The 72,089-nt window shown below is 35.5% G+C and overlaps 5 protein-coding genes, 1 non-coding gene and 1 pseudogene across 7 annotated transcripts in view; 2 read left to right on the forward strand and 5 right to left on the reverse strand.

Annotated features, from left to right (window-relative positions):
- Positions 1–18,001: 18,001 nt before the first annotated feature.
- On the forward strand, positions 18,002–19,023 carry LOC112748072 (uncharacterized). Its single transcript, XM_025796273.1, has 2 exons — positions 18,002–18,346; positions 18,394–19,023. Exons 1-2 carry the CDS (start codon positions 18,002–18,004, stop codon positions 19,021–19,023), a joined length of 975 nt encoding a protein of 324 aa, XP_025652058.1.
- Positions 19,024–19,353: 330 nt separating this feature from the next.
- On the reverse strand, positions 19,354–32,598 carry LOC112748073 (pectinesterase 2.1-like; annotated as a pseudogene).
- A 24,876-nt stretch (positions 32,599–57,474) lies between these two features.
- On the reverse strand, positions 57,475–59,052 carry LOC112749911 (thiamine thiazole synthase 2, chloroplastic). Its single transcript, XM_025798343.3, has 2 exons — positions 57,817–59,052; positions 57,475–57,737 (listed from the first exon to the last, which is right to left on the reverse strand). The coding sequence occupies exons 1-2, from the start codon at positions 58,705–58,707 to the stop codon at positions 57,573–57,575; spliced, it is 1,056 nt and encodes a 351-aa protein (XP_025654128.1). The 5' UTR covers positions 58,708–59,052; the 3' UTR covers positions 57,475–57,572.
- A 674-nt stretch (positions 59,053–59,726) lies between these two features.
- TRNAL-UAG (transfer RNA leucine (anticodon UAG)) lies at positions 59,727–59,806 on the reverse strand. The gene has a single exon. It is a non-coding gene; the product is annotated as a tRNA-Leu (tRNA).
- A 1,311-nt stretch (positions 59,807–61,117) lies between these two features.
- On the forward strand, positions 61,118–62,720 carry LOC112749913 (probable xyloglucan endotransglucosylase/hydrolase protein 8). Its single transcript, XM_025798345.3, has 4 exons — positions 61,118–61,633; positions 61,713–61,813; positions 61,898–62,100; positions 62,181–62,720. Exons 1-4 carry the CDS (start codon positions 61,450–61,452, stop codon positions 62,581–62,583), a joined length of 891 nt encoding a protein of 296 aa, XP_025654130.1. The 5' UTR covers positions 61,118–61,449; the 3' UTR covers positions 62,584–62,720.
- A 565-nt stretch (positions 62,721–63,285) lies between these two features.
- On the reverse strand, positions 63,286–65,477 carry LOC112749912 (polyubiquitin). Of its 2 annotated transcripts, XM_025798344.3 has the most exons (2): positions 65,012–65,477; positions 63,286–64,575 (listed from the first exon to the last, which is right to left on the reverse strand). In XM_025798344.3, exon 2 carries the CDS (start codon positions 64,573–64,575, stop codon positions 63,430–63,432), a length of 1,146 nt encoding a protein of 381 aa, XP_025654129.1. In that variant the 5' UTR covers positions 65,012–65,477; the 3' UTR covers positions 63,286–63,429. The 2 variants fall into 2 exon arrangements, with proteins under 2 accessions (XP_025654129.1, XP_072073749.1); XM_072217648.1 differs by lacking the exon at positions 65,012–65,477 and having other exon boundaries at positions 63,286–64,581.
- Positions 65,478–66,127: 650 nt separating this feature from the next.
- Positions 66,128–72,089, reverse strand: part of LOC112749914 (tyrosyl-DNA phosphodiesterase 1) — a 7,398-nt gene continuing 1,436 nt past the window's right edge. Inside the window, exons 5-15 of the mRNA XM_025798346.3 lie at positions 71,753–71,829; positions 71,402–71,659; positions 70,819–70,908; positions 70,553–70,687; positions 70,258–70,407; positions 68,092–68,195; positions 67,285–67,338; positions 67,064–67,154; positions 66,908–66,988; positions 66,702–66,837; positions 66,128–66,628 (exon numbers count right to left, since the gene is read on the reverse strand). Coding sequence (XP_025654131.1) covers positions 66,558–66,628; positions 66,702–66,837; positions 66,908–66,988; positions 67,064–67,154; positions 67,285–67,338; positions 68,092–68,195; positions 70,258–70,407; positions 70,553–70,687; positions 70,819–70,908; positions 71,402–71,659; positions 71,753–71,829 — 1,247 coding nt within the window. The 3' untranslated portion in view covers positions 66,128–66,557. The remainder of the gene's footprint in view (positions 66,629–66,701; positions 66,838–66,907; positions 66,989–67,063; positions 67,155–67,284; positions 67,339–68,091; positions 68,196–70,257; positions 70,408–70,552; positions 70,688–70,818; positions 70,909–71,401; positions 71,660–71,752; positions 71,830–72,089) is intronic.

Here is a 72,089-nt window from a genome sequence, read left to right on the forward strand (position 1 = left end):
GCCCTTGCATACATCCAGCCATGGGAAGGAGTAAGACCGATTGGATGAAGATAGCAGGAAAGCAGAGGTTCAGAGGAACGAAAAGCATCTCCATTCACTTATCTGAAATCCCTGCCAATGAATCTACATAAGTATCTCTATCCCTTTTTATTGTTTATTTTAATCTAATAAAGTATCATGTTTAAATCCGCCTGACTGAGATTTACAAGGTGACCATAGCTTGCTTCAAGCCAACAATCTCTGTGGGATCGACCCTTACTCACGTAAGGTTTATTACTTGGACGACCCAGTACACTTGCTGGTTAGTTGAACGGAGTTGTGTCCACACATAGTAAAGAGCCATAATAATGATTCCATACAATAACAAAGAGTACTACATTAATGTGATCACAATTTCGTGCACCAAGTTTTTGGCGCCGTTGCCGGGGATTGTTTGAGTCTTCGGCAAGCTTTTGGTCCGGTAACATCAGTGCCAGATTCCCTTTTGATCCGGCAACAGCACCAAGTTTTTGGCGCCGTTGCCGGGGATTGTTTGAGTTTGGACAACTGACGGTTCATCTTGTTGCTCAGATTAGGTAATTTTCTTTTTATTTTATTTTCAAAAATTTTTCAAAAAAAAAAAAATTTCTAAAATTTTCTCATCTGTCTTCGAAAAAAAAAATAAAAATGTTTTCAAAAATAAATTATTCTATGGCTTCAAAATTTTTAAGAATGAATTCTAGTGTTTCATGAAATATGTTGAATCATATCTGGCTGTAAAGCCATACCCAAACTACTTTGGGATTGGTATTTAACTAATCACTCCAGCCCATGTAATTATATGTTGCAGCCTGGCTGGCTGTAAAGCCATGTCTAAATTCATTTGGACTGAGGCATCAATTTGTTATCAAGAGCAAGTTAGTTGGAGTTAATCCACCTGCTACTGTTTCTGATCACCTGCTGAAGCTTGGCTGGCCATTGGCCATGTCTAGTGTTTTGGACTGGAGCTTTCTTTGAAAGCTTGGCTGGCTAGTGAGCCATGTCTAATTCCTGGACTGAAGCTTTAGACTAACATGGCAAGATTCCTGGAATTCATATTAAAAATTTTGGAATCCTTATTTTTCCTTCTAATTTTCGAAAAATATAAAATAAAAATCCAAAAAAATTAGAAAATCATAAAAATAAAAAATATTTTCTGTTTCTTGTTTGAGTCTTGAGTCACATTATAAGTTTGGTGTCACTTGCATATGCATCTTGCATTTTTCGAAAATTTCATGCATTCATAGTGTTCTTCATGATCTTCAAGTTGTTCTTGGTAAGTCTTCTTGTTTGATCTTGATGATTTTTTGTTTTGTGTCTTTTCATGTTTATCATATGCATTCTTGAATTCTTAGTGCGTAAGCATTAAAGAATTCTAAGTTTGGTGTCTTGCATGTTTTCTTTGCATTAAAGATTTTTCAAAATTATGTTCTTGATGTTCATCATGACATTCAAAGTGTTCTTGGTGTTCATCTTGACATTCATAGCATTCTTGCATGCATCACATGTTTTGATCTAAAAATTTCATGCATTGCATTTTTTTTAGTGTTTTTCTCTTGCATCATAAAAATTTAAAAATAAAAAAAAATATCTTTCCCTTTTTCTCTCATCAAATTCGAAAATTTGAGTTGACTTTTTCAAAAATTTTTAAAAATCAAGTTGTTGCCAATGAGTCAAATCAAATTTTCAATTTGAAAATCTTATCTTTTTCAAAATCTTTTTCAAAAATCAAATCTTTTTCAAAATTCTTAGTTATTTTCGAAAATTCCAAAAATATTTTTCAAAAATCTTTTTCTTATTTTTATACTAAATTTTCGAAAATAACATAATCAATTAATGTTTTGATTCAAAAATTTGAAGTTTGTTACTTGCTTGTTAAGAAAGATTCAAACTTTGAGTTCTAGAATCATATCTTTTGATTTCTTATGAATCAAGTCATTAATTGTGATTTTAAAAATCAAATCTTTTTCAAAAACTAATTTCTATCATATCTTTTCAAAAATATCTTCTTATCTTATCCTTTTCAAAAATATCTTTTTCAAAATATCTTTTCTAACTTCCTAACTTCTTATCTTTTCAAAAATTTGTTTCAACTAACTAACTAACTTTTTGTTTGTTTCTTAACTTTTTCAAAACCACCTAACTAACTCTCTCTCTCTCATTTTCGAAAATATCTCTCCCCTTTTTCAAAATTTCTTTTTAATTTATTAATTATTTTAATTTTTAAAACTTAATTTTCGAAAATTACTAACAATTTTTCAAAAACCATTTTCAAAAATCACTAACTCCTTTTCAAAAATAATTTTCGAAAATTCCCTCCTTCTCTCTCATTCTATTCTATTTATTCATTCATATCCTAACATCTCATCTCACATCTCTTCCATTCGTACAGTTGCATTTCTTCCTTTACATCACATTCTTTGTCTCCCCCTTCTCTTCCACTCACAAAGGGATCCCTATACTGTGGTACAGAGGATCTCTATTATTATTATCATTTTTCTGGCCATTCTTCCTTGTCATATGAGCAGGAGCAAGGATAAGAACACTCTTGTGGAAGTAGATCCAGAACCTGAAAGGACTCTGAAGAGAAAATTAAGAGAAGCTAAAATACAACAATCCAGAGATAACCTTTCAGAAATTTTCGAATAGGCAGAGGAGATGGCAGCCGAAAATAATAATAATGCAAGGAGGATGCTTGGTGACTTTACTGCACCTAATTCCAATTTACATGGAAGAAGCATCTCTATTCCTGCCATTGGAGCAAACAACTTTGAGCTGAAACCTCAATTAGTTTCTCTGATGCAGCAGAACTGCAAGTTTCATGGACTTCCATCTGAAGATCCTTTTCAGTTCTTAACTGAATTCTTGCAGATATGTGATACTGTTAAGACTAATGGAGTAGATCCTGAAGTCTACAGGCTCATGCTTTTCCCTTTTGCTGTAAGAGACAGAGCTAGATTATGGTTGGATTCTCAACCCAAAGACAGCCTGAACTCTTGGGATAAGCTGGTCACGGCTTTCTTAGCCAAGTACTTTCCTCCTCAAAAGCTGAGCAAGCTTAGAGCTGATGTTCAAACCTTCAGACAGAAAGAAGGTGAATCTCTCTATGAAGCTTGGGAAAGATACAAACAGTTGACCAAAAAGTGTCCCTCTGACATGCTTTCAGAATGGACCATCCTGGATATATTCTATGATGGTTTATCTGAGCTATCAAAGATGTCACTGGACACTTCTGCAGGTGGATCCATTCACCTAAAGAAAACGCCTGCAGAAGCTCAAGAACTCATTGACATGGTTGCTAATAACCAGTTCATGTACACTTCTGAAAGGAATCTTGTGAATAATGGGACGCCTATGAAGAAGGGAGTTCTTGAAGTTGATACTCTGAATGCCATATTGGCTCAGAATAAAATATTGACTCAGCAAGTCAATATGATCTCTCAGAGTCTGAATGGAATGCAAGCTGCATCCAACAGTACTCAAGAGGCATCTTCTGAAGAAGAAGCCTATGATCCTGAGAACCCTGCAATAGCAGAGGTAAATTACTTAGGTGAACCTTATGGAAACACCTATAACTCAACATGGAGAAATCATCCAAATTTCTCATGGAAGGATCAAAAGCCTCAACAAGGCTTTAATAATGGTGGAAGAAACAGGTTTAGCAATGGCAAACCTTTTCCATCATCAACTCAGCAACAGACAGAGAACTCTGAACAAAATACTTCTAATTTAGCAAATCTAGTCTCTGATCTATCTAAGGCCACTGTAAGTTTCATGAATGAAACAAGGTCTTCCATTAGAAATTTGGAAGCACAAGTGGGCCAGCTGAGTAAAAGGATCACTGAAATCCCTCCTAGTACTCTCCCAAGCAATACAGAAGAGAACCCAAAAGGAGAGTGCAAGGCCATTGACATAAGCGCCATGGCCGAACCTGTGAGGAGAGGAGAGGACGTGAATCCCAAGGAGGAAGACCTCCTGGGACGTCCAGTGATCAATAAGGAGCTTCCCTCTGGGGAACCAAAGGACTCTGAGGCTCATCTAGAGACCATAGAGCTTCCATTGAACCTCCTTATGCCCTTCATGAGCTCTGATGAGTATTCCTCTTCTGAAGAGAAGGAGGATGTCACTGAAGAGCAAACTGCCAAGTTTCTTGGTGCAATCATGAAGCTGAATGCCAAATTGTTTGGCATTGATGCTTGGGAAGTTGAACCTCCCTTGTTCATCAATGAACTAAGTGATCTGGATCAACTGACATTGCCTCAGAAGAGACAGGATCCTGGAAAGTTCATAATACCCTGTACCATAGGCACCATGATCTTTAAGGCTCTGTGTGACCTTGGTTCAGGAATAAACCTCATGCCCCTCTCTGTAATAGAGAAACTGGGAATCTATGGGGTGCAAGCTGCTAAAATCTCACTAGAGATGGCAGACAGCTCAAGAAGACAGGCTTATGGACAAGTAGAAGATGTATTAGTAAAGGTTGAGGGCCTTTACATACCTACTGATTTCATAGTCCTGGATACTGGAAAGGAAGAGGATGAATCTATCATCCTAGGAAGACCTTTCCTGGCCACAGCAAGAGCTGTGATTGATGTTGACAGAGGTGAAATATTCCTTCAATGGAATGAGAACTCCCTTGTAATCAAAACTCAAGGATCTCCCTCTGCAACCATGGGGAGGAAGCAGGAAAAGCTTCTCTCCAAGCAGAGTCAACCAGAGCCCCCACAGTCAAACTCTAAGTTTGGTGTTGGGAGGCCACAACCAAACTCTAAGTTTGGTATTGAACTCCCATATCCAAACTCTAAGTTTGGTGTTGGAGAGTCTCAACAAAGCTCTGCACATCTGTGAGGCTCCATGAGAGCCTACTGTCAAGCTATTGACATTAAAGAAGCGCTTGTTGGGAGGCAACCCAATGTTTATCTAATTCTTATTTTTATTGTTTTTCATGTTTTCTTAGGATCATGGTCATGTGGAGTCACAAAATAAACAAAAAAATCAAAAACGGAATCAAAAACAGCAGAAGAAAAATCACACCCTGGAGGAGCATCTGTCTGGCGTTCAAACGCCAGAACAGAGCATAGTTCTGGCGCTGAACGCCCAGAATGGGAGCATCCTGGCGCTGAACGCCCAGAACAGGCATGGTTCTGGCGTTCAACGCCAGAAATGGCACACAGATGGGCGTTGAACGCCCAAAATGGCCACCAACCTGGCGTTGAACGCCCAGAGTTGGATACAAGGGCATTTTGCATGCCTAAATTGGTGCAGGGATGTAAATGCCTTGACACCTCAAGATCTGTGGACCTCACAGGATCACCTCAGGATCTGTGGACCCCACAAGATCCCCACCTACCTCCACTCACTCTCTTCTCAATCATCCTCTATTCCCAATAAACACTCTTCCTTATTAACCCTTTACCACTCACATCCAAACACCACTACCTTCAAAATTCAACATCTCTCTCCCACCCAATCCCACCCATATGGCCGAATACACACCTCCATCCATCTCCTCCATATCCTCTTCTTCTTCTTCTATTCTTTCTTCTTTTGCTCGAGGGCGAGCAACATTCTAAGTTTGGTGTGGTAAAAGCATAGTTTTTTTGTTTTTTCCATAACCATTGATGGCACCTAAGGCCAGAGAAACCTCTAGAAAAAGGAAAGGGAAGACAAAAGCTTCCATCAAGGGTCTATAGCTCAGTGGTAGAACATTTGACTGCAAATCAAGAGATCCCTGAGATACCTCAGGGGATACATTTTCTTCCACACAATTATTGGAAGCAACTAAGGGTGGAACATCAAGAGCACTCCATCATCCTTCATGAAATCAGAGAAGATCTAAAAGCAATGAAGGAGGAGCAGCAAAGACAAGGAAGAGACATAGAAGAGCTCAAGGACATCACTAAGGTGGACTCATTCCTTGTTCTTATTTTCTCTGTTTTTCGTTTTCTATATTATGTGCTTATCTATGTTTGTGCCTTCATTACATGATCATTAGTAGTGAGTAACTTTGTCTTAAAGATATGAATGTCCTATGAATCCATCACCTCTCTTAAATGAAAAAAACTGTTTTAATTCAAAAGAACAAGAAGTACATGAGTTTCGAATTTATCCTTGAACTTAGTTTAATTATATTGATGTGGTGACAATGCTTCTTATTTTCTGAATGTATGCTTGAACAGTGCATATGTCTTTTGAAGTTGTTGTTTAAGAATGTTAAATATGTTGGCTCTTGAAAGAATGATGACTAGGAGACATGTTATTTGATAATCTGAAAAATCATAAAAATGATTCTTGAAGCAAGAAAAAGCAGCAAAAAAAAAAAAACAAAGCTTGCAGAAAAAAAAAAGAAAAAATTAGGCGAAAAAAAAATAGAAAGAAAAAGAAAAAGCAAGCAGAAAAAGCCAATAACCCTTAAAACCAAAAGGCAAGGGCAAATAAAAAGGATCCCAAGGCTTTGAGCATCAGTGGATAGGAGGGCCTAAAGGAATAAAATCCTGGTCTAAGCGGCTAAACCAAGCTGTCCCTAATCATGTGCTTGTGGCGTGTAGGTGTCAAGTGAAAACTTGAGACTGAGCGGTTAAAGTCAAGGTCCAAAGCAAAAGAAGAGTGTGCTTAAGAACTCTGGACACCTCTAATTGGGGACTTTAGCAAAGCTGAGTCACAATTTGAAAAGGTTCACCCAATTATGTGTCTGTGGCATTTATGTATCCGGTAGTAATACTGGAAAACAAAGTGCTTAGGGCCACGGCCAAGACTCATAAAGAAGTTGTGTTCAAGAATCATCATACTAAACTAGGAGAGTCAATAACACTATTCGAAATCTGAAGTTCCTATAAGATGCCAATCATTCTAAACCTCAATGGATAAAGTGAGATGCCAAAACTATTCAAGAGGCAAAAAGCTATAAGTCCCGCTCATTTGATTGAAGCTATGTTTCATTGATAGTTTGGAATTTATAGTATATTCTCTTCTTTTTATCCTATTTGATTTTCAGTTGCTTGGGGACAAGCAACAATTTAAGTTTGGTGATGTGATGAGCGGATAATTTATACGCTTTTTGGCATTGTTTTTAGTATGTTTTTAGTAGGATCTAGCTACTTTTAGGGATGTTTTCATTAGTTTTTATGATAAATTCACATTTCTGGACTTTACTATGAGTTTGTGTGTTTTTCTGTGATTTCAGGTATTTTCTGGCTGAAATTGAGGGACTTGAGCAAAAATCTGATTCAGAGGTTGAAAAAGGACTGCTGATGCTGTTGGATTCTGACCTCCCTGCACTCAAAGTGGATTTTCTGGAGCTACAGAACTCGAAATGGTGCGCTTCCAATTGCGTTGGAAAGTAGACATCCAGGGCTTTCCAGAAATATATAATAGTCCATACTTTGGCCAAGAATTGACGACGTAAACTGGCGTTCAACGCCAGCCTTCTGCCCAAATCTGGCGTCCAGCGCCAGAAAAGGATCCAAAACCAGAGTTGAACGCCCAAACTGGCACAGAAACTGGCGTTCAACTCCACAAATGGCCTCTGCACGTGTAACACTCAAGCCCAAGCCCAAGCACGCACCAAGTGGGCCCCGGAAGTGGATTTGTACATCAATTACTTACTCATGTAAACCCTAGTAGCTAGTTTATTATAAATAGGACCTCTTACTATTGTATTAGGCATCTTTGGATTACCTTATGATCCTTTGATCACGTTTTGGGGGCTGGCCATCTCGGCCATGCCTGGACCTTCACTTATGTATTTTCAACGGTAGAGTTTCTACACTCCATAGATTAAGGTGTGGAGCTCTGCTGTTCCTCAAGGATTAATGCAAAATACTACTGTTTTCTATTCAATTCTTCTTATTTCTCTTCTAAGATATCCATTCGCACCCAAGAACGTGATGAAGGTGATGATTATGTGTGACGCTCATCATCCTTCTCCCTTATGAACGCGTGCCTGACAAACACTTCTGTTCTACATGAATTAAGCTAGAATGAGTATCTCTTAGATCTCCTAACAGGAATCTTCGTGGCATAAGCTAGAATGATGGCGGCATTCAAGAGAATCCGGAAGGTCTAAACCTTGTCTGTGGTATTCTGAGTAGGATTCAATGATTGAATGACTGTGATGAGCTTCAAACTCGCGAGTGCTGGGCGTTAGTGACAGACGCAAAAGGAGGGTGAATCCTATTCCAGCATGATCGGGAACCGACAGATGAATAGCCGTGCCGTGACAGGGTGCGTGAGCATATGATTCACTGAGAGGAGGGGATGTAACCACTGACAACGGTGATGCCCTTGCATACAGCCAGCCATGGGAAGGAGTAAGACCGATTGGATGAAGATAGCAGGAAAGCAGAGGTTCAGAGGAACGAAAAGCATCTCCATTCGCTTATCTGAAATCCCTGCCAATGAATCTACATAAGTATCTCTATCCCTTTTTATTGTTTATTTTAATCTAATAAAGTATCATGTTTAAATCCGCCTGACTGAGATTTACAAGGTGACCATAGCTTGCTTCAAGCCAACAATCTCTGTGGGATCGACCCTTACTCACGTAAGGTTTATTACTTGGACGACCCAGTACACTTGCTGGTTAGTTGAACGGAGTTGTGTCCACACATAGTAAAGAGCCATAATAATGATTCCATACAATAACAAAGAGTACTACATTAATGTGATCACAATTTCGTGCACCAATTTGCCAGAGGTAGTTGGTGAAGGAGTAAGAGAGAAGGTTGTGATGGATATGAAAGCGAAGAGGACGAGGCTTATAAGTCTCCTCCTACTGGATATGAGACTGATGACAGTAGCAGTCACTACAAGAAAATCACCGGATACTGTTGGATTTACCAAAAAATTTGCCGGTAATCTATTTACAGTCAAATTCACCTTTGGAATAAATCAGACGGTATAGACCTCGACAGTAATTTTTTACCGACAAATTTTTTTATATGCAGCTAATTACTGTAAAAAATTTTCTGCCAAAAACTTTTACCATCGGATTTATCCCTTGGTAAATCCGACAGTAATATGCTATTTACTAATAACTAAATTAATAATTACCGGCAGATTTATCCGACGGTAAATCTGCCGATAAACTTAAATTTTACTTTTTCTTATAAATTCAATTATCATCATCCTCCTCCTACAGGAGAAGAGAACAAAAGCATATATAACTAATACCAATCAATCAAACAAGTAAAAAAAATAAAATTAAAGTACAAAAAGAAAAAAAGTATAATAACCAACTGCACTACAGGGCAGTAACTCCCATATTCTGCAAACAGAAAGAAAAATTAAGTATATATGCACATTATGACTAGAAACTTGTCTTAAAGTATTATTTTCACATTTATGAAAAAAATTAAAACCAATTAAGAACCTTTTATGTTCAATAAAAGATAATCCATATATCATATCTTATTACTCTTAATGGCTTATGCAGTTGATTTTGTAAGCTTAATCCAAATTAAAATTCTACCCAATACCATCCAAATCAACATATAAATTTGTTCACTCTTTTTCAAACATTAAGATTTTGAAAGAACTAAAAATAGACTATAAAACTTATAGAGAATGTTCACCCTATCAATGTTTGGTATCATTGTACTCTATGAATTTTTGTTTTGTATGTGACTTCAATTTTTCTGAAAATAAGATATGAACAATTGAACATTAACTTTAGAGAGAAAGTAAAAGTGGAGATAACTAATGTGTGATTGAATTTGAAGTTTCGATAGACCAATAAGAGAACAATTATAAAAATAACATTAAAAATAATCATCAATCATAAAACAAGTTAGAAATAAGTAATTGATTTTTACCTACCACCACCAATCTTGCTAACCTAATTGTTTTGAAACTACAACGATAAAAGAAGTTAAAATTCAAACATGTTAAAAATAATTTGAAAACTAATTCAAAATTTTTTAAAGCAAGTACTGAACAGTATTTCACATAAATAAACACTCACAACTTCAACATATTTGTTATTTGGGTGCTATTTCTTGTACTGTTCTCTGAACTCAAACTTGGAAAACAAAAACATAACAAAAAATCTCAACCAAGAATCAAGAACAAACTAAAAATCATAACAATAGAGTTATATGTAACTCAATAATAGCTAATTACGTCAAATTAAACAAATTATCTAAACTTACATCAAAATTTAAATTTGAAAAACTAAAAAAAAAAAAACTCAGTCAAAAGTGAAATCAGTGTATTCACCCACACTGCAAAAGCAGAACCAAGAACATAGCGATGGAGGAATCACGAGAAGAGGAAGCAGAGGATGACGATATGACAGGAACTAAGTACGACTAGCAGCGAGAATCCGAGTTGGCAAGAACATTTGAACCATGGACCACGGTCACTGAAGAAGGAGTGAGATAGGGTTAGGGTTTTTTTATTTAGAATGAAGTAAAAATAGGGATGAAATAGGAAGAGGGATGAGGGCAACTTACCTGGAGGAAGGAGGAGAGACGTAGGTCGACGATTAAGGGAGCAAAGATAGCGGCAGCAATGGCAGAAGCGACAAAAATGGCGGCGACAAAGTGACCAATGCGTTGCAAGGAGCACCTAGCTGACTTCACGCAGTCTTTGGATGCAGTTGGCGGTGGCCGACGCTGGCAGAGGGGCTGTCAGAGATGGTTTGGGGGAGAGAGAGAGAAAGGAGATGGTTAGAGAGAGAGAGAGAGAGTAGTTCAAAAATTAGGGGGGAGAGGGTTTGTGGTTCGATTTTAGGGCAAAATTACCGATGGAAAAATCCAACGGTAACACTTTGAAAGTGACCAAAACGCAACATTGTACTAATCAGAAATTACCGGTTGATAAATCCAAAGGTAAATCTAACAGTAATCTCGGCGTCAATTTTTCTTATTTTCCCTCTAATTATGGCCGGCTAATTTACTGTCGAAATATCAAATCCAACGGTAACCTTTTTATCTGACGAATTTATTGCTAATTTACTGTCGCTAATGTCCGACGCTAAATTCGATGATAAATTTGATGGTATTTAACATTTTTTTTGTAGTGAGTGATGAGATCTTGAGGAATAAAATAAAAAGAAGAGTCCTATAAAAAAGGTTGGGTCACCTAAAGAAAAAAAATAAGGTAAATGCTACTAAGAAAAAAGTGACGGAGTCATCTATCAATGACCCAAAGTTTTCACCTAGAACTACTAAAAAGAGGGCCTGTAGGAAGTATTCTGGAATTAGAAGGAAATATATTCTACGGGATAAGAATGATAAACAATAGATGCAGGATGAGAATAGTAAGCCTGGACTAGATTTGGGTGGCTCAAGAATGAGTAATAGAAGTGGGCCTGATGAGGGGAAAAATGGCAAGGGAGATGCTAATGTGGGAGATACTACTAAAGAGCCCACACCAACCCAACTGCAGTATAATTAGATAGTGACTTTGAGAAGCCATATGAGTATGAAAGTGAGGTGTTTAATAGCCTAGTACCATCTGGAGATAAAGAAAGGACAACTTATAACTCTTTCAATGAATACTCTGAGTTGGGTGAGGTGGAGTTTAAAATTGGTCAAATATTTTCCACTATAGAGTTATTCAAGAAGGCTCTCAAGGACTACTTTGTGTATGAGGGTAAGGATGTGTTGTATATTAAAAATGAGAAGCATAGACTTAAGACAGCTTGTACTAATGAGAATTGTCCTTGTTTGATTTTTACATCATGAAATACTGCAAAGGTTACTTTCAAGTGAAGACTCTGTTTAATAAGCATTATTGTGAAAGAGATTTTGGAAGTAACTTGTTTGACAAATCTCCGGTTGCAAAAAAATTAGTTAAGAGGCTTCTTGTTGAACCTGATCTAAAACTAAGGCAAGCAATGGATTATATGATAAAGGAGTACAAGGTTCAGCTGAATCCAAGGATGATCCAGGATATTGAAGGTTGCAAGAAAGGTTGTCATTGGAAATAAAAGAGCATAGTTTGGAAAGACTTGAGATTATCTGATGGAGTTGAATAAAAGCAACCTCAAAAGTATGACTTTGATGAAAACAATCCCCCAATCTGAATCTCTCCCACTGTTTGATAGGTAATATATTAGTTTGGATACTTGCAAAAAGGGGTTTAAGAAGGGATGCAGGCCACTAATTGAATTGGATGTCTGCTTCTTAAAAGGTTATTATGGTGGACAGTTTCTGAGTGTAGTCGGACAAGATGTCAATAATCACTTATATGTTATTGCTTATGCAATTGTCCCTAATAAATGCAAGGACACTTGAAAGTGGTTCTTGACATTGTTGCAGAAAGATCTAGGAGAGGTTACACAGTTTGGATAAAATTTATATTAGATCAATAAAAAAGTAAGTCATGGACCCTAACTAGCTAATTTACATGTATGATAATTTTGTGTGTGTGTGTGTGTGTAATATATATATATATATATATATATATTATTTTTTGGGATTTAAGTAACTGCTATGTGTTGGTAATTTTGTGATTATGACAGGGCTTGGCATTTGCAATTAAGGAAGTGATGCCTAATGCGTATCACATGAATTGTGTCCTTTACATCTGAAAAAAATTTAACAAATAGTTCAAAGATCAACAAACAAAGTAGATGATTTGGGAGTGTTCTAGGTACACCATCTTCCAAGAGTTCAACACAACAGTAGAGAAGTTAAAGCAAATCAATGAAGGTGCATAAGAGTTTTGCAGAAGTTTGATCCTATAATGTGGTGTAAGGCTTATTTCAGTCATGGGACCAAGGTTGACAATATTGCAAATAACATGTGTGAGTCTGGAATGCCAAGATTGTATTGCAGGAGAAAGCCAATTCTTTCCATGTGTGAGGACTTGGGGTACTACATTATGACAAAAAAGGTGATGCTAAAAAGAAGTTGGAGAATCACATTGGTCACTTGGTCCCTGTGCAGCAAAAGAAGCACCAAATGGAGGCAATCTGGGTTGGTGACAATTATAGAGTACTCTTTGAAGTTCACATACAAGGACACAAAGTGGGAGTCAACTTGCAAAATAGGACTTGCACTTGCGATGTTCGGTAATTGACTGGTATTACTTTACTCATTACATAGTTGATCTCCTTCTACTTTTATTTAATAAGTATTCATATCTGTTGGTTATTGTACAGGGATGCCATACAGGCATGCAATTGCAACCATGGCTAAATTGGGGCTGAAGTCAGAGGACTTTGTCCATAGATGGCTCACCCTGGATGCTATATATTAATCTACATACTCGCACAGCCTCAAACCAGTCAACAATGAGGAGTACTAGATGCCAACAGAGTGTCCTAAGCCACCATCTCCTTCGGTTAAAAAGGTTGCACATCGTTCAAAAATAAAGAGGAGAATTGATCTTGTTGAGAGAGAGAGATGCATTCTAACAAGGCAAGAAAGACTTTTAAAGTTACTTGTAATAAGTGTGGCCAGAGCCACCTGCTCCAATCCTCCTAAAGATCCTAACTGGAAACCCATGACCAAGAAGAAAAAAAGAGCTAGCAAGGGGAAACTTGTGTCATAAGCTATCATACAAGTATATCCAAAATATGGTTTCATTTGTCCTAAATAAAATATGGTTAGGGATTTAAGTGTCATATCATTAAATGGTTAGGGTTCGATTTGTCTATAAATAAAAAAGCTATGGATTTTTTTTGAATTTTTTCTCAATGTATAATTTTACGGGTTCAAGGAAAAGATGGAAATAACTAGAATGAGAATGATGCAGGAACTATTATGGATCCACTGGTTATCACTTTAACATAATAGTTGTATATATAACTTATTGTGATTGTATTCTCATTGTTTATATTTTCTTTGCCAATAGACAAAGACAAAGAAACACAAGAAAAAACTACCTAAATCAACTTCAAATGGAGAGAGACTACAATGGCACAAAAGGATGAAATTCCACTTTCATAGTCTTCCCCCAAGCTGAAGAGGTAATGTAAATAATGAATATCTTTTTGTAAGGTCTAAATAATTATCTGTGGTCTAACTCTAAATAATTATAATTAGTCTAATTAAATGTCTTCTTATAGCATGCATCAAAGACCATCAGCTTGAACTACCCACTTCCATAGATCACAACAGTAGCACAAAAGATGAAGCGCCCTATTGTTAGGCCTCTAACTCAACCTATATTTGTTCAAACTACTGTGATGCATCAAGTTCCTCATACCACGGGGTCAACTTTCAAGTGCCCTGCTTCGCCCAACATACAAATTCCTACCAACCCAGCTTTTAACGCTTCTACTGCATCTGCAGTGCCTAAATCCAATGGACAAAGTGGAGTTACAGCTGAGACAATCGCAGCAACAAGTTATGGGACTGCAACAAGGCTTTTCAAGTTCAACCCCGCTCCAGCCTTTAGGTCTCCAAGAAAGATTTAGATGCTCCATTCCAGTTGTACTAACAACTACTGTAAACTGTCTTTTTTAAACTGTAGGTTGACTTTTAAGAGAAACTTGACTTTAATTGACCATATTATGATACGTGTTTAGGAGGTTGTTTTATTTCCTTATCACATTATGATACATTGCTTGGTATTGGTAGTTATATAATCTTGCCCTTTTCTGTTAGTAAATAGCTATATGTTGCCCACTTTTGTTGAAATATATGCACATAATGTGCTTACTTTGTGTCTAAACTCATGTGATATATTACGATGGCTTATATGCTCATATATGTTTTGATTTGTTTTATTATGCATTATATTATTCCAACAGCATTCACCATGGATACTTTTTTAATTAACAATTATATTTCATGAAGCCAAGTGTTTCCAACATAAACAAAACCAAGACAATCCAAACAAAGCTATTACATTTCATACCCTAACCAAAAACCATTCTAAAATAAACTAAATTGAACAACATTCTATAATTTTATCAACAACCCATCCTAACAACCACATCATAACCAGAGCTAACCAGATTGTTTGAAAAAATTTGCAAATACAACTCCAGTAGCAATAGCTACAACCATAAATGCAAAACTAAAACTCCTTAAATAATTAACATTTCTAAATTTCTTCATTTGAAACTTTAAGCCAATAACTTTGTTCTCTAGCTCATTGAGTTTCTCATCAACCATATCAGGTGGACTAAGGAATTGATTTTGCTTTTCACTGAAACCACAAAAATTGATAGCCTTTGAGGGATCCTCTTCAAACAATGCAATATAATCATCCAACCATACAAAATATTTGCAATGAGGAGCTGTATTTTGCAGAGTATATACAACACATGTGAAGATATGTTAAGGGAGATGAGGCATGAAATAACGAAATTTGCAATACCTTGAAGTATGGGCATCTATAGAAAAGCCTATTATGGTTCAACTTTGTTGACGACATAAATAGAATTGCGTGAATTCCTCAGTTGTATTCAAGGGCAACAAAACTCTTCTTCTTCTTTGCTCCAGCATTGCCAACAAGACTACAGAAAAACTCCTACCATCATCATTAGCTCCTTCTCTTCCACTCCGGAGCTCTCTGCTACTACTCATGGCGTTTTAGGGTTTTAGAATTATTACAAAGAGAGAGACGACAACACTGATCTACGAAAGATCTTTTGAGGGTGCAAAACAACATCGTTTTTGCTTATGTGGATTAGCACATATAGACCCATCTCCTTTGAATGCACCATGTTGGCAACTAACATCCACATCACCATCTTAATCCCCCAACTCATCAGCTTAACATGCCACCGTGTTAGACTCTCACAGAAAAAGTGACAGAAGGTCCACATTGAAAGACAAAGTACATGGACAAGAACCAGAGTGGAGCATTTTTTTTGCTAGGAGTCACATTGTCATTTGTAAAAATGGACAGGACGGGTTGATAGTTTACTCAAAAAACTTCAAGGAGGATCATGTATGTATTTGTGAATATATTATAATTACAAATCTAATTTCTATCTTCTTATAAATAAAAAGACATTAGAATATTAAATCGAAATAGCTAGTTGGATGGAACATGCAACATCTGATTAATTAATCTATTGTAAATTATAATGAGGAGTTTTATATGCTTCCTTAATCTTAACGAGGTTAATTGTTTTTATAGGAAAAAGTTATAAATTAAGATGGTTCAATAAGCTAGATCCAAGAATCAACAGAAGGCTATTCACAAAAAAGGAAGAAGATTGGTTACTAGCGGACGCACTACATTTATGATAATAAATGAGTCCTCATAGCGAGACTGTTCTCAGAAAGAACAAATAGCGCCATCAAGAATTTCTGGCATATCATAATGGCATGAAAGCAAAGAGAGCATCTAAGTTTTGTGGCAAAAGAACCTTCAAATACATGATTTTCAATAACAACGACAAGGTCACATGAAGGTGATGGTAAAGAGGAGGTGATAATGGTGGTTGCAGCAGTAGTAATAGCTGCTACAGAAGTTAAGGGATGAGAGTTGGATAAGGAAAAAATTTGAGTAGTGATGGTACAAGGTTAGGGTTTGGAATTAGAGGTGAGGTAGGTTTATTATAAGGGATAGTTTAGAAATTTTGAATAATTTTTTAAGGTTTGAGTAATTTTGTCTATCGAAATTCATATTTCATAGGTACAAAGTTAGTTACGATTTTTCGTAGGTAGACTTGTCAATATACTGAATATTTATGAGTAAAAATGATAGTTTATCACTTAAAGAAATAAAAAACCAATAATTAAGTTCAATTTTTTAATTTTGATATGATTATTACTAATTGTTGCTTTTCCTATATGTATAATGCAATACTATTGTGTGTTCAATAGTATATGATATCAATAAAAGTATATGTAAATTTTGATTTTTCTAATCTCTTCTTCCCATCTGTTATCTAGTTTGCCCAATGTCCATGGAAGACTAATTAAATAGTTCCATCCATTAACTAGGCCAATATCATTTGAACAATCCTTATTCTCTAAATATATATGATGCATGCTAACGAGCTATAGCTCAAATGGCATAGTCTCCCTATACTCACCTAAAAAGTTGCGGGTTCGAGTCTCTCTATTTTTGGTAAAGTATATGATGCACTACAAGACTGATAGTTGCTACAAGGTTATGTAAAGTATAAACTACATACAGCGGAAGAGCTTTATTTTATTTCACGAGCAACAGCATAAAAATACACATATTATAGAGTCTAGAGGTCTGAAATGAAGCTAACCCCGGTCTCAGCCAACCAAAGATCACCATGCATGAGCTGCGCAACTGTGAACTTGCTAGCTTCTGCGGCACTCGTGATAACATGGTGTACTGTATCCCTTATACATCGGAAAAAACCGGCTTATACCTCGGTCATATCAAAATCAAACTATTCAACGTAACAAAATTCTATCCCACTATACCTCTCCCCCAAATATCTCGCACTGGCGTCGGCCACGAAGATCTCGGTACTAACCGAAGAATAATTCAACCTCACACGAACTATAAATCAAGTTGAGGGCCGACGATACAGGGCAGATCATAAAACATAAACTCACTTACTATATACGCATTTTTTAAGTAATTTTTCACTGACTTAAGCGTCGGAGTCCTTTTTTGCAGGTACCATGCTCGGGTTCAAGTTCGCAAGGGTGCTACGCTTTCGAGCCGGGACGTTGTAGTGACGGAAAGAGCAGAACCGAGCTATACCTCGAAAAAGCGTATCCTTGCCAGAACATTTGGTGCCTACCGTGGGGCCATCGCCTTGCTTCCAGTTTTGATCTAACACTACTATAATCGACTTGTGCTTTCTTTTCTTTTCAGAAGGCGAAACATGACGGATCATTCCATGACTCCTCAGGCCAACCCAACCAATGTTGAACTCTTGGCTGCTAACGCCACTCTATAGGCGGAAAACCAACAAATGTCCAAACTATTAGCAACAATTTAGAACAATGGCGAAGAAAAGAACGACAAGAAGGCCAATTCGCAGAAGACAGGGGAAACACCTCCCAAAACAGAAAGACGACGGACTAGCCCATTCGCAGAAGAAATAATAAATTTTAAAATGCCTAAAAATTTTTCACTTCCAATGACTTTAACGCTGTACAAGGGGATCGGAGACCCTAAAGTTCATGTCACAAAATTTGAATCCATGATGTTTCTTAATAGTGACTCCAATCCCATCTTGTGCCGATCTTTTCCAACCTTTCTAGATGGAGCTGCTTTATTGTGGTTCTCTAACTTATCTACAAGTTCAATATCAAGCTTCGATGAATTTGCAAAGTTGTTCATAAACCACTCAGTAGCATCCAAAATCTATGTGCGAGATTCAGACTATCTTAGTACAATCAAACAAGGACAACATAAGAGCTTGAAGGATTACATGGTGCGCTTCACAAAAGCGGCCATGGAAATCCCAGACCTTCATCCAGAAGTACAACTGCACGCGATAAAAAGTGGCATTCGACCTGGGAATTTTAGGAAGCAATAGCAGTTGCAAAGCCAAAGACATTGGAGGAATTTAGAGACAAGGTAACCGAGAACATTGAAATTGAAGAATTATGTGAAACTTGGAGAAACGAAAGACCCTTATCTCGAAAGGAAGAGGAAAAACCTCCCAGATCTCACAACAAGGACCCCAAAAAACCTTTCGAATTAACACCAAAGTTCGACTCATACACCAAATTCAATACCAAAAGAGAAGACATCATCAAGAAAATATTGCACAATAAACTAATAAAACCACCGAGCAAAGAAGGCACATATCAGGACCAAAAGTATGTAGACAGAAGCAAGCATTGTGCATTTCACCAGAAGTACGGCCATATCACTGATGAATGCGTAGTAACCAAAGACTTGTTGGAAAGATTAGCAAGACAAGGCCTACTGGATAAATATGTCACTTACAGGAGCCAGAAGGAATCAAGAGATACTGACAAACTGAGCTATAGCTCCGACCACAAAGAAAAAGGAACCTGGTATGGACCAGTCAAAACTCCTACATCTAAAGGAGTGATAAACTTCATTTCAGGTGGCTTTGCAAGAGGAGGAGCAACCAGTACAGCTAGGAAGAGAAGTTACAGAGCCATGATGATAATGGAAGGGTCTTAGCAAAGGACCCAAACTTTGGCTCCAACAACCAAAATCACTTTTGGCGCATCTGACTTTAAGTCGCAATGTCCAAACTTGGACGATCCGGTAGTAATCTCAATACACATGGGAAAACTAACAGTAGAAAAGGTTCTACTCGACCCGGCGAGTAGTGCCGACGTCTTATTCTACTCCACCTTCAAGAGGATGCAACTCAATGACAAAGCACTACAACCATCACCCGGGGAATTGGTAGGATTCTCCGGAGAAAGAGTCCTTGTATCAGGTTATGTATGGCTGAGAACATCACTAGGGGAGTCTCCGAACTCAAAAACCCTAGATATTTAATTTTTAGTAGTCGACTGTGCAAGTCCCTATAATGTTATTTTGGGGCGTCCGTCTCTTAACTCCTTTGGAGTCATCATCTCTACAGTTCACCTTTGTGTTAAGTTTCCTGTGCATGATAACATAATAACAACAGTCCATGCAGACCACAAGGAGGCTAGACAATGCTACAATGTGGGTTTGAAAGTCAACCCAAAGGAGATTATCACAAGAGTCCATTCTGTTTACAACTCGAAAAGCATTCCAACCTTGGCCGAGCTAGATCCAAGGAACAGCAACAGTCATCCTGCCCCAACGGATGACCTAGAGATGGTACAACTTAGGAAAACAGACCAGTTTACTAACATCAGTTCTGTTTTCTCTGCAAGAACAAAACAAAAGCTGATTGACACATTAAATTCCAACTTCAACCTGTTCGCATGGATACCTGCTGACATGCCAGGGATCGATCCGAACTTTATATGCCACAAGCTAGCAGTCAACCATAACGCCTGACCTATAAGACAAAAGAAACAAAATATGGGCACAGAAAGAAGAAATGCAGCAACTACAGAAACACAAAAATTACTTGATGCAGGTTTCATCTGAGAAATTCGTTTTTCATCATGGTTAGTGAACGTGGTAATGGTTAAGAAGAGCTCGGGAAAATGACGCATGTGTGTGAACTTTACAGATCTGAACAAAGCTTGCCCGAAGCAACATTGATAGACTGGTGGACGACACCTCAGGAATTTTTATATTTTATACCTCGGTCATATCAAAATCAGACTATTCAACAAAACAAAACTCTATCCCACTAAACCTCTCCCCCAAATATCTCACATTGGCGTCGGCACGAAGATCTCGGTACCAACCAAAAAACAATTCAACCTCACACGAACTATAAATCAAGTTGAGGGCCGACGATATAAGGACAGATCATAAAACATCAACTCACTGACTATATACTCATTTTTTAAGTAATTCTTCACTGACTTAAGCGTCGGAATCTTTTTTGCAGGTACTATGCTTGGGTTCAAGTTCGCAAGGGGGCTACGCTTCCGAGCTAAGATGTTGTAGTGACAGAAAGAGCATAACCCAGCTATACCTCAGAAAAGAGTATCCTTGCCAGAACACATGGTAACCGGTCCAATGGACCCTTTTGCTGGTACCAGCACCCGGCCCATTGTTCATGTACTCTCCGTAATACAGTGTTTCTAGAAAGTCCTTACTTTCGGCATTCCATTCAGCCCATCCAGCTGGATCGATGTGATTGTCTAGGAAGGATTCCATCACCACTGTTCTTGAATACTTCTTCCACGGACGACCCAGATAAGTCTTGACCACAGGCTTCAGATCGGAGCTTGGTGTCACCTTACATTGCTGAATTGAAGTGCCTGTATTCTAGTTAGGGTTCGCTCTTCCTTGGGTCGTAACGATGTTCTTCTATCATAAAATTTTATTAGGATCCACTTCATTTATTATTACTTTTAAAATATATTTTATTCTCTCTAAAATATTACACTAAGGAGAAATCAATTTTATTTTAGTTAATCCAAGACATAACATTATATGAACACTTAGTGGCGAGAATTGATCAAACAAATGAGAATAGAAAAAGGAACTTTTACCAATGGTGGCAGTTTGGAAGGTGGGAGTTCCATCCACATAATTCAAGCTCCCTGTGATTATTGTTTTATCCATACTATCACCAACAAGCATGACGTTCTTCTTTTTTTTACCGATCTCAACATTCTTTTTGTACGTTCCCTTCTTCACATAGATTACGTACCTTGTTTTACTGTTGTCAGGTGCAGAAGCCACAGCCTCTGCCACCGTCTTGAACTTGCCGCTTCCATCCTCGGCTAGCACAACATTAGCCTTTATATCAGCAGCCACAGACTCCAAAAGCCTCATATCGTTGCGTGTCACCCATGACGGAAAATCTCCGTTCTGTGGCTCCTCAAGGAGTTGTTGAGGATCGCTTTCTAACGGTGGCAGAAGTGTAGTGGTGCACGAAATTGTGATCTCTGGTAATGGCTCCAAAAGCTTGGTGCTTTGATCTTAATTCATAATTTGTCACAACTTCGATACAACTAACCATCCAGTACACTGGGTCGTCCAAGTAATAAACCTTACGTGAGTAAGGGTCGATCCCACGGAGATTGTTGGTATGAAGCAAGCTATGGTCACCTTGTAAATCTCAGTCAGGCGGATATAAAATAATTATTTGGAGTTTTCGAAAAAGGATAATATAATAAGGATAGAAATACTTATGTAAATCATTGGTGAGAATTTCAGATAAGCGCATAGAGATGCTTTCGTTCCTCTGAACCTCTGCTTTCCTGCTGTCTTCATCCAATCAGTCTTACTCCTTTCTATGGCTGGCTTTTTGTAAGGATGTCACCGGTGCCAATGGCTACTTTCAATCCTCTCGGGAAAATGGTCCAAATGCTCTATCACAGCACGGCTAATCGTCTGGAGGCATCACCCTTGTCGATGGTTGCATCTTATTCCTCTCTGTGAAAATGGTCCGATGTGCTGTCACTGCATGGCTAATCATCTTTGAGGTTCTCGATCATACTGGAATAGAATTTACTATCCTTTTGCGTCTGTCACTACGCCCAGCACTTGCGAGTTTGAAGTTCGTCACAGTCATTCAATCCCAGAGTCCTACTCGGAATACCACGGACAAGGTTTAGACTTTTCGGACTCTCATGAATGCCGCCATCAATCTAGCTTATACCACGAAGATTCTGATTAAGAGATCCAAGAGATATTCATTCAATCTAAGGTAGAACGGAAGTGGTTGTCAGGCACGCGTTCATAGGGAATGATGATGATTGTCACGTTCATCACATTCAGGTTGAAGTGCGAATGAATATCTTAGAAGCGGAATAAGTTGAATTGAATAGAAAACAGTAGTACTTTGCATTAATCTTTGAGGAACATCAGAGCTCCACACCTTAATCTATGGAGTGTAGAAACTCTACCGTTTGAAAATACATAAGTGAAAGGTCCAGGCATGGCCGAATGGCCAGCCCCCAAAACGTGATCACAGGATCAAAAATACAATCCAGGATGCCTCATACAATAGTAAAAAGTCCTATTTATAATAAACTAGCTACTAGGGTTTACAGAAGTAAGTAATTGATGCATAAATCCACTTCCGGGGCCCACTTGGTGTGTGCTTGGGCTGAGCTTGAAGTCTACACGTGGAGAGGTCATTCTTGGATTTGAACGCCAGCTTTTGTGCCATTTTGGGCGTTGAACTCCACTTTGCAACTTGTTTCTGGCGCTGGACGCCAGAATTGGGCAGAGAGCTGGCGTTGAACGCCAGTTTGCGTCATATAAACTTGAACAAAGTATGGACTATTATATATTTCTGAAATCCCTAGATGTCTACTTTCCAACGCAATTGGAAGCGCGCCATTTTGAGTTCTGTAGCTCCAGAAAATCCATTTTGAGTGCAGGGAGGTCAGAATCCAACAGCATCAGGAGTCCTTCTTCAACCTCTGAATCTGATTTTTGCTCAAGTCCCTCAATTTCAGCCAGAAAATACCTGAAATCACAGAAAAATACACAAACTCATAGTAAAGTCCAGAAATATGAATTTAACATAAAAACTAATGAAAACATCCCTAAAAATAGCCATATTCTACTAAAAACATACTAAAAACAATGCCAAAAAGCGTATAAATTATCCGCTCATCACAACACCAAACTTAAATTGTTGCTTGTCCCCAAGCAACTGAAAATCAAGTAGGATAAAAAGAAGAGAATATACTATAAATTCCAAACTATCAATGAAACATAGCTCCAATAAGATGAGCGGGACTTGTAGCTTTTTGCCTCTTGAATAGTTTTGGCATCTCACTTTATCCATTGAGGTTCAGAATGATTGGCATCTATAGGAACTCAGAGTTCAGATAGTGTTATTGATTCTCCTAGTTTAGTATGATGATTCTTGAACACAGCTATTTTATGAGTCTTGGCCGTGGCCCTAAGCACTTTGTTTTCCAGTATTACCACCGGATACATAAATGCCACAGACACATAACTGGGTGATCCTTTTCAGATTGTGACTCAGCTTTGCTAGAGTCCCCAATTAGAGGTGTCCAGGGTTCTTAAGCACACTCTTTTTTTTGCTTTGGACCTTGACTTTAACCGCTCAGTCTCAAGTTTTCACTTGACACCTACACGCCACAAGCACATGGTTAGGGACAGCTTGGTTTAGCCGCTTAGGCCAGGATTTTATTCCTTTATGCCCTCCTATCCACTGATACTCAAAGCCTTGGGATCCTTTTTATTTGCCCTTGCCTTTTGGTTTTAAGGGTTATTGGCTTTTTGCTCTTGCCTCTTGGTTTTAAGAGCTTTTGGCTTTTTCTGCTTGCTCTTTCTTTCTATTTTTTTTGCCTATATTTTTTTTTCTGCAAGCTTTGTTCTTTGCTGCTTTTTCTTGCTTCAAGAATCATTTTTATGATTTTTCAGATTATCAAATAACATGTCTCCTAGTCATCATTCTTTCAAGAGCCAACATATTTAACATTCTTAAACAACAACTTCAAAAGACATATGCACTGTTCAAGCATTCATTCAGAAAACAAGAAGCATTGTCACCACATCAATATAATTGAGCTAAGTTCAAGGATAAATTCAAAACTCATGTACTTCTTGTTCTTTTGAATTAAAACATTTTTCATTTAAGAGAGGTGATGGATTCATAGGACATTCATAACTTTAAGACATAGTTACTAACTACTACTGATCATGTAATGAAGACACAAACATAGATAAGCACATAACATAGAAAACGAAAAACAGAAGAAATAAGAACAAGGAATGAATCCACCTTAGTGATGGTGGCGTTTCCTTCTTGAGGAACCAATGATGTCCTTGAGCTCTTCTATGTCTCTTCCTTGTCTTTGTTGCTCCTCCCTCATTGCTTTTTGATCTTCTCTAATTTCATGAAGGATGATGGAGTGCTCTTGATGTTCCACCCTTAATTGTCCCATGTTGGAACTTAATTCTCCTAGGGAAGTGTTGATTTGCTCCCAATAGTTTTGTGGAGGAAGATGCATTTGAGGCATCTCCGGGATCTCATGGTCATGAGCTTCATACGCCTCTTGAGCTCCATGAATGGGCTCTCTTGCTTGCTCCATCTTTTTCTTAGTGATGGGCTTCTCTTCCTCAATGTGAATGTCTCCTTCTATGAAAGCTCCAGCTGAGTAACATAGATGGCAAATAAGATGAGGAAAAGCTAGCCTTGCCCCAGGGGAGGGCTTTTCGGCTATTTTGTAGAGTTCAAGGGAGATGACTTCATGAACTTCTACTTCCTCTCCAATCATGATGCTATGGATCATAATGGCCCGATCCACAGTAACTTCAGATCGGTTGCTAGTGGGGATGATGGAGCGTTGGATGAACTCCAACCATCCTCTAGCTACAGGCTTGAGGTCCAGTCTTCTTAGTTGAACCGGCTTGCCTTTGGAGTCAATCTTCCATTGAGCTCCTTCCACACATATGTCCATGAGGACTTGGTCCAACCTTTGATTAAAGTTGACCCTTCTAGTGTAGGGGCGTTCATCTCCTTGCATCATAGGCAAGTTAAACGCCAACCTCACATTCTCCGGACTAAAATCTAAGTATTTCCCCCGAACCATTGTAACATAATTCTTTGGATTTGGGTTCTTACTTTGATCATGGTTCCTAGTGATCCATGCATTGGCATAGAACTCTTGAACCATTAGGATGCCGACTTGTTGGATGGGGTTTGTTAGAACTTCCCAACCTCTTCTTTGGATTTCATGTCGGATCTCCGGATACTCATTTCTCTTGAGTTTGAAAGGGACCTCAGGGATCACCTTCTTCTTGGCCACAACATCATAGAAGTGGTCTTGATGAGCTTTGGAGATGAATCTTTCCATCTCCCATGACTCGGAGGTGGAAGCTTTTGTCTTCCCTTTTCCTTTTCTAGAGGATTCTCCGGGTCTTAGGTGCCATCAATGGTAATGGAAAAACAAAAAGCTTATGCTTTTACCACACCAAACTTAGAATATTGCTCGCCCTCGAGCAAGAAAAGAAAGAATTAGATGAAGAAGAAGAAGAAAATATGGAGAAGAGGGGGGAGGTGTGTTTTGGCCAAGAAGGGAAAGAGAGGGTTGTGTTGTGTGAAAATGAAGAAGAATGGAAGGCTTTATATAGGGAAGGGAGGGGGGGTTAAGGTTCGGCCATATGGGTGGGTTTGGGTGGTGAAGGGTTAATAGGGAAGAGGGATGGAGGTGATAGGTGAAGGGTTTTGGAGAAGAGTGTTTATTGGGAATAGAGGATGATTGAGAAGAGAGAAGAGAGTGAGTGGAGGTAGGTGGGGATCCTGTAGGGTCCACAGATCCTGAGGTGTTTAAGGATTTACAACCTTGCACCAAATTAGGCATGTAAAATGCCCTTGCACACAACTCTGGGCGTTCAGCGCCAGGTTGGTGCCCATTTTGGGCGTTCAATGCCTATTTGTTGCCCATTTCTGGCGTTGAACGCCAGAACCATGCTTGTTCTGGGCGTTCAGCACCAGCTCTTCTCCAGGGTGCAATTCTGGCGTTCAGCGCCCAGATGCTGCCCATTTTGGGTGTTCAGCGCCCAGATACTGCCCATTTTGGGCGTTCAGCGCCAGAACTATGCTCTGTTCTGGCGTTGAACGCCAGACAGGTGCTTCCTCCAGGGTGTGATTTTTCTTCCGCTGTTTTTGATTCTGTTTCTAAATTTTTCGTTTATTTTGTGACTCCACATGATCATGAACCTAAGAAAACATGAAAAAATAAAATTAGATAAATAAACATTGGGTTGCCTCCCAACAAGCGCTTCTTTAATGTCAATAGCTTGACAGTGGGCTCTCATGGAGCCTCACAGATGTGCAGAGCTTTGTTGAGACCTCCCAACACCAAACTTAGAGTTTGGATATGGGGGTTTAACACCAAACTTAGAGTTTGGTTGTGGCCTCCCAACACCAAACTTAGAGTTTGACTGTGGGGGCTTTGTTTGACTCTGCTTTGAGAGAAGCTTTTTATGCTTCCTCTCCATAGATGCAGAGAGAGATCCTTGAGTTGTAAACACAAGATTATCCTCATTTATTTGAAGGATCAATTCTCCTCTGTCTACATCAATCACAGCTCTTGCTGTGGCTAGGAAAGGTCTTCCAAGGATGATGAATTCATCCTCATCCTTCCCAATATCTAGGACTATGAAATCAGCAGGGATGTTAAGGCCTTCAACCTTTACTAACACGTCCTCTACTTGTCCATAAGCCTGTTTTCTTGAATTGTCTGCCATCTCTAATGAGATTTTAGCAGCTTGCACCCCAAAGATTCCCAGTTTCTCTATTACAGAGAGGGGCATGAGGTTTATTCCTGAACCAAGGTCACACAGAGTCTTAAAGATCATGGTGCCTATGGTACAAGGTATTAAGAACTTTCCAGGATCCTGTTTCTTCTGAGGCAATGTCAGTTGATCCAGATCACTTAGTTCATTGGTGAACAAGGGAGGTTCATCTTCCCAAGTTTCAATGCCAAATAATTTGGCATTCAGCTTCATGATTGCACCAAGGAACTTGGCAGCTTGCTCTTCAGTAACATCCTCATTCTCTTCAGAAGAGGAGTACTCATCAGAGCTCATGAATGGCATAAGGAGGTTCAATGGAATCTCTATGGTCTCTAATTGAGCCTCAGAGTCCTTTGGTTCCTCAGAAGGAAGCTCCTTATTGATCACTGGACATCCCAGGAGGTCTTCCTCCTTGGAATTCACGTCCTCTCCTTCCCTTACAGGTTCGGCCATGGTGATTAATTCAATGGCCTTGCACTCTCCTTTTGGATTTTCTTCTGTATTGCTTGGGAGAGTACTAGGAGGGATTTCAGTGATCCTTTTACTCAGCTGGCCCACTTGTGCTTCCAAATTTCTAATGGAAGACCTTGTTTCATTCATGAAACTTACAGTGGCCTTGGATAGATTAGAGACTAAGTTTGCTAAATTAGAGGTACTTTGTTCAGAGTTCTCTGTCTGTTGCTGAGTGGATGATGGAAAAGGCTTGCTATTGCTAAACCTGTTTCTTCCACCATTATTAAAGCCTTGTTGAGGCCTTTGATCCTTCCATGAGAGATTTGGATGATTTCTCCATGATGGATTATAGGTGTTTCCATAAGGTTCACCTAAGTAATTTACCTCTGCTATTACAGGGTTCTTAGGATCATAAGCTTCTTCTTCAGAAGATGCCTCTTGAGTACTGTTGGATGCAGCTTGCATTCCATTCAGACTCTGGGAAATCATATTGACTTGCTGAGTCAATATTTTATTCTGAGCCAGTATGGCATTCAGAGTATCAATTTCAAGAACTCCCTTCTTCTGAGGCGTCCCATTACTCACAGGATTCCTCTCAGAAGTGTACATGAACTGGTTATTAGCAACCATGTCAATGAGTTCTTGAGCTTCTGCAGGCGTTTTCTTTAGGTGAATGGATCCACCTGCAGAAGTATCCAATGACATCTTTGATAGCTCAGATAAGCCATCATAAAATATATCCAGGATGGCCCATTCTGAAAGCATGTTAGAAGGACACTTTTTGGTCAGCTGCTTGTATCTTTTCCAAGCTTCATAGAGGGATTCACCTTCTTTTTGTCTGAAGGTTTGAACATCCACTCTAAGCTTGCTCAGATTTTGAGGAGGAAAGAACTTGGCTAAGAAAACCGTGACCAGCTTATCCCAAGAGTTCAGGCTGTCTTTGGGTTGAGAGTCCAACCATACTCTAGCTCTGTCTCTTACAGCAAAAGGAAAAAGCATGAGCCTGTAGACTTCAGGATCTACTCCATTAGTCTTAACAGTATCATATATCTGCAAGAATTCAGTTAAGAACTGAAAAGGATCTTCAGATGGAAGTCCATGAAACTTGCAGTTCTGCTGCATCAGAGAAACTAGCTGAGGTTTCAGCTCAAAGTTGTTTGCTCCAATGGCAGGAATGGAGATGCTTCTTCCATGTAAATTGTTCGAAATTTTCAATAAGGTTGTCTCTGGATTGTTGTAATTTAGCTTCTCTTAGTTTTCTCTTAAGAGTCCTTTCAGGTTCTGGATCAGCTTCAACAAGAATGCCTTTTTTCTTGTTCCTACTCATAAGAAAGAGAAGAGAACAAGAAAAGAAGAGGAATCATCTATGTCACAGTAAAGATGTTCCTTATTGTTAGTAGAAGAAGAAAAGGAATAGGGGTGAAGAAGAATGAAGAATCCAAACACAAAGGTGATGATAGGAGCAGTGATGTGAGATGAAGAGAAGTGTTAGTAGATGAATAAATAATTAGAAGGAGATGAGGGAGGAAAAATTTCGAAAATAATTTTTGAAAAAGAGTTAGTGATTTTTGAAAATAGTTTTTGAAAAAGGTTAGTAATTTTCGAGAATTAAAATCAAAAATTAAAATAATTAGTTAATCAAAAAGAATTTTTGAAAAAGAGGGAAGGTATTTTCGAAAATTAGAGAGAGAGAGTTAGTTAGGTAGTTTTGAAAAAGGTAAGAAACAAACAAAAAGTTAGTTAGTTAGTTGAAACAAATTTTGAAAATCAATTTTGAAATCAAATTTTGAAAAAGATGAGATAAGAAGATATTTTTGAAAAGATATGATTGAAATTAGTTTTGAAAAATATTTGATTTTTAAAATCACAATTAATGACTTGATTCACAAGAAATCACAAGATATGATTTTAGAATTTAAAGTTTGAATCTTTCTTAACAAGTAAGTAGCAAACTTGAAATTTTTTGAATCAAAACATTAATTGATGATGTTATTTTAAAAAATTAGGAGATAAAGATAAGAAAAATATTTTTGAAAAATATTTTTAAAATTTTTGAAAATAACTAAGAAAAATGACAAATATTTGATTTTTGAAAAAGATAAGATTTTAAATTGAAAATTTGATTTGACTCATAAAAACAACTAGATTTTTAAAAATTTTTGAAAAAGTCAAATCTAATTTTCGAAATTTTAAGAGAGAAAAAGGGAAAGATATTTTTTTTTTTATTTTTGAATTTTTTATGATGAGAGAGAAAAACACTAAAATGATGCAATGCATGAAATTTTTAGATCAAAACAATGAATGCATGCAAGAATGCTATGAATGTCAAGATGGACACCAAGAACACTATGAAGAACATGATGAATATCAAGAACATATTTTTGAAAATTTTATATGCAAAGAAAACATGCAAGATACCAAACTTAGAATTCTTTAATGCTTAGACACTAAGAATTCAAGAATGCATATGAAAAACAAGAAAAGACACAAAACATGCAAATGCAAAGATCAAACAAGAAGACTTACCAAGAACAACTTGAAGATCATGAAGAACACTATGAATGCATGAAAATTTTCGAAAAATGCAAGATGAGTATGCAATTGACACCAAACTTATAACATGACTCAAGACTCAAACAAGAAACACAAAAATATTTTTGATTTTTATGATTTTATGAATTTTTTTGTATTTTCTTTTAATTTTTTTCGAAAATCATTTTGAAAGAGAAAAATAAGGATTCCAAAATTTTTAATATGAATTCCAGGAATCTTATGCTCTTTAGTCTAAAGCTCCAATCAAAGGGTCAGGCATGGCTGAATGGCCAGCCAAGCTTTAGTATGTAACTCAGACATGACACGCCTGACATACCCTATCCAGAAGAATTGGACATGGCTTTACAGCCAGCCATGCTTCAACATGCTTCATGAAACGCTAGAATTCATTCTTAAAGATTCTAAAGAAAAATATATTTTTGAAAATATTTTTTTGAAAATTTTTTCGAAAACAGGTGAGAAAAATTTTTTTGAAAGATTTTTGAAAAATTTTTGAAAATAAAACAAAAAGAAAATTACCTAATCTGAGCAACAAGATGAACCGTCAGTTGTCCAAACTCGAACAATCCCCGACAACGGCGCCAAAAACTTGGTGCACGAAATTGTGATCTCTGGTAATGGCTCCAAAGGCTTGGTGCTCTAATCTTAATTCATAATTTGTCACAACTTCGATACAACTAACCAGCAAGTGCACTGGGTCGTCCAAGTAATAAACCTTACGTGAGTAAGGGTCGATCCCACGGAGATTGTTGGTATGAAGCAAGCTATGGTCACCTTGTAAATCTCAGTCAGGCGGATATAAAATAATTATGGAGTTTTCGAAAAAGGATAATATAATAAGGATAGAAATACTTATGTAAATCATTGGTGAGAATTTCAGATAAGCGCATAGAGATGCTTTCGTTCCTCTGAACCTCTACTTTCCTGCTGTCTTCATCCAATCAGTCTTACTCCTTTCTATGGCTGGCTTTTTGTAAGGATGTCACCGGTGCCAATGGCTACTTTCAATCCTCTCGGAAAAATGGTCCAAATGCTCTGTCATAGCACGGCTAATCGTCTGGAGGCATCACCCTTGTCGATGGTTGCATCTTATTCCTCTCTGTGAAAATGGTCCGATGCGCTGTCACTGCATGGCTAATCATCTTTGAGGTTCTCGATCATACTGGAATAGAATTTACTATCCTTTTGCGTCTATCACTACGCCCAGTACTTGCGAGTTTGAAGTTCGTCACAGTCTTTCAATCCCAGAGTCCTACTCGGAATACCACGGATAAGGTTTTGACTTTCCGGACTCTCATGAATGCCGCCATCAATCTAGCTTATACCACGAAGATTCTGATTAAGAGATCCAAGAGATATTCATTCAATCTAAGGTAGAACGGAAGTGGTTGTCAGGCACGCGTTCATAGGGAATGATGATGATTGTCACGTTCATCACATTCAGGTTGAAGTGCGAATGAATATCTTAGAAGTGGAATAAGTTGAATTGAATAGAAAATAGTAGTACTTTGCATTAATCTTTGAGGAACAGCAGAGCTCAACACCTTAATCTATGGAGTGTAGAAACTCTACTGTTTGAAAATACATAAGTGAAAGGTCCAGGCATGGCCGAATGGCCAGCCCCCAAAACGTGATCACAGGATCAAAAATACAATCCAGGATGCCTCATACAATAGTAAAAAGTCCTATTTATAATAAACTAGCTACTAGGGTTTACAGAAGTAAGTAATTGATGCATAAATCCACTTCCGGGGCCCACTTGGTGTGTGCTTGGGCTGAGCTTGAAGTCTACACATGGAGAGGTCATTCTTGGAGTTGAACGCCAGCTTTTGTGCCATTTTGGGCGTTGAACTCCACTTTGCAACTTGTTTCTGGCGCTGGACGCCAGAATTGGGCAGAGAGCTGGTGTTGAACGCCAGTTTGCATCGTCTAAACTTGGGCAAAGTATGGACTATTATATATTGATGGAAAGCCCTGGATGTCTACTTTCCAACGCAATTAGAAGCGCGCCATTTTGAGTTCTGTAGCTCCAGAAAATCTATTTTGAATGCAGGGAGGTCAGAATCCAACAGCATCAGCAGTCCTTCTTCAACCTCTGAATCTGATTTTTGCTCAAGTCCCTCAATTTCAGCCAGAAAATACCTGAAATCACAGAAAAATACACAAACTCATAGTAAAGTCCAGAAATATGAATTTAACATAAAAACTAATGAAAACATCCCTAAAAGTAGCTAGATTCTACTAAAAACATACTAAAAACAATGCCAAAAAGCGTATAAATTATCCGCTCATCATGCAGCAAGCACGTCCAGAGAGGTCCTCGACCTACATATTAAGTCCTGGAGTTGAGACTCTATAATGGCATGAGCAGAGAAGCCTTCTAAGCCATCCAAGCAAGTGGCATGGTTAGTGAGAACACTGCTCAGGCATGTGTGTGCGTCTTGCAGAGAATGAGTAGTGTTCCTTTTAGTGAGAGCCACCACTGATTGAAGAACTCTATCAATGGACAAGTCCATGAGGTCTGCACAGACTTGCAAAGCTGCTTCCTCCTTTAGACTACCGTTGAAGTGGATCTTGATGGCGGATGCCTGAGTTGGACTTCGTAAGGAAGGATTGGAGAAGATTGAAGTTGTGGTCTTTTGTGGTGACCAGAATGAGGTCTTGTTGTGCTATTTCTGAGACATGGGCCAAGCAGGTTGCTCTGTGAATGGAGATGATGACAATGAGGAGGATGGAGAGGCTGAAGGAGGAGGAGAAGGAGGTGGTTCTGATGATGAGATATGAAGCGATGAAAGTTGTTGAGGCGACAACACCACCAAGGATCAACAACAGTGATTTTTTATTTTGATGATGGAAATGTAGAAGAAGAGGTTGTTGTTGTTGATGTGTAGCCATTATATATAATATGTGTGGTGCTAATTGCTAATCTTTGCTTGCTTCGCAGTCCCCTTATATAGAACTGCCACAGACTACAGAGGCATTCACTACTTTACTTCTTCAAACTCTGATAATAATGTAAAGAAACACCAGATTGTTCCAACATTCATTATGTCCACTCCTATGGCTAGAGGACGCGAAGCCAATAGATTCTTTAATTTAGACTTGCTGTCTCTTTTCTTTTTTAGGAGACTAGTTCCAGTAGTTATAAGTGGAGAGAAATTCAAAACAAAAATGATGTGATAATAACATCTCTATTTCTGCCTGCATAAGTTGGCCTTTCATATTCAAACATATATACAGCAAAAGTTATTTGGAAAATTATGAGGTGTTCCAAGTACTTTCATGGAACATGGTTGTCCCAATAAGCAAAAGGTTCCTATATTAATTTTGTCCTTTAGCAACTTTTTGAAAGACTCCAAAATCCTCTAAATAATTAAACATTAAATGACATAAATGGACAGCTATAAGAGGTTCACTGCCCTTGGGTGAGGTGCTGCCTTTCAGCTGACTTAGTTATTTGTAAAAATTATCAATAATTTTTCATAAATAGTAACTTTATAATTTTTTAAGATAATAAATAAATAAATTTCAACATAGTAATGATTTAAAGAATATAAATTCTAATATTTAAAACATTTGTATCTATTTATGAGTATCGTTTATCATCAATAGTTTTAAAATTTACATCCGTTAAAATATACCACTAATCAATTAAATTTCATATTTATCATCTCAATTGAATTAAAATATAATAGTTAAATATAATTAATATTTATATTAAAATTGCTATAATAACAATTTTTAGTTATAAATATTCAGAGTATATAACCTTAGATTTACTTAAATATATTCAATAACACTTTTATCACTATTACTCTATTTTATATCTTCTGAATTAAATAGATTGTCTAAAACATCTCTAAACACGTTTAACTTTAACACAACAACGAATATATATACTTACTAGGTATTCATTCCAATATATTATGGTTAATAAAATTTATTTATACTTATATATTATATTTTTTATATTTTTATTCTCAGTCATTTTTTCTTAATTCTTTTCTTTAATTATTTTCAAACATAAACTAAAAAAGTTATAATTAAAATTCAAAATTACACCATAGAGTATCATCTTAAAAAAATATTCACATCAACAAATAAAAATAAATTTATCTAATTAGAATTGAGTATACTAAATGATTATATTTATTATATGAAGACTCTAAAAAATACACACAAATCAATATTTAAGAAAGATTTTAATTTCACAAGACTTTTTTATTGTTGTATAATTTTTTTGTGCATTTTTTTATTGAATAATTATATTAAATTACATCCAAATTATCAAATCGATGTTTTGTACAATATTTTTGACAAATGAGCTTTATAACTTTAATATTGATTTACATGTTATATAATTAATTTTTGAAAAATATCATATTTTAAATTTATATTATATAGTATAGAGTAAATACCCTTTTCGGTCCCTAACTTTTTGTCCGATAGACTTTGTTCCCCCTAACAATTATAGAAACATAAATCAGTTTTTATCTACTTTTATATTTGTACAATCTAATCATGCAACAGGTTGCCAGCAAGTCACTTGCTGATGTGTCAATAACGTGTCTACGTAGATTTCTCTCCTTTCTAATAGGGACAAATTGCCTCCTGAACCTTTGGCAAAACGTTGTTGTTTTATAAATAGGGTTATCATGTGGTGGTTGAAAGTTTTTTAGCATTTTGTTCGTCATTCTTCATTGTCTTTATTGTGTGTATAGTGAAAATGTGATTTTCTCCTGAAGAAAGCTATGACTACAGAAGGTAGATATTCTTCTTCACGAACTGTTGAGAAAAGTAGTGGACTTGGAAATAATTTGTGCTGGAGTCTGACATTGGGTTCCACTGGGAGTATAGGAAAAAGGACAAACCAAGATAAGTAAAGATTCGTATAGTACCCACATGTCATTGTGGTACATATGCAATATTGTTTGAATCTAGCACAATAGGAAATCCGAATAGGCTCTTTTTGTTACTCTTATTTTAAGGTAGACGTTCTTCACTTTTGTTGTTTTTCAAAATTCGTTGCCATTACCATGAAGTGTTATTTGTTGTAGACCACAGCTCCACATTATAAATACTTTGCTTGGTTTGATGAATATGTTGGTTCATATACACATAAAACTGATGTCAATCAGAATGGAATGGTTAATCTTTTGAAAAAGATGGAGGAAAGATTGGAGTCAGTGGAAATGCAAAATCCTAACTACCTTCTTACTTGAAGTTGCACTTACAATTCTAATTTCATCAATTTTCAGTGAATTTGGTTCAGGGTGTAAAGTTATGTAAATAGAAGACAACTGTTTAATACATTATAATTGAAATTTCTAAATTATATGAAGACAACAATTCATGTTATGATACTAAATGTAGTGATACTTCATTTATTTCCTATAGTGCTATTAGAATTTAAAATACTCGATTGAGATATTACCATATTATTGTATTATATAATTATCAAACATTGAATATGAAGTTAGCTATCTGAATACTCAAATTTGGCATACATTTGGAATTACATCCCAAACTATGAGTGTTTCATAAAAGTTGAATCCAATATACCAACAGATCTAGTAATTCACAAACCAAGTCATGAATATTTTATAGAAGTTGAATCCAAAATATAAACATATCTAGTGTTGCACAAACCAGACCATGAGTACTTTTGCAACTTCAAAGTAAAACAAATACCAAAAAAGTAGACAATGTCTCTAAATAAACCATGAGTATTTTGTAGACTTCAAACTAGAACCTAATCATAACATCAACATTAACCAGAACACTAGATATAGTCTTTAACTATGCAATTCTTGTAAATAATCCTACAATTTCTCATATTGTGCCTTCTCGTTTCTAACAACAATTTTTCTAGCTGATTTTAAAGCTCTCTGGATCATGTTTTGATGGAACTGGACATTGTAATCCTGTTTCATATACTCCATTGCTTTCCTAGATGTTAGCTTAAGCTGTGTTGTCAACCGTTTTTTTAGTTTGTCTGTGACCCATGTCTTATCAATCAAGTTGTTTTCATAATCCCTTCAACATGTATGCTCAGTGTAGAATGTCTTTATTTTAAATGTCATTGTTTTTTAATTCCTTGCCACGTATATCAACTATGGGTAGTTCTCCTCTGCACATTTAGCCCTTACCCTCTCTTTCTCATTCTTAATATACATGCAATCTCTTCCATCCCAAACAAAGACATCTTTTAATGTCATTTTAAATCTCTCCATAGTCATAAATTGTATTCCAAGCTCAAATTGGACCTTTTCATATTCATTTTCTTCATTAAAATCAAGTTCTTGGATTGTCTTCTCATCTTCAGAAGAAATTGGAATATGATACTCTTTAGAGACATATTCATAATTGTAATCATCACTGTCACTCTTCTCATTAACTACTATTGGGCCTCTCATATCTATTTCTACTGGCCCATGGGTTGAACCCAAATCAAATCCATCACCTTGTCCATTAGTAGAACTATTTCTTACACCCAACCCACTAGCAAGTGTGTCAGTTCCATTACCATGACTAGATTCATCATATAGTACATGTCTCTTCCTCCTCCTCCCGACATACCTCTTTGAAGATTTTTTACCATTTTTTTTAAGTGACACTTTCTTTTTTCTTGATGAAAACACAAATGTTTTTCTTTTTACTTTCTTGCCACGTCTCTTTGGAGACTCTATCTCACTGCTATCAGTCTCATAACTGGGAGGAGGAAGTTTGTAGAATTCATCCTTGACACTTTTATATCCATCATCTGAAGAAGAATCATCTGTGACCACCACAAGCTCTTCCTATATTTCTGGCTCTATTTGTGATTTTGGTTCAGCCTCCATTGGTTGACTTACAGGATTCTCAAAGTAGACGTAAAACTCATTTTTTTTCTAGACAACTTAGGGTAGCTTCACACATGTCATTAATATCCTAGTCATCTTTAAGAGCATGAAGCCCAAACTCCATGTATTTTGCCCTGGATCAAGCCAATAAATTTCTTTGTATTCTAGATATCTTAATCCCCTAAAGAATTCTTTCAAGTCCTTCTTGTTGACAAAATCAACATCCATGGGTGGAAACTTCTCAAATTTTTCATTTATGTATCGTAACACTCCATTTGAATCTTTCTCAAATCTCCCACCATGATGAAAATAGGGACAACAAACACAAACATCTACAAAATTCCTAACCACAATTAAATAACTAAACTAAAATTCAAAGCTAATTAAACGCAAATAACTATAATGCCAAGTATACTTATTAATATGAAAACTACATGTATCAGTTAAGAATTCTTAAAAAATCATCATCATCAGTTAAGAATTCTTACCAACAAACCACACTTCGCCACTTCCATTCATAATACTCACACACTATTCAACTAGACTACAATAACAGATAAAATAAGTAGAAGGAGACGAAGGATTCTTTACCGTTTCAAAAAAATCCTTTAAAATACAGTCAATATCTTCTCACACAATGATGCAACACACTTGCACGTCCTCAATGTAACCCTCTTTTGGAAGGAAGGAGAAACGTTTTCAGAGTTAGGACCAAACATAGATGACAAAGAAGAGGAAGGAGTTTTATGGAATAAGTCTATTTATGGAACGGAGCATTTTGCCAAAAGTTCAGAGGGTGATTTGTCCCTATTAGAAAGGAGAGAAATCTACATAGATATATTATTGACACATCAGCAAGTGACCTACTGACAATTGGTTAGTCTTATTGTAGTTAAATTAACGAATAACCCCAAATTAGTTCCTAAGAAATTTTTAATCTAATGTTTTAGTTCTCAACAAATTTTAAAAACTAAATCAATCACCAAAATTTTATTTCCTTAAATAAATTAGTCTAAATATTAAAGTGTTCGTGTATATATATATATATATATATATATATATATATATATATATATATATATATATATATATATATATAAAAGGAACTGACATGAGAATTTTAAAATTTTTTAAGAATTATTATGTTGACTGATTTGTCTAATTTTTTTTTATCAAAATTTGACATAATGATTAATATATCTAACAAAATTAAAGATTAGAGACGGATTCAATAATTAAAATTTTTTAATTATTAAACTGTCTCATTATAATTTTTTTAGAAATTGATTTAAAATATTACTCTAAATTAGCTTGTGTTATTGTAAATATGTGCTAGTAATTGTTTTCTAACTCAATATAATTATGTCTTATTTATATTTAAATTTTAGCATCAACATGCTCTACATTTAAATGATAATTGAATGTTTATTGGTATTTTAATTTTTCTCTTCTTTCAAATAATAATACAGAGAATTATATATTCTCTTAGTTAGTGACAAACCCAAAAAATTTTAAAAGTGGAGATAAAAATATATATACTAAAATAAATTTTGTTGAACATTATTAATTATATAGAGAGATAAAAATTAAAAAGAGTTAGTGAATACTTTTATTCTTAAAATACTATTCATTATATATAATTTATAAAAAATTATTTTTAAATAAGAAATAGACAGGAAAGGTTGAAAATATGAAACTAAAAAAAAGATTTACGAAAACAAATGATTAACGGCGCAAGAATTAAATTTGATTAGGTTAACTAATAGTCAAAATGATATAACTATAAAAAAGTAAACTTGAGACTTCAGCTAATTGAATTTAGTTTATTTATAGTAAAATTATTTAAAATTTGAAGTGGGACACATAACACATTATATATAACTATAATTTAAAAAAAAAAATTGAAAACAGAGTGGGACAAGTGTCTCCTATTGACTATTGTTGTTACTGGGTCGGTGCCTACTCTTAGTATACTATATATGACTAATTTTATGGTGCCTATGAGTTAGTGCCTAAATTTTGTCTAACTTACTTTTTGTAGTAAGTTTTAATTTTTTAAAAATTATTTATTGTTATATCTTTTAAATTAAATATTATTTTTTAACTTCTTTTAGTAAATAGACACCACCGACACCATAACATTCATATATATATATATATATACCTTTTAGGCACCATAACATTCATATATATATATATATATAACCTTGACAACATGACTTTAACTGATATGAAAACCTTGACAAAAGAGTAATCATAACATTTTTAACCGAACTTATTTGATTTATTAAAAATTAAAACCACTACTTAGTCTTTATTTAAATTAAAATCACTAATTTATATTTTTTATTTTCTATTTCTATGTTTTATTTAATTTTTGAAATTTTATATTGTCCTCAATCAAGTTAAGTGAACTCAAATTATTAGCTAATGTAATTAAAGCGAAGAAAAAAAATAGTTACCCATTTATATTTAAAAAATCAAAATTTATAATTGAAAAGTATTGATAATTAACGATTTTTAGCCAATAAAATCATCAACAATTTATAATTAAAAAGTTCCAAAATTAAAAATAATAAAAATATTCAAAACTCAATAAAAAAATTAGAATTTAGTATTTATAATTTAAAATTTAGTGTTTAGGATTTATGATTTAATACTTAGGGATTAAAATTTAAAGTTTAGGATTTGAGATTTAAAATTTAAGGTGACTAGTGGTTGGTGTCCAACAGCAGCAATGGCCGCCGGAAGTAATGGCTGGCAACTACGATAATGGCTGGTGGTGAAAGTAGATGGCTTGTGGTGGTAAGTAAAATTAACATGTTAGAAGGAAAAAGAAAGAAAATTGATAAAAGAATAATTTCAGAAAAAAAATTGTGAATTGGTATTGTACTTTTTTTTATTATTGACCGATGTTGGCTGAATTTTTTAGTTACCTAACATAGTCAAAAGACAAATTAATTAACCATTCTTATGTTTTTTTTGTAATATATGAATAAAATAGGTTTAATTATTCTGTCGGTCTCTATAGTTTTATTGAATTTTTAATTAGGTCTTTATATTTTTTTCTTTTTAATTAGGTCTTTATATTATATTAGATCTATTATCTATTATATCTATTAATTATTATATATTACTAATTTTACAATAAAAATGTAGCACATGTCACTCCCTCGTTACAATTGAAATCAAATCTTTTCTTCCAAAATTAAAGAGTTATCCCTTTCTCTAGATCTCTCTCTTTTTCTATCTCTCTCATTCTTTCACTTACTCTATCTCTTTTATATATCATTATCAATGACTAATTACAAATTTGATAATCAAAATATATAACATGACATTCTCTACTTGCATTCAAATTAAATTAAAATATAAAAAATTTAAATATAGCTATATTATATATTATATTTATATATTACTAACTAATTTAATAACTAAAATGCAAGATTCTGAGAACCGGACCAGTCATCGAACCGCTCTAGTTACTAGTTCACCAGTTTATTGGTTCAACCGGTCTAACCGTAGTTCAATCGAAAAAATCATTTTAGAATAAAATAATAAATAAATTATAAATATACATCCTAAAATATAATTATAGCTTTTGGCGAAGATTTTCCTACCAATCTGGTTCAGTCAACAAACACCAAACTAATAAGATGTAAAACTGATTTCATTCCAAAATGGCTTCTTCTAAACTTAACATCAAGTACCAAATCCTACAACAAATAATTGCCTTTCTAGAGAGAAAGAACGAGCAAAGGTTACACTGCAAAAATATAAAGTATCAGAGAGTAGTAAAGGAGCAAAAAGACAAGACAATGAAGGAAAAGACAATGATCAAACTCAAAAAACATCAAAACACAGATTTGAGATCATGAGAAACAATTCTTCTAGAGTTGGTAATCTCACTGTATGTGTTGCTTCCTGAAAAAGATTGCCTCGTCATGTTCAATCTTGAGCCATTTCATTAAAGCATATTGCAAAATGCTGATCGAAGTAGCAATAGCATGTTTAGACAGTATTATGCAGAATGCAGATTGAAATAGCAACTGCTGTTTAGTATTCAAGATATTTAATTGATGGTATAGCTGAGGTAATTTAATGAGGGTTACTAATTTTAGTGGTATCTACACACTTATATAGGCAGCAATAGCATGGCAGAACAACTATCCTATATAAAAATCACAACAATTCCAGCACGCTTGCAGCGATTCAAAGATCTCAAGCTCTGCAACTATTCTGAACTAACAATTTTTTCAGCCGAACATATATACTGAAAGAGAGTAAACCAACATAGCTGCAATATCTCCAAGATAAAATGATACTTACCACACAGTTGTAAGAACAATTTCTTTTTTGGTATTGTAATAATCAATTAATCAATTAATAATCATCCTAATCGATAATAAATTTGAAGGTTGTGGTAGGCTTAGAGAAGGGGGGTTGAATCTATGCCTTCCTTTTAAGTTGCTGTTATTATCCTTTTAAAACAAACTTTCAATTCTGATTCTGTTTGTACTCAGCAGCGAAAATTTATGAGAAATTTTGTTTTTGTCTCATGAATATCAGAAAACAGAACTCAGCAGAGAAGAGAAAAGCTAACACCAGCATATATCCTGGTTCAGTTGCCTTGTGCTATGCAACCTACGTCCAGTCTCCTCCACAACTATGGAAGAATTTCACTATAGTTAACAGTATTACATACACAAATTTTACAGGATTGACCTAATCCTTTCACACTCAAGTTCTAACCTAACTTGACATTGGCTATGCTAATACCTAACTATTCACTCTTAGTGCTAACCCAACTAAGAAAGGGATAACTCACAGGTACAAGATACAAGACATAAACATACCTAAAGAAATCTGAAAATAACTCTAGGTTTTTCTCTCAAGTGTATCACGCAGCCTTTTTTCACTCATGGCTTTTACTTGAGCTTTCTCACAATGCCTTTTCTCACAAGAAATTACAGAAAGATAAACACTGAAAAGTAAATTACAATCTGTAAAACATGAAGGAGATTGACTTCATCAACAGCCTCTGTGCTATGCGAAAAACCAGATTGGCAAGCCTCTGATTCAGTTCTTCATACTGGCAGAATGCACCTTTGATTAGGTTACACTGTCCAGTTAGTTGAACTTCTTCAAAGAGCTCTCTCAGAACAAAACCTCTATTCACTTGTTTTCTCTCCTTCGTTTCTGAATGAACAGCAAACCTCTTTTATCTCCTTGCATGTTGATGGATTCTTCTTCCAAGGTCAACACCTTGAGCCTTGAGCTTCACCAACCCACAGATACACTTTTTCTCCTTAATCCCCAGAGTAGAAACTTTCCTTCTGACTTCGTCATCTTGACCGAAAGCCATATAGTAGCAACCATAGAAATCTTCCCACGGTCAACTTGATCTTAGCCATTGAGAAACTACTTGGTCCCCAAGTATCACTTGTGACCATAGATGAAAAGCAGAATAGGGCAGAGAACAACTTTCCCTTGAATGCCATTTTCGGATAGAGCATAGAGTTGGGAAGAAGAGAAGAAGATCTGATGCATGCAAGATGAGATGGATTACCTTTAACCTAAGCTTGATTTGGTTTGGATTTTCTGTTTTAGCTTCTGTGTTTCAAGTTTAAACTTTCTCTCTCTTGCTTCTTTGGTTACTAGCTTAGGGAAGAAGCTCTTTCTCTCTTTCTCTTTCTTACTTTTCTGAAGCTTTGATTTGACTTGCTCAGAGAGGAGAGTAATGTTGCTTTAGGTAAGGCAAGATGGAAGGAATTGAAATTCACTTTGGGCTTGGATCAGTTTGGTTCATGTAATCTGTTTGGCCTAACCAATTTCTTAGGCTTCTTTATTTGCTTTTTCTTGGGCTTCTGATTTTTGCTTTCAGCCCATTTTCCTTGCTATTTATTTTGCATTTCATTTGGGCTGCTTAATATTGAATTAAGATATGCAACACATAATAAATTATTAGTAATAAGTAATTATAATTAAACACCACTAATTATTTATTTTGCCCAAAAATAATGTTTGTCATCACTAAATATTTTAGTTAATTTCTTAACTCAACAATCTCCCCCTTGATGACAAACATGATTTAAGCAATAAACAAAAGGAAATGAATTTGAGTAAGGTTTAGAAACTCCCTTTGATTGTCATTTGCTTTTATGTTGCCCTCCCTTTCCTTTTCAAGATTAGCTCCCCCTAGATTTATGCTTTCCTCTTTGTTCATGTTTTATATTACACTTAAAGAAAGCACAATAAAGAGCTATACACATTTATCTTGGCTAAAGGGTATCAAATAAGCAACATCACATAATCAGCCCAACAATAAGCTAATGTCATCAGCAAAAGGATTCAGTATGTGAATGCAAAAACATGATAATAAGCATGATCAAGTATTATCCGTATCATATTGCTATTACTCCCCCTTTTGTCATCAAGGGCGGATAGACAAAATACAAAACCTGCAAAAAAATATTAGATCACAGTCCAAAGTTCTAACCAAACTAAAAAGTGCAGCAGTATTTAGAGTTATTACAGTTATCCAAGATAACACAGTTTAATAGTAGCAAAGTAAACAGAATTCATGAGACAAAAAGAGAGCAGCAGCAACAGTTTTCATGAGACAAATCCTAGGCATCAGAACCGTTCCCCTCCGAAGCAGCTTCCTCTTCAACATCAGTGGTAATGTCTTCATCATTTTGAAAGTTATCAATGAAGGTCATGAGCACAGCCACCCTATCCCTTGATTTCTTCAGGAAGTTCTCATGCTTGCTAGCCAGCTTCCTTTGCTCTTTGCTCATTTCAATTAAGTTATTTGATTGGGAAACAAACTCTTGAGCGACATCCTTGACCACATTCAGCAGAGCAGATTTCTTCCCAGTGGAGATGGAGGTACCCTCAATGGATGGAGCAGGAGAATCACCATGGACAAAATCATCATCTTCATCATCTAGGATAACTCTTTTAGATCTAGTGGGTCCTTTGTTCTGTTTCACTGAACCACCCCCCTTTAGGTATGAATGTCTATTTTCATAGTTCTCATTGGTCAAGTCAACACCAAAATACTCAAATATGCAAGTTAGAAACATGCCATAAGGAAGTGCTTTGTCCTTTTCACTCCTAACAGAGTCAAACATATATCTAACCATCAAGTATGCAAATGAAATTTCAGTTTTGATGAGAAGGGCATATAAAACAAGAGTATCAGTGTAGGAAACCCTTTGATATGAGCCGCTTTGAGGCAGAATAATATGGTTGACCATTCGGTGCAATTGAGCACGCTCATATCCTAGGGCTTTGTGAGTGGGTGTAATGCCATCAATTAAAGATACATGTTCACAGATGTGTGCTAATGCATCATGATAAGAAATTCCAACACCTTCATCCCACTTAACCGAAGTGTAAGCACAAGGCCCAACATCAGTATACTTCAAAGCATCACTGATAGTTTCATTATTTAAAATTATGTCTCGGCCTTTTACATATGAGTGAGTAGTGCCTTCATGATAAGTCATGTTTGCATAAAATTCTTTGACCAACAAGGGATAAACAGGCTTTTTGATGTCAAAAAGGTAATTCCAGTCCAGAAAAATTAAGTTATCAACAAATGGAAAACCTTTTCTTTTCAAAGATGGCAAATCAGCGAGAAAAGAGGGACATAAGGTATGATACTGGATAACCCCTTCATAAAAATCATTGTTCATGATAGATTTGAATCTATAAGGGTTATAGTTCGAATGAGAAGTCAAAAAGTGAGCTTTGTGATCAAAAGGGCCAATGTCTGGTTCTTTAACTGACTTAAGAGGAACTCGAGTTTTACCTCTTTGAGAACGTGATGGAACAGACCTAGACTTTGGTTGTGTGGACTTAGGTGGAGGTTCTGGTGCGGCTGGTCGCTTCCCCTTGGATGAACTCGGTTTCGATGACCCTGGCTTGGATGGAGGTTCTTTCGTCTGTGGTGTCTTCTTGGCGGAAGGAGTAACCCTAGAGGGATTCTTGGTTCGTGCCATGGGATCACACCGAGGAGGAGAGGTAGGAGGAGAAGGAGATGAAGTGAAGGTTCAGTCGTGAGAGCGGGTTGAGGGCTTTGTGAGAGGCTTGAAGATTTTTTCACGAGGAGGCCTTTTAGCAATGGTTTTCTTCCTCATTTGGTGATATTTAGGCTTTTGAGGGAAGAGAAGCAGTAAAGAGAGTGGAAAGAAACTGAAGAGTTTGAGGAGAAGTTATGGAGGAAAGAGATGGAGTGTTGGTAACTGTACCCAAAAGTAGATTTTCAAAACCATGCAACTGCATCACCATTTGAAAAGACTTGAAAAGACATGACATCATAAAAGAAGGATTTGATTTGATTTTCAAAACAAGGAAATTTAATTTTAAATAATCAAAATCCTAAAAAAATTAAATTAAACTGAAAATCTTTTTGGACAAAAATTAAAATAAAACTTTTTCAAAAAAATTTAAACACACAACCCAAAAAAAATTTTTTTTAACCAAAAAATGTAACATTCATATTTAGACCCAGGGATAGTTGGATTTAATGGAAACACATTGGACCATTCTAGATCTGATTTTTTGAGGTTGGCCCAAATCATTTTGCACTTGAAATAAGCCCAGATCACGCTGATTAAAGGGGAAACGCTCTTCTTCTGTCCAGAATTATCTCATACCTGTTTATGAGACAAAAAGCTCTAGCAAACACATCAGCATTTTTCAAATAAAGAATCATAACTCAAAATTCCTAGACAAGTCCTAAGCATGCAGAATCTATCCTCAGCTAATGGTTTCGTGAAAATATCTGCTAATTGCTCCTCCGATTTAACAAATTGAATGCTAATATCTCCCTTTTGGGCATGCTCTCTTATTGAGTGAAATTTCACTTCAATATGTTTAGTCTTAGAGTGCAAAACTGGATTTTTAGAAATATTAACGGCACTCATATTATCACACATCAAATGAATATTTTCAGCATTTAATTTGTAATCGGCAAGCTGTGTTTTTAACCATAAAAGCTGAGAACAACATGAAGAAGCAGCTATATACTCAGCCTCAGCAGTAGATAGAGCCACAATTGGCTGTTTCTTACTGGACCAAACATTCAAGGACTTCCTAAGGAAGCAACATAAGCCTGAAGTGCTTCTTCTATCAACTCTATCACCGGCAAAATCTGCATCACAATAACCAACTACAGAAAAATCATCAATCTTAGGATACCAAAGACCAAAATTGGATGTGCCATGAACATATCTAATGATCCTTTTAACCGCAGAAAGATGTGACTCTTTTGGTTTGGATTGGAACCTTGAGCACAATCTAACACTTTTCACCATATCGGGTCTAGAGGAAGTTAAGTACATAAGAGAACCAATCATTCCTCTATACCTAGTCTCATCAACATCTTTCTTAGTTTCTCCCTTATCTAATTTAGAATTAGGATGCATGGGAGTTCCCATGGGTTTGGCATTTTTCATACCAAATTTCTTAACTAATTCCTTGGCATACTTTTCTTGATGAATGAAAATACCTTTTTCAGTTTGTTTAATTTGCAGCCCAAGGAAAAAATTAAGTTCACCCATCATACTCATGTCAAATTCACTTGTCATGAGTTTTCCAAATTCAGAACAAAGGGATTCATTGGCTGATCCAAAAATAATGTCATCAATATATATTTGGACTAGAATAAAAGAATCATTAGAGTTCTTGATAAATAGAGTTGTGTCAGTGGTGCCTCTTTGAAAACTATTTTTCAAAAGAAAAGAGCTAAGTCTCTCATACCAAGCTCTAGGAGCTTGTCTTAAACCATAGAGAGCTTTAGATAATTTGAAAACACGATTAGAATGCTCTTTATTTTCAAAACCAGGAGGTTACTCCACATATACTTCTCTATCTATCACTCCATTCAAAAATGCACATTTCACATCCATTTGATATAATTTAAAACCACAAAATGCAGCATAAGCTAAGAGAAGTCTTATGGCTTCCATTCGGGCAACAGGGGCAAAGGATTCATCAAAGTCTATTCCTTCTTCTTGGTCATATCCTTGTGCCACCAGCCTTGCCTTGTTTCTTGCAATGCTACCATCTTCTCCCAACTTGTTCCAAAATATCCACTTGGTGCCGGTCACTTTCTTTCCACTTAGCCTTGGAACCAAAGTCCATACTTGGTTCTTTTCAAACTCAAGAAGCTCATCCTCCATAGCTTTAACCCAAGAGGGGTCACTAAGTGCTTCCTTGACGTTTTGAGGCTCTATTTGTGAGAGAAGGGCAATGTTTGATCCTTCATTTATCTTTCTAGTTGAGGACCGTGTTTGCACTCCATGAGAAACGTCCCCAATTACAAATTCCTCGAGATAGTTCTTCAAGAACCTCCATTCACGAGGTCTGGTGGATTTGGTGGCAGATTCAGTCACCAAGGGATTCTGGGTGCTGCTGTTTCCAGGATTTCCTTCAAATTCATGAGACATAATGGAATTGTCTCTCGAATTTTTAGCAGGTGCAGTTTCTGGTTCAGTTTGACCAGAATTTTCTTTTTCATGATTTTGAGTGATTTCATCTTTCTTCTGAGCCTGATTTCCTGCATCACAATCTTCCAAAATGCTTTGCATCAAGTTAGTATCACAAAATGTAACATGTATGGACTCTTCAATAATTCTAGCATCTTGATGATAAACCCTATATGCTTTACTAGTTGTGGAATATCCTACAAACAAACACTCATAAGCCTTTGGATCAAATTTTTCCAAATTTTCTTTGTTATTTAAAACAAAACATTTGCATAAAAAAATGTGCAAGTAATCTAAGTTTGGTGGGTATCCTTTCCAAAGTTCATAAGGGGTTTTCTTCAAAAATTTCCTTATGATTGTTCTATTCAAAATGTGGCAAGCCGTGTTAACCGCTTCAGCCCAAAGGAATTTTGGAACATTACTCTCTCAAAGCATAGCTCTTGTCATCTCTTGTATGCTTCTATTTCTTCTTTCCACAACACCATTTTGTTGTGGTGTTCTTGGACAAGAGAAGTTGTGAGATATTCCAAATTCCTCACAAAAGGATTCAAATAAATTATTTTCAAATTCAGTTCCATGATCACTCCTTATAGAAGATATTTTCAAATCCTTTTCATTTTGAATTTTCTTGCAAAAAGGTTCAAAGGACGAAAAGGCTTCATTTTTGTGTGCAAGAAATAAAACACAACCAAACCTAGTGTAGTCATCCACAATTACTAAACCATAATGTTTACCACCTAGGCTTTGAGTTCTTGTTGGACCAAATAAATCAATGTGTAGCAACTCAAGTGGTCTTTTAGTAGAGATGTCTTCCTTTGGTTTAAAAGAACTTTTTATTTGTTTTCCCATTTGGCAAGCATCACAAGTAATGTCTTTGTCAAACTTTATCAAAGGAAGACCTCTTACTAATTCTTTCTTTACAAGTTTGTTTATTTGAAACATACTTGCATGGCCCAATCTCTTGTGCCATAACCACTTTTCAGATTCTTTAGAGTGAAGACAAGCTACATTTTGATCCTTTAGTTCATCAAGAGTAAGTCCATACATATTATTAAAATGCTTGGCAACAAACATCACTTCATTTGTCTTTTCATTAACAACACATCATTCAAGCCTTTTGAAAACAACTAAATATCCTAAATCACACAGCTGACTTATGCTCAAAAGATTGTGCTTCAAACCACATACCAAAAGTACATCATCAATGAAAGTAGATTGCTCATTACCTACTTTTCCAACAGCAATGATTTTACCTTTACCATCATCTCCAAAGGTCACAAAACCTCCATCATACTTGTTTAGTTTGATGAAGTAGGTTGACCTTCCAGTCATGTGCCTTGAACATCCACTATCCATGTACCACATATCTTTTTTGTTCTTGGATGCTAGGCAAATCTGCATGAAGAGTTTCAAGTAGCCTTAGGTATCCAAATTGATTTGGATCCTTTGAAGTTAATCCATCTTGGTTGCCCAAGTGCATTGAAATCACAAATAACATTGTAAACTTTGTTTCCAACAACTCTTTTTTCAATGAAACATTGTGCATATGAGTGACCAAATTTCTTGCAATTGACACAATGATTTTCTGATGTGTGTCGCTGAAATTGAGGTGAGTTATATTGCTTGAAATGATTAAAGTGTTGAAATTTTCTGGTTTTTGGAGGAGATGCATTTCTTTTGACAAACTGATTTTTATGAAATTTATTCCTCTTTGCAAATGCATTTTCACCAGAATTTCTTTGAACATTTTTACCTTTCGAATATGAGGTTTTGTTGTAAAATGGTGATTTTTTGAAAACAGCTTCATTTTTCGAAATGTAACCCAAACCAGGCCGGTTTGAACTCGGATCAGTTCTTGGTAAAGGCTCAGTTTCACTTGTGCATACTTCATCAAATTTTTCTTCAAAAGTTGAAATATATCCAATACCTGATCTGTTTGGTATGGATTTGGTATTTGATGAAGAAGCCACAAATTTTATAGAGGAAGTGTTGGAAACTGCATCTTCCTTGGCTATGTAGCCTAAACCAGATTTTTCAAACAATGGTCTTTGACTTGCAAGTAATTTGTCCAAGTTACTAGAACCTTGAGCAAATTTTGCTAAGTCACCATTCAGCCTTTTAATCATATCATTTAATCTTTCATTTTCAGCAATTAACTCATGAGAAGGATCCACAATGTGCTTTCCTTTTAATTTTTCAAGTTCAGATTTTAGAAATCTGTTTTCTTCAATGATGTCCAAAGCACATTCAGTTTCCTTCACTTTTTCTTTTAAAAAATCATTTTCAGCTCTTAACACATCTCTTTCAGATCTACATTCATTGTACTTGTCAAGCAGTTTTGAGGTGTTTAAAGTGAGATCATCAATAATAGCATGTAAGTCCTCAATGGTCAAATCATAATAATTTACCTCATCAAGATTGTTGTTTCCAGCCATGAAGCAGTCTTTGTCATCTCCTTCAGATTCTTCTTCTTCATTTGAGTCGTTCTCAAGATCCTCCCAAGCTGCCATGAGTACTCTCTTCTTTTCCTTCTTTCCTTGTCCTCCTTTTTGAGCTTTGGACAGTTTAGCTTGAAGTGTCCAGCCTCCTTGCAGTGATGGCACGTCACTTTGCTCAAGCCGATCTTGTGCTCCTTTGAATTTGAACCTTTGTATTTGCCCTTGTTCTTCATCATCCTTCTAAATCTCCTAGCAAAAAACAAAAGCTCGTCATCTGAAATACCAGTACTAGACTCACTCTCTTTCGGTTCTATTTGTGACTTGAGGGCTATTCCCTTTTTCTTTGAGTCTGTGTTTGTGTGTGTGGCTTCATAGGCAAGGAGTTTTCCTCTCAGCTCATCATAGGTTATGGGACTTATGTTGTTACTCTCGGTTAGGACAGTGGCAATATTTTCCCATTCTTTTGTGAGGCTTCTAAGGAGTTTTCTCACCAAGGTTTATTCTGCATAGTTTGTACCCATAGCATCAAGGTTGTTGATTATTATTGAGAATCTCTCAAACGCTTCATCAATGCTTTCTCCATCCTTTATGCTAAATATCTCGTACTCTTTTCGCAGCATATCAATCCTCGTTTCTTTGACTTGTTTAGTGCCTTCGTGTGTAACCTGGAGTTTTTCCCAGATTTCTTTGGTTGTCTTGCATCTAGACACCTTCCGGTACTCTTCAAAGCTGATAGCACAGTGAAAAAGGTTGATTGCTTTAGCATTCAGCTCTATCTTCTTCTTATCATCTTCATTCCATTCAGCTTCTTCTTTTGGAGTCACCACTCCATCAGCACTTGTTTTTGTTGGGATTTTGGGACCGCTCACAATAATCTTTCATATATTGTAGTCAATGGATTGGATGAAAATCCTTGTCCTTTCTTTCCAGTAGGAATAGTTCTTCCCGTTGAAAAAAGGTGGCCGGTTGTTTGACTGGGCTTCAGTGAGGGTGTAGGCAACTGTGGTTGTGCCCAAGTTGTTCGCCATTAGATCTTTGCACCAAGCGGTTAAGCTTGATTCTTGAGACCTTAGCTCCTGATACCAATTGAAGGTTGTGGTAGGCTTAGAGAAGGGGGTTGAATCTATGCCTTCCTTTTAAGTTGCTGTTATTATCCTTTTAAAACAAACTTTCAATTCTGATTCTATTTGTACTCAGCAGTGGAAATTTATGAGACAATTTGTTTTTGTCTCATGAATATCAGAAAACAGAACTCAGCAGAGAAGAGAAAAGCTAACACCATCATATATCCTGGTTCAGTTGCCTTGTGCTATGCAACCTACGTCCAGTCTCCTCCACAACTATAGAAGAATTTCACTATAGTTAACAGTATTACATACACCAATTTTACAGGATTGACCTAATCCTTTCACACTCAAGTTCTAACCTAACTTGACATTGACTATGCTAATACCTAACTATTCACTCTTAGTGCTAACCCAACTAAGAAAGGGATACCTCACAGGTACAAGATACAAGACATAAACATACCTAAAGAAATCTAAAAATAACTCTAGGTTTTTCTCTCAAGTGTATCACTCAGCCTTTTTCCATTCATGGCTTTTACTTGAGCTTTCTCACAATGCCTTTTCTCACAAGAAAGTACAGAAAGATAAACATTGAAAAGTAAATTATAATCTGTAAAACATGAAGGAGATTGACTTCATCAACAGCCTCTGTGCTATGCGAAAAACCAGATTGGCAAGCCTCTGATTCAGTTCTTCATACTGGCGGAATGCACCTTTGATTAGGTTACACTGTCCAGTTAGTTGAACTTCTTCAAAGAGCTCTCTCAGAACAAAACCTCTATTCACTGGTTTTCTCTCCTTCGTTTCTGAATGAACAGCAAACCTCTTTTATCTCCTTGCATGTTGCTGGGTTTTTCTTCCAAGGTCAACACCTTGAGCCTTGAGCTTCACCAACCCACAGATACACTTTTTCTCCTTAATCCCCAGAGTAGAAACTTTCCTTCTGACTTCCTCATCTTGACCGAAAGCCATATAGCAGCAACCATAGAAATCTTCCCATGGTCAACTTGATCTTAGCCATTGAGAAACTACTTGGTCCCCAAGTATCACTTGTGACCGTAGATGAAAAGCATAATAGGGCAGAGAACAACTTTCCCTTGAATGCCATTTTCGGATAGAGCATAGAGTTGGAAAGAAGAGAAGAAGATCTGATGCATGCAAGATGAGATGGATTACCTTTAACCTAAGCTTGATTTGGTTTGGATTTTCTATTTTAGCTTCTGTGTTTCAAGTTTAAACTTTCTCTCTCTTGCTTCTTTGGTTACTAGCTTAGGGAAGAAGCTCTTTCTCTCTTTCTCTTTCTTACTTTTCTGAAGCTTTGATTTGACTTGCTCAGAGAGGAGAGTAATGTTGCTTTAGGTAAGGCAAGATGGAGGAAATTGAAATTCACTTTGGGCTTGGATCGGTTTGGTTTATGTAATCTGTTTGGCCCAACCAATTCCTTGGGCTTCTTTATTTGCTTTTTCTTGGGCTTCTGATTTTTGCTTTCAGCCCATTTTCCTTGCTATTTGTTTTGCATTTTATTTGGGCTGCTTAATATTGAATTAAGATCTGCAACACATAATAAATTATTAGTAATAAGTAATTATAATTAAACACCACTAATTATTTATTTTGCCTAAAAATAATGTTTGTCATCACTAAATATTTTAGTTAATTTCTTAACTCAACACAATTAATTTAGCAGAACAATCATCCTAATCAATAATCAATTAATCATTCAATTTAAGCATAATTAAGTCACAAAACACAAAACAAGAGCACATCACTATATATAAAAATAACAAAACACAAAACAGCAACACATCAAAATAGCCATAGCTAAGCAATAATCAATTAATCATTCAATCTAAGCACAAGTTTAAGTCAGTCAAAATCTAAGCACAATCGAGTCACGACATAAAACAAAAGACAACACACAATTTTAATGAAGATTAACTAGTGAACTAAATCAACTAAATCAGCACAATTTTAACAAAGATTAACCAGCAAAATAAATCAACTAATCATTTAATGATTCAATCCAAAATAAGAAAACAAAATATAATACAGCTAGATTCAAATTTCAATCTAGTAGCATTTGCAGAATCCAAAAATAAACAATTTTTTTAGTAAAGAATGAAGAACATAGAACAAAAATTAAAAAAAATGAAGCCTTTGCCTTCGTTCTGAGCGGTTTGAGCCGAGGGCAGAAGCGCGGCGGAGACGGAGACCAAGCAACGAGCAGGACGATGGACAGCGCAGAAGAGAACGAAGACTGAGAGCAGTGAGCACTGACCTTCGAAGGACGGTGGCTCACTTCTTGTAGCTTGCGGCGGTGATGCTAGGGTTTCCGTTTCTTTGGAGAGGAGGAAGGAGATGGAAGAATTGAAGAAAGGGTTGGTTGTGGCTTAACTGCTGGTTTCACGCCTGCTTCTGTTTAGTTTTTTTACTTTTTACGCGAAACAGCGTTTGATGAGAACTGGTCGGGTCCCAATCTGGTCCGACCGATCGTTCTCGGCCGGTTCAGCTGTTTAAATCCAGTTTTCAAATTAACGGTTTTGCATGGCAAACCGAACGTTTTAGCTGACGGTTCACGATTAAACTGGTCGGACCGACCGGTCTAATCCAATTTTTAGAACATTGCTAAAATGTATCACATGACAGTCTCTTATTAAAATTTAGAAAAAATATTTTTTTCAAAAATTAGTAAACCTCTTTCTTACATTCTCTTTTCTACCTCTCTCTTTTTTTCTATTTCTCTCTATTCTTCCCACTCTATATATAATTTATAATTTATATTTTATAGTAGTAATTTGACAAATCAAAATGTGTCACCAGATATTTTTTTTATTATACTTAAAATAATTTTTTTTAACTTCCAAAATTAACAAACTCTCCTCTCTCATTCTTCTTATTTATCTTTATCTCTCTTTTTTCTTTCATTCTCTATTTTTCTCTATCTTTCTGTGCTACAAAAAATAAAATTAACAATATAATATAATTTTAAAAAAAAAATATTATTATAAGTATATTTTTATTTACTTTTAAACTTTTACTGCTTATCTTTTTAATTTATATTTTTACTTCTTTTTCTTCAAATATGTAGTATATATAATTTAGAGAAAATATTAATATTGTTATTAAAAGTTAGAACCAAGATTTAATTATTTTAAAAAAATAAAGTTGAGTTAATTTTATAACTATTAATATAAATTTTTTATGCTAATATCTAATTATATTTTTATATATAGAGAGAAAAAAATATTATTTTTAAATAACAAACATAAAAATTAATTATTTCTATTTGTGCAATAGACTTAACATCTAATCAAAAATAAAAGTATACATGTTAAATTCTTTCAAATTTTAGATAACGAATATTAAAATTAATTATTAGTAAAAAATTAAACTCTTTTATATGAAAATAATAATTAAAAAGCTTATTATTTATTTATTTTTTATCTACAGAGACCCTGATATTCTTAGCTTACGGGGACTTTTGTCTCTTACGACTTTTTTGTAAAAGTAGTTTAATATTATAAATTTTTTGTGGCATAATCTATAATGTTAGGACAGATGTAGTTTTAAAAGACTTATATTCTCGTAATGTTATTACGGATAAAAATACTAGTATATTACTAATTTTACAACCAAAATATGTCACATCTCACATGTCACTTCCTCATTGCAATTGAAATCAAAATTTTTTCTCCAAAATTAAAGAGTTCTCTCCTCCTTTTCCTCTCTCTTTCTCTATCTCTCACATTCCTTTACCCACTCTATTTCTCTTATTCATATACCCACTTTATCTCTTTTATATATTATTATCAATAGCTAATTATAAATTTAGCAATCGAAATGTATAACATGATATTTTTTAATTGTAATTAAAATTAAATTAAAATTGAAATTAAAATTAAAATTGAAATATTGAAATTGAAATATAATTATATTATATTACTAATTTAACAATCAAAATATATCACGTGACATTCTCTCATTAAAATTAAGATGAAATATTTTCTCTAAAATTAATAAATTTTCTTCCTCCATCATCTTATCTATCTCTCTCGCCTTTCTTATTTTTCTCTACTCTTTCCACTCTATATATAATTTATAATTTACATTTTATATTACTAATTTGATAAACTAAAATGTGTCATACGGGGTATTCTTTCGTTACAATTATAATAAAATCTTTCCACTTCAAAATTAACAAACTCACTCTCTCCTTTTTCTTTATCTTTCTCTCTCATTCTCTATTTCTTTTTAAATTTTTATTTTACAAAAAATAAAATTAATAAAATAACATAATTTAAATAGATTTACAAAATTATAAAAAATATATTAAATTTATAATTGAAAATAATTCTGTAATATTATTTACATACAAATATTTTATTATTATACGTATATTTTTTTATTTAATTTTAAAATTTTATCGTTTATTTTTTTAATTTATATTTTTATTTCTATTTTTTTAAATATTTATTATATATAATTTAACTGATGAAAACTTTTTTTATATGATTTTTTTATAAAAAATAATTTGATTTTATAATTTTTTTTTGTCGTAATCCATAATGATATGTATTCAAATAGTTCGGATGCATAACACTACATCTTAGAACTAACTTTGAAATTCAAATCATTTTACCCCATCAAAATAACTAACTCCGAACACTTCCGTAATGCCGACGCATATTTTGGGCTTTACAGGTACACAACGGTTACCATTATGTAACAATAAAAATACAAACCAAATAGGATGATAGAGGGCATTTAATTTAATTTAATTCTATTTACTTTCGAGAAAAACCCTAAAGAGTATTTACGAAAATTGGTTAATTAATTACTGATTTGAGGGTTGAAATCTCTTTTACAAGTCCAACGCACGAGTCAAACTTTTGAAGAGTACGTGTGTGTTTGGATTACAGTTTGTAAACGAGAGTTTGCATATAATTGATTTTACAAACTTGATTTTGATGAAAAGTAAGTTTGTGTTAACGTGACTTATGTTTGGCAATTTTTATATTAAGATGGATTATAATAAAATAAATATTGTTTGGATTTTGCTACTCAAAATCACTTTTAGAGAAAAAATTACTAAAAGAGACATCAATTTAAATAATTTTTTATATTATTCTATCATTTTACTTTAGATATTTGAATAGATCTTAGTAATTCATTTTATAATAAAAATATTTACCATATAAATAAATATTATTATTTTATAATAATAAAATAATATCTATCTTTTAAAAAAAAATATAATAAAAAATAAAATTATAAAAGAGAGTACGTACTATACATTCTATAATGTCAAACAAAAAGAAAATATTCTATAATTTTTTTAGTACTTTATTACTCTTTAATTTATATCATTTTGGAATATACATTTTTATTATTTAGGACTCTTTTGTTACTTATATTTAGTATAATAAAAAATAAAATAAAATACAATAAAAAATACAATAAAAATAAAAAAAAAAGAAAAAATTTTCATATCAAACATAGTATATAATAATTACAACCAACATGTATCATATGAACAAAAAAATTACAATAAGAAGTAAATAAAATTGATATGAATAAAATAAAATAAAAAAATAAAAAATTTTATACACAACATAAATATAGTACAATAAAGAATAGAAAAAAAGGAATTTATATAAACAAAAAATAATAAAAATTAATAAAAATAAGAATTTATATCAACAATAGTTGTCATGTGAATAAAAAAGTACAATAAAAATATAATAGAGCACTAAAAAAAACATCAAAATACTAAAAAAATAATATAAAAAATATTTATAGTATAAATAAAAAATATAATAAAAAATATAAAAATCAAAATATGAAAGAGAGTACTAAAAATAATAAAAAATAATTAAATTTTTTATCTTGGCAGTGATTGAAACAGATCTAAAAATTTTTGATAGAAAAAAAAAATTCAGAACAAAGAACATACACAACAAATAAAGGAAGAACTACCATAAAAGTTATGGTTACTTGCATTCTTTTTATAGAAGAGAATAGAGGGTAGAATTGGTAGAAAAGGAATAAATTTTTCACTTAATTCCTCCAACGATAATCAACTTTCTCAACGTGAACGCAGAAGCAAGAAATTTTAGCTTCACGTGAACGTATGTTAAGAGATGAAAGCACTTCTGGGTTTAGAGTTCTAACAAATTGCCAAACATAAAAGTGGGACGTTCAAGACACTCAAACGGACTTCTCTCTTCTTCAACGTGAACCCAAACACACCCTACGTAGTTCACCCAAGGATCTTTTACTTTAGAAGGAGCCTTTTGAATAATAACGAATTATACTTTAGAGGATAAATTCTTGATCAGAACATTTAGTGCTTACCGTGGGCGCTTCAATTCAATAGCGTGACCCTATAGTAATTTACCCTGATACTTTCTACTAAAATTATTGCATCTCGCCACTCATTCTATATCTAATTAATTGGTTCATTGGTTGTATCGACTAGCAAAATGACCAACTTATGGAAACTTGTTCCGTTCTCTTTCTCTACAAATTATAGTTGCCTAGTTCAACAAAGGAAAAGTAGAGACTATCTAGCATTTAGAGTCAAACTGCCCCACGCATCACTCAGAGTTTCAGACTCACATATTATTCTTTAATTCAATTATTTTAATGGTGTGAGTCAGAAAATTACATCCTCATCAGGTGAGCTCCATTTCAAATTTTCCCCTTATTTTAATCTCTTCTTGGTACTAATTTTATGTATTTCAGTTCGTTAATTATATTATATAATAAAATTAATTATTAATATATTTATGTATAATAATGTATAATTTAATTTATTTTTATTATATATTTATATTTTAATATTTATTGTTTATTAATAATTGATTTTTAATGTACATATTGTATAATCTTAGCTTACGGAGATAAAAACGAAACGGATTTAATATTTTTCGTTCACATTTTTTCTTTATTTATTCCCAAATGCAAATCGTAGGTAGGGAAAGCAGAAGAAAAAAAAGAAAATCCTAAGTTGAATAGAAAACTTCAAGCATCAACAATGTCCTCAGTATCAGCAGAGGCCAAAACAAATTGGGGTTCTTCAATTTCAAGTCCACAAGTCCCATCGATGGCATTGCTCTTTCCCAATGCTTTCAACGCCAAATGAGCTGCCTTCTGCCCTGATATCATCATTGCTCCGAATGTTGGACCCTGCAAAAGAAATTCATATTCATATTCCATGCATGCATTTTCATTTCTCAATAAGCAATAATAATAATAATGAAATTACCATTCTGGGGGCACCATCAATCTCAGCAACTTCCATGCCGGTGACAATCATGCCAGGCACAATCTCCCTGGTGAGCCTAACAATGGCATCCTCCGCGGTGTTCATGTCAAGGGCCTTCATTCCAGGCACGCTGTCAATCATGCCGATGCTCTTCAGCCTCTTAACCCCGGTGGCGCCGAAAGGCCCGTCGTGCCCGCACGAGCTCACCACAACCTTGGCCTCCATCACGTTCGGGTCCATGCACGACTGTGTGTCATGGTTCATCGACACCAGGGCCCAGTTTGTGACAACTCCACCAACTCTCCCTCCTTTCACAATCAGATCCTCCGCCGCCACGGCGTTGAACAGCTTCACGTTGGGCCTCGCCAGCAACTTGCTCATGATGGTGGAAGTGAACAGCGCCGCGTGCTTTATGACAACGTAGTCCTCTTGCTCGTCGTATGCCACCTCCAACTCGTCCAGGAAGCGGTGGGCGGGCTTGCGAACCACCATGGCGGAGAAGAGCTGGCCGCCGAGCCAGGCCCCACCGCCGGGGCTGACGGATTGCTCGATGATGGCGACGCGGATTGAGGGGTTCTTGCTGAGCTCGTACGCACAGGAGAGGCCAGCGGAGCCGGCACCAACCACGATTACGTCGGTGTCTGCGTAGGTGATCATGTCGGTCATGTAGCGGCGGGTCATCTCGCGTGCGACGATGGACTCCTTGATGGGTTGGAACTTGAAGGATTGGAGGTCGTAAGGGGGTGTGGCCATGGACATGGAGATGGTTTGGCTCTGCTGCTGTTGGGATTTGATGGGAGTGACTCTGGAAGTGGCGACCGGTGTGCCGTGGAAGGCGGAGGCCTTGATGAGGTTTGAGGAGAGGGCGGTGGTGGTGGCCATGGCTGCCATTGGAAGGGAATTAATTAATTAAGAATAGTGGTAAGAAGAAGACGACGATGGACACTGAGACGAAGGAGTGTTGGGAGCTGGTGGGGTTTATATGGAGAAATGGGAGTGGCGGTGGGGTCAGTGAATGAGTGAAATATCAAATATCTTATAGGAAAAATCAAGCAAGCAGTCTATGCTTTTTGATTTTTGAGTGATCAAGATAGAATTTGAACGGTTGGAAAGCTTCTATGTTTCCATATCTGCTCTCCCCCTCTACTTTTTTCCGATATTTTCATATGTTTTCAAATCAAATTTCATCACTCTTAATTTCGATATTATGTTTCCTGTCTTGCGGATTTTCTTTTCATTTGTGGACTGTAAATTTATTTTGTATACTTGATTTTTAAAAACTTTTTTGTTTGTATGATTTATTTAAGATTCCCTAAAACACTATGTTAATTCACTCCGCAATATAATGGACATTATTGTGTTCACATTTACATGTTATTATGTCAACATAATATTTTTCAGTAAAATTAGAATCATAGACAACTAAAGTATTATTCATACATATTTGATATTTGTATGGGAAAAAAAATTCATATCTATGCAGCAATAAGGTTCACACATAATAAAATCATTATTTATATCTTTATGCACGGCAAGCTCCAAGCTATAGTGCATGTATATAGCTATCTTTGAAAGTTTACTTGGTAGGTGTAAAACAAATATCTGTATACTTAGTGATTAATTATAATTTTAATTAAGTTTAGTTACTATTTAGTAAGGCTCTCCTTATATTTATAAAATTCGAATACTCCACACACAACCCCCCTGCTGCCCCTTTGTTTGTTTTTTTTTTTTTTTTTAATTTTTGGCAGAATGGTAAAAGAACTCTATATTCTTTTATTTTGGTTTTTTTCCCACTCTTTGTTTTTGGTTTTAAGATCATAATACTTGTTGGAGACCCTGGCCCAACATGTGAAGCTAGTAGCCCAGAAATCTTATTACAAAAATGGACATCAACTATTAAAATCTCATGACAGCTGTGGGATTTGAACCCACGCCCTTTCGGACCAGAGCCTAAATCTGGCGCCTTAGACCACTCGGCCAAACTGTCAGATGACATAAAGTTTCCTACTTAAAATATTTAACAGATTTTTTATCCTTTTAACCCACTTGACAATACTCTTGTCCTTGCTTCTCATTTACCTGAGTAGAATAACAAAGCCTTTCCACGGGAATCTCATATTCAAAATCAAACAATTAATACAAACTCACTATGAAAGGAAAACATTGTAATTGCCTGGGTAATTGACAGTTGCATTACAGAGACTAGTGCCTTATAGGCTTACACATGCTCGAGTAATTTTTAGAGAAAGCATTCGTCAAGAGATCCTGCTTTATTATTAGTTTGTGAAAGATACCCCAGCATGTTGTCACATGCATCCTCTCGTTTTGAACAAATGCTTATTCCCCATGCCATTTTCTGCATTTTTTTATCGGGCCAGGTGTGTAGGCTGGTAGCATGTTGGTCATCCTTATTTTCGTTAATCAATAATCATTATCATAAACTAAAGTAGGTTTTGTTTCTCACTGCTTTAATTTCCCGTAATAAGCGTTGTTTGATGGATTAATTACGCACCGGTTTGGGAAACAATATCCATTTAAAGTTAGTAGCAATTAGCGATTATAGATATGCAATATCTCTTTTGCTTTTGACTCCTATCAATAAAGCATATTGTTATTAACCAAGGCTTAAATATGGCAAAAGTAGATTGAGCGGGACTTTAATTTATAATGTTAGATAAAAACAAAATTTATTTGTATTTAACTTGTGAGTTGTGAATGCAAGAGTTATATTTTGAAGTGTTCTTTTCTTAGATGATCATTGAAATGATTTTTCAGAATTCAAATGACATCTTATTAACTACAACACGTTAGAATGGGTATTCTAATTCTAGTAGCAAGGTTAAGTTTGCAAGTAATAACTTTAGACTTACTTAGGACATCACGTTTCATTAGTGTTTTCGTGATCCATTTATAAATTAATTTTCCCTCTGCACCAATTTGCTATTAGTATTTAGTATTAGTATATAACATGTTGAAGACCAAAGAAGTGTGGTCACGTTCTTCCTCGTAATGAAAGGACCCACCTCTACATCCATGGTGGTGCTAGCCTAGAAAAACCACTGCAATGCAGCCTGGCCACTGGTCCCACATTCATTTTAAATTAGCTATTATTCCAGGTTGCATTATTGTATTTTTCACTGACCAATATGCCCTTGTCGGTTATGCATCTCCAGTTACTTAGTTACTCATATTGAGTAACATCAGTTTATAAAAATTTTGTTTCTAATAACTTAGAGACTAATTGGTTCAGAATAAAAATTGTTAGGAGATTAAGGTTTCAGTTTCAGACGTTGTTTTTAAATTATAAATAAATTCTCTTCAAATTACCCAAAGGAGGACATGTTACAGTGATAGAGAAGTTCTAGTTTTAACATATGGCATGGTATCGGTATGGGCAGGGGAGGGGTGAGGAAAATGCATGGAGGGGCAGTTTGGTACATTGAGCCCTGGGTCCAAAAAGAGGTGAGGAAGCATATGAGAATACATAATACATAATACATAATAATACAACTGGATGTGGCCGAAATCATGTTCATATTCTGATCATTAAATGAACATCCCCATCTCGGTTTGAGGGATCAAGCAAGCACGAACCTAAGCTCCATTCATTCTCTTGTGCGTCCAAAATACATGGTGAGAATGGAAGCAAAAGCTTCATCATCATTGGGCGTGATCCTTCTTCTCGTAGTCATAGCTGAAGCAGCTGTGTCCAAAGGATCCTTTGAAGATAATTTCAGCATAATGTGGTCTGAAGACCATTTTAGTACCTCCAAGGATGGGCAGATCTGGTATCTCTCACTTGACAAAGACACAGGTAATACCAAATGCTAATATTATTCAATGCTCTTATTCATTCTTATTGTAACTTTGAAGCATTGGGTTTGAATTGGTAGGATGTGGATTTCAAACAAAGCAGCGATACAGATTCGGGTGGTTCAGTATGAAGCTGAAATTGGTGGCAGGTGACTCTGCTGGAGTTGTCACAGCTTACTATGTAAGTGTATGATGAAAGGAGGATAGATAATGTGTTATATACTTATATTTGTTATATGGTATGATATAATATGATTGGTGGCAGATGTGCTCGGAGAACGGGGCAGGGCCAGAAAGAGATGAGCTGGACTTTGAGTTCTTGGGGAACAGAACAGGGCAGCCGTTCTTGATTCAGACAAATGTATACAAGAATGGAACTGGAGGCCGTGAGATGAGGCACATGCTTTGGTTCGATCCAACTGAGGACTACCACACCTATTCGATTCTCTGGAACAACCACCAAATTGTGTAAGTTCATTTTTTGAGTATACAATACAAATTTCAATTGACAAGAGGTCACTGAGGTTCAAAACGAATTGCATGAACAGGTTTTTCGTGGATAGAGTGCCCATAAGGGTGTTCAAGAACAATGGGAAGGAAAACAATTTCTTCCCAAATGAGAAGCCCATGTACTTGTTCTCGAGCATATGGAACGCAGATGAGTGGGCCACAAGAGGAGGACTGGAGAAGACGAACTGGAAACTAGCACCCTTTGTGTCATCATACAAGGACTTCAGCGTCGACGGCTGCCAATGGAAAGATCCATATCCTGCATGTGTCTCAACCACCACCGACAATTGGTGGGATCAATACTCTGCCTGGCACCTCTCCGATGATCAGAAGAAGGATTATGCTTGGGTTCAGAGGAACCTCGTCATCTATGACTACTGCAACGATTCTCAACGCTATCCAATCCTTCCAGAAGAGTGTTCTTTGAGCCCCTGGGATTAATTCCTTTTACACTTCCTTTTTTTGCGCGTAATGTATGTGCACCCACTTCGTATGCCATCGGCATTTAAGAGATTATATTCATTCATTCAGTTCGTTATCATAGCTGAATAAGAAAAATGCTAAATCTCTTTTCATCAGCTGGCTCCATAGTTAGACATAAAGATTAGTCGCTAAATAAACAATTTCAACCCATTTAATTTGCTGAAGTCTGGAAACAGGAAACTAGAACCCGCTTGAAACTAACATGCACCAGAGCACTGTTTGCATATGCAATACTGATTCCTAACGCCTATTTTCTTAACATCAATTCTCTAACCCAATCATTGAGCATTGAGAAATGGTAAATTACGACTGTCTTAGCAATCAATCGAAGCATGCCTTCACATGGTTTTATGTGAGTAGTATGACAAAAATTTAAAGAAAGAAGGGAACAGCAATGCGGCAATCGATAGGCCTTGTCTTCCCTGAGACGTCAACCAAACCGATGCTCGGCTTATCTAATATCCTGAATGACTTTAAACATCCATACCCATCAACCATCCATATTTAATATCATCATATGACCAAGTATAATTCAACAATATACAGCAACAAAAGCCCTTTCGAGCCACAATTCAAATATACAAACACAAACTACATAATAGAATCAACACAGCATTAACCAAGGTACCAACTTTTATAAAGGTAAAACACAAAGTGCAATTAAAAAAAACAGTAGTATTATTAACAATCAAAAGATAAATAACGAAATTTATTTAAAGGGCCACTAAGGACCCAGACCCATTCAACAAGTTCAGAAATTTAAAAACATAATATTGAGGAAACAACAAATTGCAATTCATCCACTTAAAATCCACCACGGAGACGAAGCACAAGGTGAAGAGTAGACTCCTTCTGAATATTGTAATCAGCAAGGGTCCTTCCATCTTCCAACTGCTTCCCTGCGAAGATCAACCTCTGCTGGTCCGGGGGGATCCCCTCCTTGTCCTGAATCTTGGCTTTGACATTGTCAATGGTGTCGGAGCTCTCCACCTCAAGGGTAATGGTCTTCCCAGTCAAAGTCTTAACAAAAATCTGCATGCCTCCCCTGAGACGGAGGACAAGATGAAGGGTGGACTCCTTCTGGATATTGTAGTCGGCCAAGGTGCGCCCATCTTCAAGCTGCTTACCAGCAAAGATCAACCTCTGCTGGTCCGGGGGGATACCTTCCTTGTCTTGGATCTTAGCTTTGACATTATCAATGGTGTCAGAGCTCTCCACCTCAAGAGTGATGGTTTTCCCGGTGAGGGTCTTCACGAAAATCTGCATACCACCACGGAGACGCAAGACAAGATGGAGGGTGGACTCCTTTTGGATGTTGTAGTCTGCAAGAGTGCGGCCATCCTCGAGCTGCTTACCGGCGAAGATCAATCTCTGCTGGTCCGGGGGAATGCCCTCCTTGTCTTGGATTTTGGCCTTGACATTATCGATGGTGTCAGAGCTCTCCACCTCAAGGGTAATTGTCTTTCCGGTAAGGGTCTTAACAAAGATCTGCATGCCACCACGTAGACGGAGTACAAGATGAAGGGTTGACTCCTTCTGGATGTTGTAGTCTGCCAAGGTGCGGCCGTCCTCAAGCTGCTTCCCGGCGAAGATCAACCTCTGCTGGTCCGGTGGAATACCCTCCTTATCCTGGATTTTAGCCTTGACGTTGTCAATGGTGTCGGAGCTTTCAACCTCGAGGGTGATGGTCTTGCCGGTGAGGGTCTTAACGAAGATCTGCATGCCACCACGGAGACGGAGAACGAGGTGGAGGGTGGATTCCTTCTGGATGTTGTAGTCGGCCAAGGTGCGGCCGTCCTCGAGTTGCTTTCCGGCGAAGATCAGACGTTGCTGATCCGGTGGGATCCCTTCCTTATCTTGAATTTTTGCCTTGACGTTATCGATGGTGTCGGAACTCTCGACCTCGAGAGTGATAGTCTTTCCAGTGAGGGTCTTCACAAAGATTTGCATCTGCATCATCGTTAACAACAATTAAATAAGAAACTAGTTAAGGAAACGTACATTAAAATTCGCATCGTCATAAACAGATGAATCAGGATCAACAACGGAAAAAAAAAAAAAACCTATAATCAAAATTGGTACAATTGATCTCAGATTTTTTCAGAAAATTTACGATCCGAAACAAAGGCCTTCGATCTTTCAGAAAGCAACTAAAAATTGCAGTTTAAAAGCGTGATCAAAACCGATCAGATTTAACAATTAAATATCATAAATCATTGCAGTATAAACAGATCTAGAGAAAATTTCCAAGGAACGAGGCAACAAAAGACATAATATAACGAATCTAAAACCGATAATATTGGTGATTAAGAAGAAATGCCAAAACCCTACAGATGTAACTAAAGGGAACCAGAATCAAAAGCAAAGAGAAAGAGGAGGAAGGTACCTTGAAGGATTTCGGACAACAAAGAGAGAATGAAAATGAGAATTGTGAAGAAACAATGGGGTCTGGAGGTTCCTTTATAGCATAAAGAGGTGTCCGCCTTATTTACGCAACAGAAAGAGGGTGACCATTTACCTTATCAGTTTGCGACACGTGTACGGTTGAGGTGTCAATTGACACTATAGACACGGCAATGTTTGGCCAGACGTGAAGGGTTGGAAATTGGAAGGCGTTGGTTGGAGTTAAGGCACCTCAGACCTCCCCATCACAAACAAACAACAAACCACGCAAACGCTCTTCTCGTATTGACCGCCACGGTGTTATTATCTCTTTTTTTGTGGTAATAGATGTTATCTTATTATAAGTGGATCCTTAACATAATATTTGGGCCCACACAAGTTGTAGTAATTGGCAAGTGGGCTGAGAAAGGGGTATACGGTATACCAAATCAAAAATCAAAATAAAAAAATAGACAAGTGGGCTTTTATAGATTTTATTATCACGGTGGGATCCACTGTCCATTAATCGGCAGCTGAGGCTGCAAAGAAAGATTCTATTTTTTATTTGGTGGATAATTCTTTTTACAAAATTAAAGATGTTGGCGTGTTGCTCTCTCTACTCTCTATATCACTCTTTCTTTGAGGATTATTAATCAGGAACGCAAAACCGGCATTTAGTTTTCAAGCTTATCCACAGTTGCACATTATTATCTATTATCTAATTATGATCTAACTTGAAAGAAACGGATCGGATAATCAACTGGAAAGAACATTGAGTGAATCCACTTCTGTTTCTTTTTTTTTTAAAGTCGTTTATCACCAAAAAATAATTTGGAGGAAAAAATTGAGAAATACTATATTTATAGGTTTTTATTTTTTTATTTTTTAAATTAAAAATGAGACTCAAACTAAAAACACCTAGATAAGAATAAAAAAACTATATCATTTGAATTATAACCCATTAGCATAAATTAAAGGCTTTTAATTCAATTGAATGATCAAAATAGAATATTTCAAATTTTACCGACAATTAAAAGGTACTATTAAATTGAAAATTTTCTCCCACAACTATCAATTGGTAATGCGACTTAGCATTGACTAGTCAAAGTCAACAGAAATGTAAGTTTAATGTTCAATTTTCCACTTACTTATAATGTGAATAAATTAAACTTCATAAATATTCACTCTTTTGTACCCCCGGGGAGAGAAACCCGAAGAGAGAAAGAGCTAAGGCGTTATTTTAGCTAAATCATAAATCATTAAGAATATTCCCCTGGCAACTCCCCATCGATAAAGTTCCCACATAATTTTCTAGTACTTAGTTATCTAACCTTTGATCACTTTCAAGTAATTACAATTTAAAATTGTATTGAACCCTTTTTTCTTTTAGGTGATAGATATTGAACAATAAACACTACTAATGAAAAGAGAGAAAAAATGAAAAATGAGCGACCTTTGTCATAGATAACTCAATGCTGGCATGGTGCTAAGGAGGAAAGTGAATGGTACTATGTATATTTAGAGCAGAGCAGCAACAGCAAGTAGCAAGCTTACGTGCGTGGCCAAACTTGGCCATATACATCTTTCTTACTATATCGCCGATCCCAGGACCAGGGAACATCTGCATGAGAGAACAATAATTAGAAGACATACATAACAACTACTTTTTAACATGTGATGTGAGAAATACTGACCTTGTGAGGAATAAGGTTGGGGAGGGAGCTCGTAAGGAACAGGTAACGGAATGGTCAGTTGAGATGTTGAGTGTGTTTGCTCCCTTCTCAGCCCACTTAGGCTAACTAGTTTTGCTTTCTTCACTTCATATTTATCCTGTAATTCTTAAATGTCAGCATCGGAGTTCTTTTCCCTTCCTAGCACCAAACCATATCAAATAAGCTACCTCAGTTTGTGTAACATTACTGGTACATGAAAATCCACCACCAGCCCTTTTAAGCATCGTTGGTAGAAAGAGCACTCCCAACTGAAATGAAACGAGATCAATTATACAAATATTCGGGATTCTTTCTTGTGTCTGACAAATGACAAGGATACGTACCTCGTATGAGCGAATCATGAACTGAGTATTATTCTTCTGAAGAGTTCCCCAGGCAGCTTTGCTAAGATTTGCTGAAGTCAACAAGAACCAACTATTTGGGAAGAAGGGAGTTTCACAAGTAAGCACGACTTAGCATTGCAGTAAATGATATAAGCATCAAAGTATTCAAACAAACAAAAGAGAAATTGAACTGCATAGAGTTGATCCTGTGAAGCTCTTACGCTAGATTCTGACCACTATAACGAGTGAAAGTCTTTATATGGGGCATAGCACGGCTGAAACATAGAAAAAGCACAAGAATAACTATTATAATTTGTGAGGCACAAATGTACATCTTCTCGAATAAAAAATTGTTAGGCATAGTCAGAATCAACAAGTTGGACTTTTCTACTTCACTATGTGGGGCTTTAGAAACTAGAGCCAAGAGGCTTGGGAGGAGGGGGGTTTCTAAATAATACTTTCTATTGAGAAGGAAACAGATCATGCCACAAGCGGTAAAGCAAATTTTTCCATATATAATTGATCACGGTTTTCTTTACAAGGGTTGCAAAGGTAATTATTATAGTCTGAGAGAGTTATATCAATAGGTAAACATTTCAATTTAATTAGAAGGCTACAAGAGCTTTAATACAACAAAAACAACAGAAACTTCATTCCACTAGGTTGAGTCGATTACAAGGATTAAATGGCAGTATAATGTTTGATCATGAGTCAGGTGTTTATATTAAAGAGCCATGGCCCTATAGTTTTTTCTAGGTCTCCTCCACCAGACCACCACTAGCTATTGGACCACTTCTGGTTGATCTTATTCTTATTGGGACCTCCTTGGGTATTCTCCACTTATGTTCATACCATTTAAAGCAAGAATGCACTATCTCTACACAATAAGTGTTACTCCGTCTCCTCCTCTAGTGTCTCATTCCTAATCCTATCTTGTCTATGGCTTAGGATCTAAAGTTTAATGAAGAAGAAAAGTTAATATCAACTAGCCCTGGTGTAAATTGCATTGTATGATAAATCATATTTACCTTCGACCAGTATGGTCTGCTTTCCATTTGGCCCAATACTTTTTGAGAAATGTTTTCTCCACATTTTTAAAAGGACTTGGAATTGCATTTCCAGCAGCATAGCCCTGAGAACAAACAAAAGGCAATGAAGCTGTCTGGAAAGAGCACTTAAAGATTCAATTATGAGACAAACTTAAAATCCACGCATTAAAAATTGAAAATAAAATAAAGCCCTCTGCATTAAAATTTGACTATACTAGTATTTTTACCCGTAATGTATACATTTTTTAAAACTCACTTTGTTCTGACAGTATAGATTATGCATGACACAAAAGATTTATAAAATCAAACTTCTTTTACAAAAAAAAAGTCGTACATTGACAAAAGTCTTTAGCTAAGAAGACTAAGGTATCTATAGAAAAAAATCAAATAATAAGATTTTTAGTTATTATTTTTATATGAAAAAATCTAATTTTTTATTAATAATTAATTTTAATATTCGTTATCTAAAATTTGAAACAATTTAACGTGTATACTTTTACATTTAATTAGGTGTTAAGTCTGTTGCACAAATAGAAATAATTAATTTTTATTTGTTATTTAAAAATAATATTTTTTCTCTTTATATATATAAAAATATAATTAGGTATTAGCATAAAAAAATTATACTGATAGTTTTAAAATTAACTCAAAACTAATTTTTTAAAAATAATTGAATCTTGATTCTAACTTTTAATTATAACATTAGTATTCTTTCCAAATTATATGTAATAAATATTTGAAAGAAGAGAAATGAAAATATAGATTAGAAAGATAAGCGGTAAAAATTTAAAACTAAATAAAAAACTAAAAAATATGTATATAATAATAATAATAATATTTTTTATTTGAATTATATTATTTTGTTCATTTTATTTCTGCAGAACATAAAGGTAGAAAAAATAGAGAATGAGAGAAAAGAAAGAAAGATAAAGATGAAGAATGAGAGTGAAAGTTTGTTAATTTTGGAAGAAAAAAATTATTTTAATTGTAATAAAAATTTATCAGATAATATATTTTGATTTGTCAAATTACTAATATAAAATATAAATTATATATAGAGTAAAAATGGTAGAAAGAAATAGAGAAATGGAGAGAGATAGATGAGAGAATTTAGAAAGGGAATTTATTAATTTTGAAAAAAAATATTTTCGCTCAATTTTAATAAAAGTGTCATGTGACACATTTGATTATTAAATTAGATAGTAATATATGATACATAATATAGGTATATTTTAATTTCAATTTTAATATTTCAATTTTAATTTTAATGCAATTAAAGAATGTCATGTTGCACATTTTGATTGTCAAATTAGTAATTAGTCATTGATATTAATAATGATATATAAAATAGATAGAATAGTTAAAGGAATGAGAGAGATAGAGAAAGGAAGATGGAGGAGTGGAGAACTCTTTAATTTTGGAAGGAAAGATTTGATTTCAATTGCAATGGGGGAGTGACATGTGACACATTTTGGTTGTAAAATTAATATGGAGGAAGGAAGAATTCTTTAATTTTGAAAGAAAATATTTAATTTCAATTACAATGAGGGAGTGACATGTGACACATTTTGATTGTAAAATTAGTAAGGAAGAAAGGAAAATTCCTTAATTTTTGAGGGAAAGATTTGATTCCAATTAAAATGAGAAAGTGACATGTGACACAATTTGGTTGTAAAATTAGAAATATATAATAGAATAATAGATAATAGATAATATATTTCCAATCAAATCAACTTGTCACATGAACAAAATACCCCTACTGAGGTGACAGATTTAGACAGAAAAAGATACGGATTATTCAAAGAAACAAAAAAGCAATAGTTTATGTCAGAATTGGATGGTTCAGTTAGACAGTTTTAGGCAGTTAGGAATGGGATGTAACAGTTGTTTAGGCTTCCGAAAGTCTGTCTGGGATTTTAGAGTGAAGTTTAAGGGAGAGGAAAAAACACGCTCTAGAATCAGTGTGACTCTTAGTCAATTGGACTCTTGATTCACTTGACCAAGAATTCCATTGAATAAATATATTTTCTCAATTGTTCTCAGTTTATCTGTTCCACCAAACATTCTATAATAAAACCTTCAAATCACCATGAAAAGGAAATTTATATTTCAGAAAATATAGATTCAACCTTAAAATTACAGCACCTCTAAAGAGCATCTGACATCTTCTACAGTAGGCCAGATTATTTGAGGCTCCCCAAGACCAAGAGGTGTTTTATCTTCTGATAAACCAGCAGACATTGATGATGTCAACTCAGCCATCCATTTCTCATCAAGAGAGCCAAGGGAGGAGAACTGCAGTAGATAAGGTTAAGAAAATCAAGAAAACTCTGAAATGTGAATATTAATACTGCAGTTTTCCAAACTCTGTAACAAAATGATATATGCTAGATTGAGTGAAAGAAGATAGAATTTAGTGCAGCCTACACCCTAATAGTACCTGATAAATGAGTGGAGATCTTTTAAAATCATCGTCAAAAGTACACTCTTGGAGCAAAGAACGCAGTTTCATATGTCCCCACTTTTTAATGCCAGCACCAGAATGATATCCAGGTACAGATGCAATTAACCTAACCTGAAAATGTACCAACATAAATCAGTGTACTTGACTATCTATTCAACTTTATGATACGAGATGATTAGTACTAAGTAATAACCTTTAAAGCTACATCATATAAATTTAAGAAAAATGAATGGAAAACAAACCATTGCATCACTATAATCAAACTTCTTGAAGAAAGATGGACATATACTGAAGTTTCCAAGGGAAGGAAGCTTAACAGAGAATTCTGGCCACTGCAACACCAAATACATTGCGATACGCACATTATGGATGATATCAAAGAAACAAGACTCATGACAATACCAAATTCATCAACAACATCGATGTTTTCTGCTAGTGAATATTTAACTTCCATAAGCCATATAAGTAGTCTGAAAAGCAACAAGTTTTCCAAATAAGCTAAGTTGAAAAACTCCAATGGCTACAGTGAAATTTCTAGAAGACAGTAAATGATATAATTAATCAAAATCAAAGAGAATTTTTTGTTCTCTTTTTTCCAAAATATAAAGTAAAAATGGCATCGTGGATTTTTTGTAGAACACAGTATGATCAAATAAAATTTTTATCAAAATGTCAAGTAATTTCATGGAGCAACCAAGTGGTTCTTTAATTGCTATGAAATTTTAATTTTTCAGTAAAGGTATCAATTCTACTACATCAATTGATCAGGACAATTTTTCAGATGAGACTATCTTTCAGTAATAGCAGTATAATATAAATAAGTACCTTCAGCATACTGAGATATTCAACCAGGTCATTTTCAAATACAGATCCCTTGCTTAGACTGTTTTGATCTTTCCATGGAAAATCTTGCATCCACAAACCTTGGGTTTTATTATTCCAATCTACATATATTAAGTTCGCTGTATGCACAATCACCCTTATCCCATGAGGATATACAAGAAACATGGCCTTTGAATGATGTGTCCCAAATGAAATTGGCAATGGTGGTTTGTGCAGAATCCAGTTGGCAGGTTTACTTCTCTAAATCACAGAAGAGCCAAGTTAATATCTCATTTAAACATTCTTACAGATTCATCTTACAAATTGGTAATATAATTTAGATCTGAGACAAACCTTCAAATAATCAACCCTCCCATCACTCTCGCCATGAATAACTAACACATGGGGGACTTTCAAAAGTGCAGGACATGCTACACAGAGAAAACATAGAAAGCGAGAAACTTACAAAAATGAGATTAACGTGAAACCACTTCATTCAAAACGTACTCATGCGTTCACAAATTTTGGAATTCTGCTCCAGCCAATAGTGGTGCATAATCAAGAGATTATCATAAGTTAATAACTTAATATGCAAAATACAATAATATAGTTTTCCTTCAAAAGGTATAAAAGAGACAGAGCATACCATGAGCTGAATCATTGGTGCCACACACGCTATAGACTATAAAGA

The sequence above is a fragment of the Arachis hypogaea genome, chromosome 15 (genome assembly GCF_003086295.3).
Source record: "Arachis hypogaea cultivar Tifrunner chromosome 15, arahy.Tifrunner.gnm2.J5K5, whole genome shotgun sequence".
NCBI lineage: Eukaryota > Viridiplantae > Streptophyta > Magnoliopsida > Fabales > Fabaceae > Arachis > Arachis hypogaea.

Coding starts and splice junctions, on each gene's coding strand:
- LOC112748072 (XM_025796273.1), top strand. CDS start 18,002: ATGACTTTAACGCTGTACAAGGGGATCGGAGACCCTAAAGTTCATGTC. Junction 18,347..18,393: donor TCCCAGACCTTCATCCAGAA/GTACAACTGCAC, acceptor TGGGAATTTTAG/GAAGCAATAGCAGTTGCAAA.
- LOC112749911 (XM_025798343.3), bottom strand. CDS start 58,707: ATGGCAGCCATGGCCACCACCACCGCCCTCTCCTCAAACCTCATCAAG. Junction 57,738..57,816: donor TTGATGGTGCCCCCAGAATG/GTAATTTCATTA, acceptor TTTCTTTTGCAG/GGTCCAACATTCGGAGCAAT.
- LOC112749913 (XM_025798345.3), top strand. CDS start 61,450: ATGGTGAGAATGGAAGCAAAAGCTTCATCATCATTGGGCGTGATCCTT. Junction 61,814..61,897: donor GAGTTGTCACAGCTTACTAT/GTAAGTGTATGA, acceptor GATTGGTGGCAG/ATGTGCTCGGAGAACGGGGC. Junction 62,101..62,180: donor TGGAACAACCACCAAATTGT/GTAAGTTCATTT, acceptor TTGCATGAACAG/GTTTTTCGTGGATAGAGTGC.
- LOC112749912 (XM_072217648.1), bottom strand. CDS start 64,581: ATGCAGATGCAAATCTTTGTGAAGACCCTCACTGGAAAGACTATCACT.